Consider the following 72,089-nt stretch of genomic DNA (forward strand, 5'->3'; position numbering starts at 1 on the left):
AAGCAATTTTGTAAACATTCCTGTTATTAAGGATATTTGACTATTCTTAATAAATGTTAGTGTGATTCATGGATCCTCTATTTTAAAAACTTATTTTTAAGTCATTTGCATTATTTTCTTATACTCAAGACATGCTGGTTACCAGGCTTTTTCATTTATTTATTCATTTTATTACATTTGAAAATAATTTGACCATGTAGAATTATGCTTTAGAAACTACTAAATGACCATTATAGGAAATTAGGAGATTGATACATTTTCACTACTTTTATAAAGAGGTTTCATGGTTTTGCATCATTTTTTTCTAAGTATTAGGCCATTTATTGAATAATAAAAGTAAAATTATGTAGCTGTTGTATGAGATTATAAAAATATTTTAGCAAGATAATATCATTTATGGTTGGAGAGTATTAGCTTGTTTTATAAGAAAACTGCTTGATGTTATAAAATCTATTTTCAAAATGTAAATATAGAAAAGAGTTCTTTGAAAATATAAATATCGGGAGTTCCCATTATGGCTCAGGAGAAATGAATCTGACTAGCATACATGAGTAGGCATGTTCAATCCCTGGCCTCGCTCAAGGATCCAGCATTGCCATGAGCTGCGGTGTGCGTCACAGACATGGCTCTGATTTAGCATTGCTGTGGCTGTGCCATAGGCCAGCGGGTACAGCTCCAATTTGACCCCTAGCCTGGGAACCTCCTTATGCTGCGGGTGTGGTCCTAAAAAGAAAAAAGAGATATAACTATTATTTCTGACAATAGCCACAGGTTTGTTTTGAAGAATAAAAACTAAACAGAAAGAAAACAAATTGAATGCTTTAAAAATACGTTCAGATCTCTTCTCAAGCATGAAAGGAATAGTTCTATTGATTTTTATACAATTTTTTATTTATTGGTCAATATAATGCTGGTTCACACTATTGCGTCAGTTTTCTGCTATACAGCAAGATGACCCAGTCACACATACTATATATACATTCATTTTTCTAATATTATTATGCTCCATCATAAGTGACTGGATATAGTTCCCAGTGCTATAGAGCAGGACATCATTGCTTATCCATTCCAAAGGCAATAATTTGCATCGATTGATCCCAGACTCCCACTCCATCCCACCCCTTCCACCTCCACCTTGGCAACCACAAGTCTGCTCTCCATGTCCATGAGTTTCTTTTCTGTGGAAAGGTTCATTTGTGCCATATATTAGATTCCAGATTTAAGTGATATCATATGGTATTTGTCTTTCTCTTTCTGACTTACTTCATTCAGTATGAGAGTCTCTAGTTCCATCCAAGTTGCTGCAAATGGCATCATTTTGTTCTTTTTTATGGCCGAGTAGTATTCTCTTGTGTATATATACCATATCTTAATGCATTCATCTGTTAATGGACATTTAGATTTTTCCATGTCTTGGCTATTGTGAATAGTGCTACAATGAACATGCAGGTGCATATGTCTTTTCAAAGGAAAATTTTGTCTGGATATATGCCCAAGAGTAGGATTGCTGGGTCATATGGTAGTTCTATATATAGTTTTCTAAGGAACCTCCATACTGTTTTCTATAGTGATTGTACCAATTTACATTCCCACCAACAGTGGAGGAGGGTTCCCTTTTCTCCACATCCTCTCCAGAATTGTTATTTGTGGACTTATTAATGATGGCCATTCTGACTGGTGTGAGGTGGTACCTCATAGTAGTTTTGATTTGCATTGCTCTAATAACTAGTGATGTTGAACATTTTTTCATGTACTTGTTGGCCATCTATATATCTTATTTGGAGAAATGTCTCTTCAGGTCTTTTGCCCATTTTTCCACTGGGTTGTTGGTTTTTTTGCTATTGAGTTATGCAAGTTGCTTGTATATTTTAGAGATTAAGCCCTTGTCAGTTGCATGGTTTGAAACTATTTCCTCCCATTCTGAAAGCTGTCTTTGTTTTCTTTTTGGTTTCCTTTGCTGTGCAAAAGCTTGTCAGTTTGATTAGGTCCCATTGGTTTATTTTATTTCTGTTGCCTTGGGAGACTGACCTGAGAAAACATTTGTAAGGTTGATGTCAGAGAATGTTTTGCCTATCTTCTCTTCTAGGAGTTTGATGGTGTTTTCTCTTATATTTAAGTCTCTAAGCCATTTTGAGTTTATTTTTGTGCATGGTATGAGAATGTGTTTCAGTTTTGTTGATTTACATGCGGCTGTCCAGTGTACCCAGCACCACTGGCTGAAATCACTGTCTTTTTCCTATTTCATATTCTTGCCTCCTTTGTTGAAGATTAATTAACCATAAGTGTCTGGGTTTATTCTGGCTTCTCTATTCTGTTCCATTGGTCTATATCTCTGTTTTGATGCCAGTAACACACTGTCTTGATAACTGTGGCTTTGTAATAATGCCTGAAGTCTGGGAGAGTTATGCCTCTTGCTTGGTTTTTGTTCCTCAGGATTGCTTTGGCAATTTTGGGTCTTTTGTGGGTCCATATACATTTTTGGATTGTTTGTTCTAGTTCTGTAAAAAATGTCATGGGCAATTTGATAGGGATTGAATTGAATCTGTAGATTGCTTTGGGTAGTATGGCCACTTTTATAATATTAAGAGTATTGAATATATTTTCCTTTCTTTGAATCATCTTTATTTTCTTGATGAATATTTTATAGTTCTCAGCATATTTATCTCCTTGGTTAGGTTTATTCCCAGGTATTTGATTTTGTGGTGCAATTTTAAAAGGTATCGTAATTTTGTCTTCCTTTTCTAATATTTCATTGTCAGTATACAGAAACGCAACTGATTTCTGAATGTTAATCGTATACCCTGCTACTTTGCTCAATTTGTTGAGCAGTTCAAGTAGTTTTGGAGTTGAGTCCTTAGGGTTTTCTCTATATAGTATCATGCCATCTGTATACAGTGACAATTTTACCTGTCTTCCAGTTTAGATAACTTCTATTTCTTTTGTTTGTCTGATTGCTGTGGGTAGGCCTTCCAATACTATGTTGAATAAAAGTGGTGAGAATGGGCATCCTTGTCTTGTTTCAGATTTTAGTGGGAAGGCTTTCGGATTTTCTCCATTGAGTATTATATTTTCCGTGGATTTGTTTTAAATGGCTTTTATTATGTTAAGGTATATTCCCTCTATACCCATTTTGGTAAGAGTTTTGATCATGAATGGATGTTAGACTTTGTCAAATGCTTTTTCTGCATCTATTGAGATGATCATGTGATTTTTGACTTTTCTTTTGTTAATGAGGTGTATGATGCTGATTGATTTACGTACATTGAACCATCCTAATGAACTTGGGATGAATCCCACTTGGTCATGGTGTATGATCTTTTTTATATGTTGTTGGATTCAGTTGGCTAAAATTTTGTTGAGAATTTTTGCATCTATATTCATCAAAGATATTGGATGAGAGTTTTCTTTTTTGGTAGTATCTTTTTCTGGTTTTGGTATTAGGGTGATGGTGGGATCATGAATGCCTTTGGGAGTGTCCCTTCTTCCTCAACATTTTGCAGAATTTTAAGGAGAATGGGTATAATTTCCTCTTTGTATGTTTGGTAGAATTTGCCTGTGAAGCCATTTGGTCCTGGACTTTTATTTGTAGGGAACATTTTTATGACATATTCAATATCATTTCTAGTGATCAGTCTGTTCTGTTGATCTATTTCTTCTTGATTCAGATTTGGCAGGCATTAAGTCCCTAGAAAGTTATTCATTTCTTCTAGGTTGTCAAATTTGTTGGCATATAATTGTTAGTATTATCTTATGGTTTTTTTTTTATTTCTGCTGTATCCATTTTGATTTCTCCTTTTTCATCTCTTATTTTGTTTATTTGGGTTTTTTCTCTCCTCTTCCTTGTGAGTCTGGCCAGAAGTTTTTCAATTGTGTTTCCCTTTTCAAAGAACCAACTCTTGTTTTCTTGATTTTTTTCTATTTTTTTTTTTGAATCTCTATTTTATTGATTCCTCTCTGATATTTATGATTTCTTTCCTTCTTCTGACTTTAGATTTTGTTTGTTCTAGTTTTTCTAATTCATTTAGATGGTGGATTAAGTTGTCAATTTGAGATTTTTCTTCGTTTTTGAGGAAGGCTTGTATCACTATGAATTTCCCTCTAAGCACTGCTTTTGGGACATCCCATAGATTTTGAGTGGTTGTGTCTTCATTATCCTTTGTCTCAAGGTATTTTTTAATTTCCTTCTTAATTTCCTTTTTGAGTCATTAGTTTTTTAGTAGCATGTTGTTTAGTCTCCATGTAGTTGGTTTTTTCTCATTTCTTTTCCTGTGGTTGATTTCTACTTTCATGCCATTGTGGTCAGAGAAGATATTTCAAATAATTTCTATACACTTAAATTTGTTGAGGTTTGCTTTGTGCCCCAGTATGTGATTGATCCTTGAGAATGTTTCATGTGCACTTTAGAAGAATGTATATTCTGATTTTTTTGGATGTAATGTCCTGAAAGTATCAATGTTAGTCTAGTTGTTCTTTTGTGTTATTTAGGATCTTTGTTGCCTGATCAATTTTCTCTCTAGAAATCTGTTAATTGATGTGAGTGGGGTGATAACGTGTCCTACTATTATTGTAGTCCCATCAATTTCTCCTTTTATATCTATTAGTGTTTGTTGTAGATATCTGGATATAGATAAGGGTCATATATATTGACAGTTGTAATATCCTCTTCTTGAATGGATCCTTTACCATTAAATAGTGTCCTTCTTTGTCTTTCTTTATGGCCTTGATTTTAAAGTCTATATTGTCTGAGTATTGCAGCTTCTGCTTTCCTGTCTTGTCCATTGGCATGAACTATCTATTCCCATCCCCTTACTTTCAATTTATATCTGTCTTTTGCCTTAAGGAATGTCTCTTGTAGAGAGTAGGATGTAGGTTTTTGCTTTCATTCCCAATCTGCCACTCTGTGTCTTTTGATTAGAGCATTCGGTCCATTGACATTTAATGTAATTATTGATAAATAGGTAGTTATTGCTATTTTAAACCTTGTTTTCCAGTTGATTCTAAGTTTATCCTTTGTTCTTTTCTTTTTTTGGTTGGATTATTTCCATTGGTTTTATGCTTGTGTACTTCTCTTTTTTTTGTTTTTGTGAATGTAATATTTGGTTTTGTTTTTTGGTTACCTTGTTTTTAAGTATGCTAACCCCTTCCTGTGTCTGCTTGCTTTAATCTGATAGTATATAGGCTCAAATTCATTATTTTAAAAAAAATAGTCTATATTTTCTTACTTTCCTTTTCCACATTCTATGATTTTGAAGTCCTTTTTTAACATCTTCATGTTTCTCCTTTTGCTGTTTCTTGTGTTTATCATTGCTCTTACAGTAGTTTTTTTGTTGTTGTTGTTGTCGTTGTTGTTGTTGTTTTTCCACTCTTAGATCTGTATGCTGGTGTATTTAAGTGATTGCTTGCCAAATGTGGTTTCCTCCAACCTATTTCTTCTTACTTCTTTTTTTTATTTAGAGAAGTTTTTTTTTTTTTTGCCTTTTCTAGGGCTGCTCCTGTGGCATATGGAGGTTCCCAGGCTGGGGATCCAATGGGAGCTGTAGCCACCAGCCTACTCCAGAGCCATAGCAACGTGGAATCCAAGCTGGGTCTGTGACCTACACCACAGCTCACAGCAATGCCAGATCCTTAACCCACTGAGCAAGGCCAGGGATAGAACCCGCAACCTCATGGCTCCTAGTCAGATTCATTAACCACTGAGCCATGATGGCAACTCCAGAGAAGCCCTTTCAGTATTTCTTTTAGAATGGGTTTGGTATTACCGTACTCTTTTAGCTTTTATTTGTTGGAGAAATTCTTTATTTCCCCTTCTAAGGATTAAATGACATACTTGGTGGATAGAGTATTCTAGGCTAAAATGTTTTTCCTTTCAAAACCTTGAATATATCTTGCCACTCTCTTCTGGCCTATAGTGTTTCTGTAGAGAAATCAGCTGAGAGCCTTATGGGGGTTCCCTTATAATTAATGGTTTGCATTTCTCTTGCTGCCTTTAGAATCCTATCTTTAACTCTTTCCATTTTTATTATAATATGTCTTGGTGTGTGCCTATTTGGGTTCAACTTGTTTGGGGCCCTCTGTGTTTCCTGTATCTTGATATTAGTTTCCTTTAGATTTGGAAAGTTTTCAGACATAATTTCTTCAAATATATTTTCAAACCCCTTCTCTTCTCCTTCTGGAATTCTTATTATGCATAGATTGACCTGCTTTTTATTATACCATGATCTCTTATATTGCTTTTGTGTTTTTTCATTTGGTTTGCTGTCTGCTGTCCTGATTGGGTGATTTCCATTATTTTATCTTCCAAGTTACTAATGTAGTCCTCTGCATTATTCATTCTGCTTTTTAGGGACTTTAGCTCTGTTTGCATCTCTGCAAATGAATTTTCTAATTTTTCCTGGCTCCTCCTTATATTTTCTAGTTCCTTTCTAAAATAATCTGCCTTACTGTTCATATCCACTCTTAATTCCTTGATATTCAGCCTTAATTCCTTCAGTATTTTCATTATCTCCCTTTTGAACTCAGTGTCTGTCAGACTACAGAAGTTTCATTGTTTGCTGCTTCAGGTGAATTCTCCTATTCTTTTAACTGGGAATGTTCCTAAGCTTCTTCATCTTGCTTATGTTTTTCTTTTTCTGTGAGTTTACGGAAGACAAACTGCAGTCTTGGAGGGCTGCTTCTATGCAAGAGCACCCCTTTGTATTTGTGGGGGGTTACTATTTATTTATGGTGTGGGAGTTTGGATATTTGCTGTCTCTTTCTTTGGTGTGAGCAGGCTGTTATCCCTGGGGTGCTGAGTGTGTTTCCAGAGAGAAGGTGGCAATGGGTAGGGCTGGTAGTCAGCGCCTGTTTGCTGGGCTTTTAACAGCAGCAAGGACCTTCAGAAAAGTGGCACAGGCTACTCCTAGTTGCAGAGCCCTTAAAAGTGGTAATGAGCCAGAGCCCTTGAAGGTGGTAATGAGCAATGCCCACCTCTGGAATCACTGTTAACTGTGGTGGTGTTCCCCCACCACCTGTAGATCATGCAAGAAACACCTCCCCCTGCTTAGCCCACACAGCAGGTGCTGCACAGCCTGCTCCTACTTGCAGGATCCTGGGAAGTGACAGTGACCAAGCATGTGGGCACTGCCTGGAGCATTTTGTAGTGGGAGAAGCAGGCCAGGTATGCTCCCAGGAGACTGAGAGCAACAACAGGTGGTATTCAGTCACAATGCTCTCCTCTGTGGTGCCCTTGAGGTGATTGGGGCTGCAAGTGGTGTCTGATCCAGGACGCCTAGTGGTGGTGGTCCATGCCCACCTCTGGAGTCAAAGATAACTGTGGTAGCTTGCCCCCACCACCTGTAGACCATGCAAGAAGCACCTCACCCCACTTAGCCCACACAGGAGGTTCCTAATTTCAGGTTCTTGGGAAAGGATGGTGATCAAACATCTGGGCACCTCCCAGAGCATTTGGCAGTGGCAGCAGCAGGGCAAGTGTGTTTCCAGGGGAGTGAGAGCAACGACACATGGTGCTTGGTTGCAGTGCCCTCTTATTTATTTATTTATTTTTTTGCCAAACCCTGAGGTGACTGGGACTACAGGCGGAGCCCATTCACAGGCCCCCAGTGGTGGCAGGCCACACCTCCCTCTGGCCTCCAAGAAAACTGCCGTGATCCATCCCTGCTACCTGTAGTTCTCTCAAGAGGCACCATGTCACGTTTAGCTCCATGCTGTCCTTAGACCACACAAGAGGTACCTGGCCAACCATAGCCTGCACAAGAAGCACACAGTTTCCTGTAACCTGAGTAAGTGGCTCCTCACAACCATAGTCTGTGCCAGAGATGCCCCACCCTCTGAGAGCCTGTGCCTGCGCAGAAAGATTCGTATGTCAGTACCCTCCTCCTCTCGCCCTCTCTAACAATGGCACCTTTCTTCTCCTGTAGGCTTAGACCTCCTCCTGGGTTCCCTCTGCTGTGGCGTTCTCCTCCCCAGCCCATAGCACACTGCTCCCCTGGCCATGGCACACCACTCCCCAGATCCTTAAGCTGTCCCCGCACAGCCAACCCTAGTCCTCTCCCTGGAACTGACTTCCAGAGCCTGAGTCTCAGTATCCAGCCACTGCCCAAGTGTCTCAGGCAGTGGCGTCCAGAGTGGTGGTGCAGACGATCTGTGCTTCTCTCAATCTGCTTTGCCCTCCTCAGTCCAGCTGCTGTGTTTTTCTTGGCAACATTGTGGTCCCTCCATCTTGGCTGATCTCCACATCTGTTAGGTGCCTTCCCAGGGTGTGGGTTCATTTTCTCTTTCACAGCTCCATCCTGGGAATGCTAGTCCTTTTCTGATTCTTTTTATTTTTCTCTCTCTTTTTTTATTTTGTTCTACCCAGTTATGCCAAGAGTTTCTTGCCCTTTTTTGGAAGTGTAAGTTCTTCTGCCAGTGTTCAGTAGATGTTCTTTGCAAATAATTTTACATGTAGATGTGTTTTTTTTTTTGATGTGTTTGTGGGAGAAGGTGAGCACAGGTTCTTACTCCTCTGCCATCTTGATCCTTCCCCCTGTTTATATAATTTTTATCTTGAGAGAGAATTTGACACATCTTCGTGGATTCTTAATCTCACTCATAGGAGAATATGAAAGTTATAACATAGGCAGTTACAATGTAGACTGTCCTGTCTATCAAACTAAATCTTTAGCTCATAACATCAAGAGCTACAATAGAAATTAACTAAGGAATCCTGAACTATGATCACAGATGTGGATGAAGCAAACTCCTCTATTGATTGGTATACAGAAGTGGCCCTGAATGCAGTGTGTATCATCCTTGTTTGTTCTACGGCTTTTACTGAATCACTGTCTCGATCACCTGATAACAGGGTACCAGAAGCAGATTTGACAGGGTAGACTGCAGACTGCAAGATCACCCTTAGTCTGGCAGATTGAAATATTCAACAGCTACCTCTCAGTTGTGTTTACATCATGTCATCAGACATCCATTACTTGTTACTTCATAGTTGGGAAAAAATAGCTTATCACTTTATAAGAATGATGTGGCTTTAAAGACTCCTGGGTTTGAATTTGGGCTCTGCTTCTCCCTAACTCTGTGAATGTGAGCAGGTTAATCTCTATATGCTTTCAATTTTCCCTCTGCAAATTGTGTTTAGTGCCTGTATCATTTGTTTTTGACATAATATTGATTTTATTATTTCTATAAATAGATGTTTGGAGAAAGCCTGAAGTAAGACTTTGGGAAGGCTAGCTTTGTCTGAGGTGAGAAGAAAGATGTGGAGGAAAGCATTTCTTAATCTAAAAAAGCTAAAATCTCTTAGGCAATGGGAATTTTGGGAAAGATCTTGATTTATATAGTTAATATCATCAGATAGTGAAAAATCACAAACCAGTTCTCTGAAATCAATTATAAGCTGCCTTAGGCTAATGTCTCTGCTTTAGTTGATGAGGCTGTTTGCTGTACATATTTATGAGAAGCTATAAATTAAAGTACAAGCTCTCTAATGGGCAGTTATAAATGACTGTCTAATTGTCAGTTTAAACACAATGCATTCTAAATCAAAGTCGTCATTTTCTCTTTTTAAATTTCTTTCAGTTATAGGGAGAGAGGCCTAGAATTATAGAAAGAACATCAAGACTGATCAAATCTTATGTTGAATTTTCTGTTTCCATTCAGTCACCTGTTATTTATATGATCTAAGTAAAGTAATATTGAACACAGAATATTGATCAGAATTCTTGGTTAAACTTTGCCCCCCACCAAAGATATCTTCAAAATCTAACCTGCCACCTCATACCTATGGGTGTGACTTTATTTGAAAATTCTGTCTTCTGTAGACTTAAGCAAGTTGAGATAAGATCAAAATCATTAGGGAGGACCCTAATTCAATGTGATTATTTAATATGAGTGATATCCCTAGAGGAAGGGGAAATTTGAACACAAAGACAAACATTCATAGAAGATGTAGAAGCCCAGAGGGAGAACACCATGTGATGGTGCAGGAAAAATCAGAAAGATGCAGCTGCAAACCAAGGAATGCAGGTTCTCACTGCGTCACCAGAGATAAGGAAGAAGCAAGGGGGGATTCCTTACAGGTTGCAGAAGGAGTGTGGTCTTGCTGATATCCTTGCTTTTGGACTTTTAGCCTCCAAAACTGTGAAAACAATAAAAGTAACTTATTTTAAGACACTGAGTTGGTGGCACTTTTTTTATAGCAGCCTTAGGAAATTAATGCAATCACCTACTGTACTATATGCATTATAATATACCAATTTGTTTGCATGCTTATGTGGTAGTGGAGGGTAGGTTTATTTTACAACAGTATTTTTATGTAAAAATTATTATCATATTTAACTGATGAAAATACATACCAATGTATTTAAGAAACTTGCCTTTTATCATATAATTAGTAGTTAAGAGGGACTATGATCTCAGTCTCCTTGTCTCACAAATCCGTATCTCCACAGTATTTTAAACACTTTTTTATTCTTTTAAAAAGAATTTTCTTAAAACTTTACTTCCTATGTTTATTATGATAATTAAGTGATAAAAATATATGAAACACTTTGCAAAATATCTCACATACAGTAGGTCAGAAATTTTAATCACCTCCCCTTTTTTCAGTAATCAGTTCTCTAATGCAACAGATTTTATTATGATCAGCTTAACCTCAAAAGCATTTGCAAAGGTCTTCCCTTTAGTATTTGGTTTTCCTTTAGTTCAATTACCTTCAAACTAACTGTATATAAATGTTCACGTAAATAAAGAACAATAATCTCTCTTATTGTTCTCCTATTAAGGCTGTGAGACAGAAAACAAAACAAAATAAAACATAATCATGTATATAAACTGTCTAGGAAAATCTTTATCAAATCTGTGTTCTCCCTTCTTGCGGTACTCTTGTTTCTGTGGCTGGTACATCTAAATTTTGGTGGAAACAGAACAAAGAACAAACAGTAGGATTGTGTTGGGATTCTAAAGTCCCAAAGACCAGTTTTTTTTTTCTTTATTGATAGAATCCAGAGAATCAATATCGAGAATCACTATCCTTTATAGCACAAGGAGTGGCAGCAGGTATATCTGCAGGCTTTCTAGCCAGAACCATAGCCATGGAATCTACTGAGTCTGCAAAGCCACTACAGCCATAGCCACAGCCATGCCTCCACATGCGTGGTAGCCCTGGAATCCACACAGCAGTTGTCGGCCTAGGGGTGATATATATATATACATAGACATAGATATAGATATATAGATATAGATATATACACACACACACGTATATATAGATATACACACATATATATATTTTTTTATATGAAGAGGTATTTCCCAGGTGTGAATGTCACTATCTTCCCAGAGACGCTTATAAACCTCAGTAAAGAGTGTGACAACAAAAACAGACTTGCAAAAACCCTTTTCCCGTGGTCTCAATGACATGGAAGAAAATCTCATTTATCTTTTGTTTTGTACATTTAAGACTGTTGGTACGGATTCCAATGAAATGCTCTGTGTCTTTGTTAACAGTGAAGGTGGTACTATCAAAGACTACACTTGAGATGACTGCCGTCTATAAAAACCTCTCCTCAGGCATCATGACATTTCATTGTTATTCAAAATAATGGGTATACTCTTCACTGAACACAGTCAATGCCATGGGAAACTATAGCAGATTTTTTCTTTTTTTTTCCTTTTTTTATTTTTTGGCCAGGTCTACGGCATATGGAAGTTTCTGGGCCAAAGATCAAACATGCACCACAGTGGGACCCTAGCTGCTGTAGTAACAACACTGGATTTTTAGCCCACTGTGCCATGAATGAACTCAAGATTTTCCAGTTTTTATGATGGAAAAAAAGTGTTAGTGGTATTTATTCAAAATCCCCCAATATGGAACTTTTCTACTTCCCTTTACTCCATTAAGATTTTGAACAATTTATTTGCTTAAAAGTTTGGCTACAGTAAATTTTCTCCCCTTTTTACAAAATAAATTGTTGTTGTTTTCAGAATACACTTCATTTTATTCTCCCAAATAACTGACAGGGAATGTAGCATTGAATGTGCATTCAATTTACCTAATTGGTCAGGGTCATAAGAGAATTCAGCGCAATTTCTTTGCTGGCACTTGATCTTGAGTTTCCCAAATCATCAACATAGGAAACATGATGGGGAAAAAAAATTGTCCTAATACAAGACGCTTGTTTGGATTCTTTAGGAAAATGTAACGAATGGCAAATGAATTTACCTTTGTGAGATAATGTCTGGGACGTTTTGGATTTGTTTGTGTCAAAGAAAATAGAAATCAGTGAAAAATAATCAGTCACTAAGAGTAATTAGGTTTCCTCTGCTACTTGTTTACTGATCGGACTGCAGCTCCAAGATTCATTTTATAATAAAAGCATCAATAAGAAAGGACATGAATTATTTAGTGGATATTAATTATTAGCATGAGAAAGAGAACACAAAACAAGAGTTTCACTGCTGATGGGTAAACAAGAATCACTTTTACATTCAAACCACAAAATATGAATTTAATTATGCATCAATTATTTCACAAATGAATGTTCTTTGTTCCTTAAATGGTAGAAGGGTCAATATTATAAAGATTCATCTAAGATATATTTAAGTAAGCCCTAAAAACATTGACCTTTTGATCCTCTGATGTAAAATGTCCTAAAAAGACACCAATTATATCACTTCTTACAGGAACTCTCATTCACAGAATTAACTCAAAGTGAAACACGTAGGATAAAGAACAAATCTTTGACCTACTAGGAAATCTAGAGAGTAGAATTTTCATCGTTAAAGGTAGAAAAGTTTCATTTGAAAAATATACCTAGTACAAAAAATTTTAAAACGTCTATGTATTTTCTGAATAAACCATACCAGAAAGTCTTTTGCAAAACAATTTATTTACAAAAATGAGTAATTTGAAAACACTTTCACATTCATATCTTCCTCTGATCTTATCAACTCTCATTTTTGCTGATAAATATTATTTTCTTCCTTTCATAAATGTGCTTTGCTTCTGGAAGTGGAATTTTGCAGCTTCATAATCATTTATGAAAGGCTAAGGAGTTTCCTTAAAGTTATGTAAGCAAGTAAAGAAGTTTTCATGTGATTCATAATACTTCACTCCTAATCCAAATTATCTGGAGGAAATGTACCAAAAATCAACTTTTAAGAACCAACATATTTTAGCTGAAAATGCAGTTTGGTTTCTAAAGAGGAATTGGAAATTGTTGATGTCTTGCCCATTTTTCAGACAGAACTTTAGTTCTGTCATTGGAGGTTCTATTCAGCAACTTATTTAGATCACAAAATTCTATTACATCAAATTTTTTCTTTTAAAAAATATGCATTAAGCATCTCTCTGTGTTGGGAAGTCTATTAATACAAACGGTTTGGGGTTCATACAGACCCTGGCCTCAAAGTTTGTACTATAATAGACATACTAATTGTCCATACCACCAATCTGCAATTACCATGAAGGGCACTAATAAAATTGTTATGTATTTCTCCAGTCCAACAAATAAACATGAAATGGCTCTTTTTAGATCCAAATTAATTGTCTTAATAAAAAAGGGACAATTATATTCCACAACAATGTAATACACTTAACTGTCAATGTAAAAAGCTGGAGTTCCCTTGCGGCACAACAGATTAAGGATCCAGCATTGTCACTCCAGTGGCTCCAGTTAACTCTATGGTACAGGTTCAGTCCCCGCCCTGGGCACTTCCACATACTGCGGACATGGCCAAACAAACAAAACAAAAACATAAAAAGAAGCATAAATTTTTCAGTATCAAAAGGTTAGAGAAAGTGCTTTATTTTATTAAGGGTAATTTCCTTTTCTTTGTACTTGAAAGAAAACAACCAGGAGTAACATGAAATCTGGCTGAAGAAGGAGAAGTTATTTTCCCAGTTTTATTTTCAATTTTATTTTACTAAAAACATTTAAGGCTAAATGATTGGCAAGTTCACCTGGGGCCTATGTAAAATTAAATATCAGACAGATGCCTCTAAAATCTCATGAAATGACTGTATTGTAGGAAAAGGCAGTTAAACAAGAAACCATTATATAAACTGAACAGTATTATTCCTATCTTTATTAAGTACTTATTTGAAATTTACTCACCATGAACTATCCATTCTTCTTTTAAAACTCTCTTCCCTTATTTTTTTACGACAAATGTTCAATTAGCCTTTTCTCTCAATTCCTCATTAGTCTTCTTCCCAATTCCTTATCCTTTTATTAATGCTAAAATTGCACTTTTAACCCATATTCTGTGTGTACACTTTAGCATGAACTTTCAATAAATATTGTATTTAAAAACAGTGCTTATACTCATGACTTTCAAAAGTCTTCTCTAAATATCAGCTGTAGAAATTTGACTATATATTGGATATCTCCATTTAAATTGCACCAAAATTTCGTGGTTAGTGATAAACTCATTTTCTTCTCACAAAACTGCCCCTTTTCTGTATGTCAGTCATTCAAGCCACCTACCACGGTATGATCTTGAAATCCTCTGTCATATTCCATGACTATCTCCCAACTCAGTGCATCTTGCACTATATGAACTCAATCATGTAAAACATATGTTATTAATATTCATGTCTATCCACTGCCATCACTTAACTGAGTCCTCCACCACTTTCTCCTGGATTAATGTAAGAGCCTCCCCACTGGTGACACTTCCCCAAAGGAGAGCCCTCATCTGACCTGTTCTCCATCCTGAGTCCAAATGAACATTCTGAAACACAAATCTGATTATTTTACTTTTCAGCCATTATATCTAAGTCATCAAGGTAAAGGTTAACCTCCTAAGTTGACAAATTTTTTCATCACCAAATATATTTTTGCTATTCTAGTCATTTACAATGTATTATATATTTCCTTTTATTCCATACATAAATAACAAAGGTATTACTGTACATGTTTTTGAGACTTTTTCAAGCTTCCTTTTCATTCTACAATCCTATAGCATACTTCTTTACTCATCTTATTCCAACTCATCTCCAAAACATAGGTCAAGTGTCACCATCGCCAAGGACATCCCAAGCTACTTTGACCTCCAGCTGATTTAGAACATCCTTCAGAATGCTCCTAAATTGATTGGAAAAAACTCCATCTGTAGTTCATCAGAATTTAGTATACCTGTTAGTCTGTTTATTGTCTTCCGTTACATTATTTGTTCCTTGAGGGCAAGAACTTTTATTAAAATCACATTTTATAACTTTCCTGAACAGAATGGAGTAGGCAATATATTGTTAGTTAAATAAATTATTTAATGGACAAATCCATCAAAAACAAACTTAGTGTTATCTCTGCCTTTTAGATCTTAACAGGTTTTCCATTCTTCTGCTGTCAATGTAACAAGTTTTATTTACTCCTATGTGTTTATATTCTTCTGTTCTATTAAGTGATTCAAATTTAAATTAAAGAATAATTATGGAAATTTTGATTCTGTTAATAATTTGCATCTTAGACTTCCTGCACTGGTGAGGCAGCAATTCTGTAGATTCGATTCTCCCAATAAATCCCCTAAAAAATATACAGACCAACAAAAAAAAAATATAAAAGCATATACATTTTATGCTTTCAACATAAGTGCAAGATGTAAGGTACAACAATCTTTAAATTAGAAAATTACGTACACATAAGAAGCATAAATTTCCAGTAGAGTTATTTTTTGAGTTTTATCCCTAACCCTTTATAAAGAACGAAGCAACATCAACAGAGAAATAGAGGGTCAAGGACTAAACAACAAAAATTGCCAAAAGAAAGAGAAAATCTTACCATTTACAAAATTGGTAGATCAGAGCAAACTCTAAGGAAGCACTTAAAAGAATGCTGAAATAGAGTACCAGTGAGTACCAGTCAGTTTGGGAAAGGGAATGATTCTGGGGGAAAAAAAAAAAAAAAAAAAAACTATAAGAAGGGACTGATATCCTTTGAAAACTTTAAAGAGAAGAAAACAAAGTGTGAAGGAGAATATAAGGTCCTAGAAAACAGAAAAAAAAAAAAAAAAGAGATAAACTATCAATTCCTCCCCAACAAAGCCATGCAATTAATTAGCAATGCTTGATACACTGAAGCAAGTGGAGATGTCTAAACTAGGAATATCATGAGGCACCTCAAACAAGCAGCCCCATGCACAAATTCAGAGGTGAAATGAGTCTTCATCTATGTACAGCAAATAATAAAAATAACGAAAAATGATTATCAAAGCATTCAACAAATAGCTTGCTCTCTCAGAAGCAGAAGAAAAATTTAACTAAGTACTTCACATTCCACAAAATATTTTTTATTATGAAAGATAGACATAAAATGAGTTGAAAAACTTAGGAAAGAAAATTTTTTAAAGAGTAAAATCATATCAGAATGAAGACCAAGTTCCAAAATGAATAAAGAAGTTTGCATTCAAATGAAAACAAAAGACAACTTTGAGGAAAACTAGGAAAACAATGACTATGTGGCTAAAAAATAAATAAAATGAGTTGGAAAGAAAGTGAATAAAATGGGAGATAGGCAGAAAATCACTTACATGTCAGTGAGTTTACAGCAAAAGAAAAAATGAAACTGATATTCAAAATTATAACCTAAGAAGAAATTCTAAAACTAAAAGAAACTCTCAATGTGCCTTTTAAAATAGCTATTTATTACTTGGGAAAATTGACTCACAAGAACAATTTTAAAGTATATTCTAGTTAAAATTTCTGGACATAGATTGTACTTAATGTACATAACGTACAATTTAAAAAATGATTAAAATGGTAAATTTATGTTATATATCTTTCAACACAATAACAAATAGACTTGAGAGATAAAGAAAAATGCCTTCCAGGTATTCGGGAAAAGATCAAACATTTTACAATGACAAAAGAACTAGACCCTTGTCAGATTTCTCCAGCAGAATATACAAAACTAAGCAATAATTTTGCAATATTTTAAAAAACCTCAAGGAGATAAAATGTGAACCAAGATTTTGTATCTAATTGTTTTGTCCTTCAAATATCCTAGTTATTGGAAAAATATTTTTAATTATGCAAAAACCTAGAGAATACTGGAGTCATAAACACGTCTTGATCAATCAGCTGATACTCCAACGAAGATAGCTGGAGAAACTTAAGCAAAGGACTGACTTGAGAATTGAATATATTTATTTTTTTATCTAAGACTAAACCACAGATGAAGATGTTAAGTAGGAGAATATGTAAATGTTATATAGCATAAGAAAGTAAAACTAATTCAATTAAAAGTGAAAGGAGAGGGAAGAGGAAAAGGTAGAAAAAGTTGATAGGATATTTGATTAAATAAAACATAGTTGTCGACATTAACTGTTCAAAACTGAAAAAAATAGTAAAAGTTTAAAAAAAGAAAATGAGGGGCTAAGGACATTTTTGCAAAAAATATAATTGAAACATTTCTAAATATTGAAAGAAATTTATAAAATATTAAGTTAAATATGTAGAGAAAGAAGCAAGGCAAATATAACAATACAATAGTAATTATAACATGAAATAGTTTTTCAGAGCTGGCACTAAACCTATTGCAACTTAATAAATGCAAACAAGCTTAACTTACCTTTTAAAATATTAATTGGGTTCACGAGACCAAGTATATTCCCCCAGGGAATAATATTTGGCAATATCTGGAGAGACAATTTTGATTGTTGTGACAGGGGAATTCTAAGATCTGCTTTAGTATCCATTTCCTCCTATTTAAAATAACTTGAATTATATAGCATTTTTTTCATCGTTTTAGGGCCGCATCTGTGGCATCTGTAAGTAGCCAGTCTAGGGGTAGAATGGGAGCTGCTGCTACTGGCCTATGCTACAGCCATAGCAATGCAGCATCAGAGCCATGTCTGTGATCTACGCCACAGCTCACAGCAACACTGGATCCTTAACCCACCGTGCAGGGCCAAGGATAGAACCCACATCCTCATGGATACTAGTCGGAGTCATTACTGCTGAGTCACAACAGAACTCCTTGAATTTTAAGTATATGTCTTTCTCACAGATCTTTTTGAAGGCCTAAAGAAATAATGAATAGGGTATTCTTTGAACTTTGATTATAGCACTATTCAGAGATAATGCCTTTTTGTTATTCACTTTTGTTTCTAAGTAACCTATTTATCTTAGGTTCTGATGGTTTCCTCAAATATTTGGCCTGTGAAACTTGAGAATGTTACCAAAACAATAAGCACATAGTAACTCAAACTTTATATCGAGAACTGAAGGAAACAGTCAAGTCAGCTGTAATAAAGGACTTTTTTTTTTTAAAGAAAATCAATCATTAGAACTAGAATCAGATATAATAAATATATTGGAATTAACATGCTGATAAGTTTTCATGAATATCTTTGGTCAGTTTTTATAAATTTAATTTATCATGATGTATATTAGAGTCCAAGTAGATTGTTTTCACATTTATTTCAGATTTTTCTCTTTTATAAAATACTTTATATATACCCAAAGAAGAAGAAAAATTTCAACAAACATCATATATTCATCTCCTAGCTTTAGCAATTGTTAATCTTTTGATACAATTCTTTATCCTTATTTTCTCGAGTTCTAAAGTAATGCATATGCATGCTAAAGCTTTTTATTACTTTGTTTTTAAGTTAATGAGAAAATTTCCAAGGAATAATGAATTTTTAAAAATAAACTAAAATTTTATTATTTTCACAGAGTCTCTTCAACCTTTAGATATAAAGAAAGCGAAGAAAGAGGCAGATATTAATAAAGATGAGGAGGAAGAAGATGATAAATAAATAGAAGTGAGGAAAAGGTGGAGGTGGAAGAGGTAAGGGAAAGAAATGAAGAAGGAGGAGGAAAGGATAATTATGAAATACAATATATTGGTAAATAAAAAGAAGAAACTATTGCCATAGTTTATGACTGTACTAATGAATCACAACAAGTTTAATGTCATTTTAAAAATTGGAGCTTAGGTGTTCTACCAGTAGGTTAAAGGATCTCGCATTGCTGCAGATATTCGGGTTCAATCCCTGACCCAGGAATTGCCACATGCTTCAGGTGTGGACATAATTAAAAAAAACCAAAAAACAAAGACAAACAAAAAAACAAAACTGAAGCTTAAAACGCATTCACTATGTCAGAAAAAGTTTATTATTAGACATCAGATACTGAAAGGCAAAGACTTGCTATATTATAATGATGATTCTTCATCCTATATCAAAGGAGCATTCCTGAGACTATCGCTAATCAAACAGCAACATCTAGTACATCAAGTTTTCTTCATATTAGCGTCAGAAACCAGATGGCTCAAAAAACAGTTTCATTATCAAGACAGGATAAATGAAGCATACAGGTTATGGAATAAAGTTTTCTAGATGAATCAGGATGTCTTAGAAGACTAAGTCCACAAATTATAAATTTTCAAAGATTGATTCAGTAGAAGCCAGAAGACGAGTATCCTCCATAGTAACAAGGACGGTAGCAGCCATATCCGTAGCCTCCATAACCAGAACCGTACTGGTAGCCACCATAGCCACAGCCGTAGCCCAGTCTTCGGAAACTGCCGCATCCACAGCCATAGCCGTAGCCCAGGCCTCTGCAGTAGCTGCTGTAGTAGCTCATGGTTTCAGGGGTGGTGAATGTGCCTCGGTGTTGTAGGTCAGCTTTGTGACTGTGACTGCCCAAGAGCATTTATATATATGCTGATGGGTTGGAAAGCCACACCTCTAAATATCACCCATAGAACACCTTACATGGAAACTATGTCAACTGTCTTGTTTGCTAACTTCAAACCATGCCTCCCACTTGTGTATGCAACTCCCCATTTAAAAATCATGTGATGCATTTTATTTTCTCCTTTATTTGAATTCCTAGATAATTATTCCACTCTAATAAGACACTATTCTGTTTATAAACCCCATACTTTGAGTTTCTGAGTTTCAAACTCCATAAACAAGTCTCTCTGGCTTCTGTTCTTTAAATTGTATCACATGAGATTGCATTTCCTTTGCCATTCCGGGGCTGTTAATTTTTTTCTAAGTCATGAGCGTTATCTTTCTTCTCCCAAGAATTCACATAAATCGAAGTATAATTTTCCCTGAAATACTAGCCCTATGAAAAATGACAATTAACTATGATGTATATCTTAATACAAATTGCTTTTAAAGTCAGCTGAGAAGCACATTTAGTGGTGCAATAATGCTACTGAATTTTTAAAAGGGCTGCAAAGTAAAGTCAAAGGAATTTCTCAAGCATCACCTGTCATGCAGAGTAAGCCTACTTAGTAGATATTATTGAAGATTGCATAAAAAGTCCCTCCTACCCACAAATATGTTCTTATTACAGATACTAAATTCCATTCTATCGTAGGATCATAGAATTTCAGAATTCAAAGAAACTCAAAGCTCCATTTATTTCGCTGTCCTTTATTATTTTTTAAACTGTTGAGAAAACAACTCTGATAAACAGAATCACGCAACAATGATCTTCAGTGACAGGTGAGGACTAAAACCTAAGTGCTCCAAGCCAGCCTTAGTTTATCAGGTAAATTTGAATTTTCTCCACTGCAGGTTGGAGAGTTTATTCTCCCATAGTACACAGCTGCCTTATATTTTTGTTTATTCCATTGTTTATTCCCACTATCATTAGCTATGAGTGCAAGCGACTTGATACCAGTTAGCCTGCATATATTCAGCTAGTTCTACTTTTTAAAAAAGGTCAAAATGATTGAATATCTGTCAGAGTATGTGATTTTTGAACATCATTTACATGTGCTGGTTTCCCCTACCAGTTAATTATGAGTATGGTGTTTTAGGTGCTTATATTATATCCATAATGATAGAACTTTGCCCGACTACAAATTAAAGATAACTATTAATGGTAAAGAACTACTCTATTTGACCTACTTCAGTTAGAAGAATTTAGTTTCAATCAGATTAAAGGTAATTTTTTTTTTTTAAAGACTGCTATCTCCGGTCTTTGGTAAAAGCCAAGGATTTGGTCTGATAAACCCAGTCATTTTGCCTTTTCCTCAATAACAGAGGATCTCATAAGATTCAACCTAGGAATTACTTCCTATTTTCTTGCACTTTGTTTGATGCCTAAAAGAAAAGCCAACCTTTTTGACTGTACATGAAATACAAAGGTATCTGCCTCATCTTCTCTTCTCTGCCCATACTGCTTCCCGCCCAGCACAGAAAGGACCAGACTTTCCACCATTCACCCCAGGACTCACCCTGGTTTCTGTAGAAAGACACTCTTTTCAATCTTTTATTTTTCTCAGATACAACTGCCCTTCCATCTCAAGATTTTGGTAAATATCATTGTTAAAAACTCCTTTTATTTCTTATATCAATTCTTTATTTTCTCTTTAATCCACATACTTTAAAAAATATATATTCACATAAAGGTCAGCCTTATTTTGTGGTTTTTAAACAACTGTTGAAAGTCGAACAAACTGTAAAAGGGGAAAATCCAATTCCCTCAAAATGTCTTTCAACTCAATAGACTCTGGACATCAGCCAATTTATAAAGGTAATATTACATACGCTTTCTCTGTCCCATTATAGTACTTCCAAAAACTGCAAAATGAGTACAAGAACTTGTAAACAATTTAAAAGCTGCCATAGATATTCTTCTTGGGAGATTCAGAAAAAGGAATTTTTTGGATGATTTCAATGGAGGGTACACGTGTAAATGACACGTTGATTGGAAAATAACCAGATAGGATACTTCTAGACCTCATATGTAATCTATACTTTTATTTTTAAAATTAGCAATGATAACAGATAATATATAATAAGCAATTAATATGGGCCAGGCACTATCCAAAGTTCTTTAATGTATTAAACTCAAACTTATAACAATCCTTCATAATATCACTATCCTGCTTAGTTATCTGCACAAGGTCATACAGCTAATTGGTGGTTGAGATGAGTTTCAAAACCAGTTTGCTGGCTAAAGAGCCTGTGTTTTTTGAGCTCACTACCTGACTCGTAAGTGATGCTGTTTCTATTATCAGGTGAGGGTAAAGCTGTTTGTCCTTCAGAAGGAGCACAACTTCAGAGAAAACTCTTTAACTTCTGAATAAGAAATACTTAAACTATTTAAGAAAAATATGTAATTGCTTATCAAAAGAAATTAAAAATAAATATATTAAATATTTCTTTTTAAATCTACTTCAGTTGGTTTAATAAAACTAACATGCTTCTCATAATTTAACCCTTCTTAATTGATAGAAACCCCAACATGTGTATTGGTTAATGTAATATTGTCATTTAGAAATATTTAGGGGGTGCAGCCCTAAAAGACAAATGACAAAGAAATAAAAAATAAATAAAAGACTTTTGTTGAAAGCCTTTGGGGAGTTCAGGCCATTTGAACACTTGCTGCTTGGACACTTTGCCTGATGCCCTGCAATCACTGCTACACTTTCCTTCACTATAACTCAAGGCCAGCATATTGGCTTTACTGTGCATGAGAATGTGGACCTGATATCGTTCCATACCGAGTCCACATTATTGTTAGGAACTTGTTTATTTCTGACTATATTTAGTATTAAAGGGAGTTATATGCCTTAGCGCTGGCTAAAACAACTGTTTCTCACACACCTACGTACCTTATGTTTAAAGAAATGTTTATATTAATAAACATAACAAACATAACTAGTGATATATATTAGCAAGTTAATTATTTTGGATCTACTCTGTATAGCTGAAAAGAAATAATCACCTCATAAAACTCTGAAGATTGAACACATCACAGATGTGTTGCCTCTGATCCCAACTGTATGCTCAACCCTGCCCCATAAATCTGTCTTTACACCCCCACTGGTTACTTACTGCAAATCCACAGTCATGCAGAAAATCTCTTTCTTTTTGAACACCTATCTCTCCCCCATTCTCACTGGGTCCGACCCCATTTGATTTCAAAAAGCAAACAGGCGCCAGCCAGCAGCAATTCTGAAAACTCCCGTCCGTCTCTCTCTCATCCACACATGTACTTGCTGAACTTATTTCAAATTCAATGAATGTGTGAAAAATGCTTTTAAAAAGACAAAAAAGGCCAATCATCTTCCTTTCATCCACCACATGCTCAATTTTTTGTTTGTTCCTTTATTTTTTTCCTCTTTCTTACTATTTTCCTCTTGTCAAAGAGCTTCAAAAATGGCCAGCTGTCCAAGACAGGAATCTAGAGTCATACCTGAGTTAAGCTTCTTTTTTTCTCCCTCCAAATTCAAATTAACTTTCATTCTTTCACTCAACAAATAATAGAAAACAATTACCTGCTTATTTTGGAAACAAAGTAGTAAAAAGCCAAACAAATCTCCCATCTTCAGGGGGGTAACATTTTAGTGGGGGAGACAGGCTGTAAATAAATACAGACATAATTTATACATTCAACAAATATTTACTGAGTAGCTACTTTATTCTCAATCTTTTTTTTTTTTTTCCAGACACTGGGGTGGATATTTCATGATAGCAAACAAAACTGGCAAAAGTCTCGTATTCTTGACCAGCCAATCAATCATTCAAAAACGTGTTTGATAGATAGTGGTGATTGCCAAGGACAAAATGTAGAGCAGAGATGGGAGATATGCAATGACCAGTGGGGGTATTAAAATTGCAGATAGATACAGAATAAAAACAAACTCACAGACATGGAGAACAGACCTGTGGTTGCCAAGGGGAAGGGGGAGGGAGTGGGGCAGACTGCAAGTTTGGGGTTGGTAGATGCAAATTCTTAAATTTATAATGGATAAGCAATGAAGCCCTATGGCATAGCACAGGGAACTATGTCCAGTCTCTTGTGATGGAACATGATGGAGGATAATATAAAAAAAGAATGTGTGTGGTCACTTTCCTGTACAGCAGAAATTGATACAACAGTGTAAATCAACCAGACTTTAATTTAAAAAAAAAATTTAAAAAGGAAGAAAAAAGAAACTGTGAATAGATTGGTAAGAAAGCACATTTAAAACAGGTGTATTTTATATGAAGACTAGAAAAATGAGGGAATGACCCATGTGGCTCCCTGGGTGGGGAAGGAACATGGCAGGCAGATGGAACTGAAATCACCCTCAGCAACACTATTTAAAAATAATTTCACACAAATGTCTAAGGAGGTCATTGCAGGGGCTTTGTGTTTACTCTGAATCAGGCAGGAAGTGGTTGGCCAGGGAAGTAAGAGAACATGTCTCTTGGTTAGGCAGCATGTTGAAATGCCCACCCCATCCTTCTCCTGAGGTACACATCTGGCTTTGCTCCAGCACTATGAATATGATGGGGTTTATGCTGTGATTAGTCTATTTCATGTGACACAATTAAGTAAGGGGGATTGGAGTTCCCATTCTGGTGCAGCAGAAACAAATCCAACTAGGAACCATGAGGTTGAAGGTTCGATCCCTGGCTTTGCTCAGTGGGTTAAGGATCCAGCATTGCCGTGAGCTGTGATATAGGTCATAGATGTGACTCGGATCTGATGTGGCTGTGGCTGTGGCTGTGGTATAGGCCATCAGGTGTAGCTCTGATTGGACCCTTAGCCTGGGAACTTCCATACACCATGGATATAGCCCAAAAAAAAAAAAAAAAAGAAAGAAAGAAAGAAAGAGGGATTATCTGGCTGGGCCCAACCTAATCATAAGAGCCCTAGGAAAGTAGAATTTGCTCTCTCTGATAGAAGAATAAGAGGCATAGGCTCAGGGAATGAGGAGGGTTTGGCTCGTCTTTAGTGGCTTGATGCTAGAGGGGGCCATGTGGCAAGGCATGTAAGTGTCCTCTAGTTATTAAGAGTAGCCTCAGCTGATAGTAAGTAGAGAAATAGGAACTCAAACCTACCATCATAGGAACTGGATTCTTTCAACACCAGTGTGAGCTTGGGAGCAGATTCTTCCCCAGAGCCTGCAGACAAGAATTCAACCCAGCTGGTACCTTAACGTAGCATTAGGCCACCCTGATCAGGGAACCCAGTAACATCTTGCTCGACTTCTGACCCACAGATGTGGGAGCTAAGAAATAGGTGCTATTTTAATTGATAAATTGATGGTGATTTGTTAACAGGCCATAGAAAACTAATACTTTTAACTTTTCTATCCTGAAAGCTTTTTTAAAAAAATTATTTTCTTTTACTAAGAAAAAATCTTAGAGTTCCTATATGGCACAGTGGAAATGAATCTGACTAGGAACCATGAGGTTGCAGGTTCAATTCCTGGCCTCGCTCAGCTGGTTATGGATCTGGCGTTGCTGTGAACTGTGATGAAGGTGGTAGATGCGCTCAGATCTGGCATTGCTGTGGCTGTGGCATAGGGCGGCAGCTGTGGCTCTGATTAGACCCCCAGCCTGGGAACCTCCATATGAGGCGGGTCGGCCCAAAAAAAAAAGTGTGGAAATTTCTCGGGTTTTTTTTATGCTATTTTTATTAGAGTATAGCTGATTTACAGTGTTGTGTTAATTTCTGCTGTACGTCATAATGACCCATCATATATATATATATATATATATATATATATATATATAGTGACCCATCATATATATATATATAAATATATATATATTTTTTTTCTCATACTACCTTCCATCATGGTCTATCCCAAGAAACTGGATATAGTTCCCTGTGCCTATCTATTCTAAAAGTAATAGCTTTCCCCTACCAACCCCAAACTCCTTGTCCATCCCACTCCCTCCCCGTTCCTCCTTGGCAACCACAAGTCTGTTCTCTATGTCCATGAGTTGGTTTCTATTTTGCACATAGGGTCATTTGTGCCATATTTGATATTCCACATGTAAGAGGTATCATGTGGTATTTGTCTATCTCTTTCTCACTTAATTATCCTGAATGCTTTCAACACTCAAATTCCTAAAATTAAATCATTAGCAATTGCCCTAAATTTGGTCATAAGTTTTTTGCACATTTACAATTCAGAAGGGGTTCAAGAAGAATTGAGAAAATAATACCATGATTAATTTGGAGTATCATGTATATTATTATAAATCACAGAAGTAAATATGGTAGCAGTTGAACTTCTAAGAAAGTGCTTTTATGAGTTTTACCATGGATATAAAATTAGAGCTACTTTAATGTCAATTCCATTTGTCAAATTTCAAAAGAGCATACAGTTCCTTACTCAAAGAAAGTTTTCTTTTCTGTACAGACCTGTAAAGGTAAACAATTTAGCTGCTAGTTCTAGTTATGTCACTTAATGTGACATTGGACATTGTGTTGAAATTTATTTGGAAAACTGGGATCAAAATGACTGCGTGATTCAAAAAGTTGTGAATATTAAAGAAGAAAACATATAGGACATTGCTTTGAAATAATATAATATTATCTACAAGATAAAATACTCTTAAATTTTGTTTCACAAAAGGAGAATACAATGAAAGACTGAAGCAATATATACATATTTATATGTGGCATATGGAGGTTCCCAGATAGGGGTCGAATTGGAGCTGTATCTGCTGGGCTGCACCACAGCCCCAACAACACTGGATCCAAGCCAAGTCTATGATCCACACCTCAGTTCATGGCAATGCCAGGTCCTTAACTAACTGAGCAAGGCCAGGGATCAAACCTCATGGATGCTAGTCAGATTCATTTCCACTGAGTCATGATGGGAACTCCCTAAAGCAATATATTTCTGATTAAAATATATGACCATCGAAATAATGTCTTCCTGATACAATTGGGTCTCGCACTTTAATCTTCTTTAGACTTATAATGGCTACAAAACAAGGCACTGATTCTCCTAAGTTATCTCTCTTCAATTTCATATTCCCTCTGGCAGCAACTCCTAGGTAACTGGCACCATTATTTTTGATGATGGTTATCATCTAGGAAGTTGGAAGAACATCCCAGGCAATCTAACTCCACCTTCCAATTTCTAGTTTCTAAATGAATCTTTACTGAATATGTTGAGTAACTACTCATTTACAAGAGAAACTTTCATCTAGTTATTGGTTATGGGGGAATGAGCTGCCGAGAGCACTCAGGCTAACACAAACACTACATCCTAACACACTCTAAATTCTCCCTTTTTATTATTCCTTTAAGCTCAGGCAACATCTTTGGGGGGAACTTTGGCCACAGAGCCTTGATTAGATAGCCCATCTATGGGGTCCAGTTGCTCTCAAGACATAGATCTTTCTTAAAATTGAACACAGAATTATAAGTATAAACCTATTGTCTGAATTTCCTTTTGACCTATAAGCTCATCAAGATCTCAGGACATGGGAGTTCCCATTGTGGCACAGAAGAAAGTCAAAGTATCTGATTAGTATGTATGAGGATGGGGTTCAATCCCTGGCCTCGATCAATGGGTCAATTTTCCAGAATTTCTCTGGGCTGTGGTGTAGGTCCCAGAGACAGCTTGGATCCTCCTTTGTTGTGGCTGTGGTGTAGGCAAGCGGCTGTAGCTCTGATTCAACCCTTAGCCTGGGGATTTCCATATGGCATGGGTGCACCCCCCTCAAAAAAAAAAAGTTTTTTTTTTATGCCTTTTTACCTCTGGTACTTAGTACAGGTTGGGCACATTGTGATGATAATTACTCTTGAGTGGATAGTTGAATAAATGTATGGTTACATCTGTCATGGATGGTTCCAGCATGGCATCACCAAGCACAGAAAAACTGAATAAGCTGAAGTTCTTGTTGACACAATTAGCAGCTTTTTTTTTTTTTTTTTTTTGCTTAGGTGCCAAAAACTAGTTCATATAATAATATGTTGACATGTGAACCCCTGTGTAATTATTTTGAAAAGTTCATAAAAACTTTGGTATTGGCACCTTGAACTTATTCTGCTGTGACATGCTATAGCTCATGTCTAATATTTGTCACCAAGGCTTTCCTATTTTATGAGTTAACATGCTGGAAACATGCGTTATCAATATGTTTTTGTAATCAAAGGTATTGCTTTATTTGTCATGATCATACTATGTTCTTGAAAGAAATTAAATGTAGCATATTCCAGGGTGTCTCCTTTTTTTGGATGTCATGTACTTTGATCAGTTTGGTTTATAGAATCCAAAGCTAAGAACACCATTGTCATAAATTAATATACAAGTAGGTCAGTGGTCGATTTATTTAGTGGTTATACCTTGAATGTAGTTGTCTTTCAAAAGGGCTCCTTAATTCAAAGACATTTTAAAGGAACTTTCTTCCTGAAAACTAATTTTTAAAAAAGTTCTTCAGAGAGACTATAAAGTTCCATACAATCTCCATTTGGCAGGTTTGTACTATTAGTGAAGCAACTTGAATAAAAGGTGAAGACACCATCTGGAGATACAAACAATAGGGAAGTAGAACAGCCGAGGAAAATGCAGGTAATTCCATAAGCCTAGAGACAGACATGATGCTTACATACACACACTCTGGTACCTCTGGCCCTTTAAAAAGAATCACACACTAAATTACATAAGCTTAATTATTCTGATTATCAAGGGAGCAAACCTAGTCAAGCTAGGGCATTTTGAGAAGCAAACATCTACTGTATGACAAATGTCTCTTTGGGCACCCCAAATGAGGACTTACTGAGCCTAGTATCCAAATATAACCTAGAGCTCTGGGTACCTGGAAACAAGGATGGCAACTTAGCTAATGGCTAACCAAATGCTATGTGATTGTGAAGGTTGTTTGAACTCCTTCAATGGTTGTTTAAGTGAGACCAAGAAAGCAGCCACAGTAAAAGAAATCCATTACAAACACAGCTTCCAGCAGCACAACAGAGTTGTGTCCTGCTTGGAAACAGCAAAAGACAGCAGGACGTTGAGTACAACACTGGCAAATTATGCAATAATGTTGCATAATGATCCCACTGAGAAGATATGAGGCTGGTTAAGAACAGCTGCAGCTGTGTGGATATACTTTTAACAAAATGTGAAAAGAATTGCTGGACAGTCTCTCTACCCTCATGGTTACAAGAATTTCAGGTACAACATAATTGTTGGATGTTTCACAGAGAAAACACACATAGATTTTCCAACAGACACATGCATAAACTCACTTTCGATTGCCTACATGTATGGAAATTGTATTTATAAGGAACAGACAATGACAACATATTTCAAATGCTAAAGTAAGTTTAATGTAAATTTTCACAGATTTCACATGAACAATTTGGAATGAGAGTTCTGCCAAAATATATGCCCAAAAGGAGAATTGTTACCCAAACTGTAAATCCACTCCATCCCACACTCCCCAGATTAGAATTGCAAGTTCATACGATTTTTATCAAATTGGTCCTGGTATGCTGAAATCTGGTCTATCGCAGTAACCTTGGATTGGTACATCATTCTTTCATCTGAAAGAGGCATCAATGGAATCAGGTGTCCAGATGGTAGAATCAGCAAGAGAAAAATTGGCTGAAAGCTCTCAGTCGCGAGCAAGGTTGAATGGAATGTATCTCAGTAGAAGCCAGAGGACCAGTATCTTCCATAGTAACACGGGCGGTAGCAGCCATATCTGTAGCCGCCATAGCCAGCACCGAAGCCACAGCCCAGATCTCGGAAGCAACCATAGCCACAGCCCAGACTGCCAAGGCCATAGCCCAGACTGCCAAGGCCATAGCCCAGACCGCCACAGTAGTTGCTGTAGTAATAGCTCATCTTGTTAAGAGTTGGAGATGTAGGTGAGAGCAAGGCTTTTGCTTGTAGAATATGAACTTTTCTGCTTCCTTGTGGCCTTTTATACACCCTCGGTAGGAGGTGTGACAAACCACAAGCAATCATGCCTTGCATTTTATAAGCTAATTTGCATGAAAACCAGGTCATTAATATTGTGTTCTTTTAGAGGAGAGGCCCTCACTCCCATTAGTGTTGGAATTCCTTTACTGTTGCCTCTAAATTCTTGAAGGTGTATCATTTACCTTTAGCAATAAAAGTTTTACTGTCGTACTTCATCTTTGTAACCAAGCTTCATGAGTTTGCATAACTTGAGAGCCACACATATTTTTTAGGCTTATCTTGAAGTAATAACTTCATCCTCCTGTAGACTTAAAGCACAGATTTGCAGACTCAAGGTCACAATAAGATCTTATCTTGTTATCACCAACAATTTCTTGGCTTTGTTGTTGTTGTTTCTTTGTCTGTTTGGCTTGTGTAGTGTAATCCCATTTTACTTTATTTTTTAAAAATGTTATTGGAGTATGGTTGACCTACAATGTCATAAGTTTCAGGTGTACAGCAAGGTGAATCAGTCTTACGTATATGTGTGTCCATTCTTTCTTAGATTCTTTTCCCATGGAGATTATTACAGAATGTTGAGTAGATTTCCCTATGATACACAGTAGATCCTTGTTAGTTATCCATCCCACAAACAGTAGTACGTATATGTCAATCCCAAGCCCCCAATTCATATCCCCCATTTCCTCTCTGGTAATCATGAGTTTGATTTCAAAATCTGTGAGTCTATTTCTGTTTTGTAAATAGTTTGTTTACATCATGTTTATTAGATTCCACATAGAAGTAATATCACAATATTTATCTGTATGTCTGACTTAGTAGACTTAGTATGATAATCTCTAGGTATATCCATGTTGCTTCAAATGGCATTATTTCATTATTTTTCATATATACATTCCATTGTATATATGTGCTACATCTTTATCCATTCATTTTTTGGTGGATGTTTAGGTTGCTTCCGTGTCTTGGCTATTGTAACTCATGCTGCAATAAACATTGAAGTATATGTATTTTTTTCAAATTATGCTTTTCTCTAGATATATGCCCAAGAGTGGGATTTTTTTGAGGAAGCTCCATACTTGTTCCCCATAGTGGTTGTACCAGCTTACATTACCACTGACAGTGTAACAGTGTTCCCTTCTCTCCATCATTCATTGTTTGTAGACTTTTTGATGATGGCCATTCTGACTGGTGTGAGGTGATACAGAGAAATCAAATGATTAGATATATACTGCTTTTGATTTTGTTATTTTTTTGACCAGGCTGACTTTGACATTTGCAAATAATGCTTTTAAACTATTTAGAACACCATCACTCTTATTGGTTTTTATGTTTTTATGTGGTTATGTGATGTTTATTATGCTCATCAACATTTTTTAAGCATGAGATGTCTAAAATATGTTTTCCAATAGAAAATATGTATATAATTTTTGTGTGAGCACAACACCTGTAAATGTTATGGTTAATGTAACATGTGCATATTTGAGGTATATAAAATAAAATGTGTATATTGTGGAGTATATTTAGTATACTAATATCTAAAATACACTTATCCTTTGTTAATTAAACACTTCCCATAGTCTCTTTAAGTGATTTCCTGAATAGCTCCTAGTAAAATCCTAAGTTTAGGAAAAGATACATTAAGAAGTATTTATCCAGGAGTTCCCACTGTGGCTCAGTGGGTTATGAACCTGACTAGTGTCCACAAGGATGCAGGTTTGATCCCTGGCCTCACTCAGTGGATTAATGATCAGCATTGTCATGAGCTGTGGTATAGGTCACAAACGTGACCCAGATCTAGTGTTGATGTGGCTGTGAATAAGCTGGCAGCTGCAGCCCCTATTTGGCCCCTAGCCTAGGAATTTCCATATGCCCCAGGTGTGGCCCTACAAAGCAAACATAAATAAGTAATAGAAGTATTTATCTAATGCTGTGAAGATCATGTAAAACATCAATAATACAATATGAAGGGTCAATGATATTTTAAGTTCTAGACCAGGGATTTTAAATATGTAAAAATAATAAATAATGATACATTCTCATTGGGTCCTGCCTGGCAAAATAGTCTAAGAGGTATTGTATAATGTACATTTTTTAAGCATGAGATGTCTAAAATATGTTTCTTTATTGCCATAGACATTATCCAACTGTACTTCTATTTTTGTCAATAAAATATGTTTCCATTTCTATCTAGGTTGTTGCTGATGATATAAAGAATGATGATGGTACAAAGACCAATGATATAAATATCACAGGAAAACTCTATTTGCCACAGAAAGGATCAGAATTTTTGTGAGATGGAATTATTAGAGGCAAAACACGTTAATTTTCTATGAATGGATATTTTATTTATTTATTTATTTATTTATTTATTTATTTATTTATTTATTTTGTCTTTCTGTCTTTTCTAGGGCCGCACCTGTGGCATATGGAGGTTCCCAGGCTAGGGATCTAGTCAGAGCTGTAGCCACTGGCCTACGCCAGAGCCACAGCAATGCTGGATCCGAGCCTCATCTCCGACCTACACTACAGCTCATGGCAGCACCAGATCCTTAACCCACTGAGCGAAGCCAGGGATAAAACCCACAACCTCAAGGTTCCTAGTCAGATTCGTTAACCACTGAGCCACAACAGGAACTCCTGGATAGATATTTTAAAAACCATATAATATTAAATCTCTAGATCTTGAGATAATTCCAATTGTGATAATAATTAGAAAAGATAAAGATATATCTATTAAATAACTGTATGAACATATTGCTATAGGAAAGCTAATTTTTCTTTATCATTTATTGTCCAAGAAAATTGCTTCAATTTAATATACTATTAAATTATATTTTCAATGTTAAAACCATGTTTGTACATTATGAATGAACACTGAAATTATGCAAGGATTTCCACAATTACCACTCTTATCTTCCTGTAGAGGATATCAATGCACCTGGAAAAGAAAATAGACTGAGAAATGATATAGTGGAATGTAAATATCCTTATAAAATTTATGATAAGGTCACGTTTGGAAAACACAAGAAAATCAAATCAACTACTTCTAAGAGTATATTACATAATTAAAGGCTTTTAAGTATACTAGAAAAGGCTTTTAGAAAGTTTAAGTGAATACTAGCTTTTTCCAATTTCAATAACAGTATCAAATAGAGCAATGGATTTAACATGAAATTTGCGTAACATTGGTGAAAAACTTTATAGAAGGATACACAATACTTGAATGAAGGAAACCTATGCCATCTATTTCATTGTTTGAGAAGATAAAATATATAAATGATCACAATTTTCCTTTTTAATTCATAAATATAATAGGATCCTAATAAATATCACAGTGTAATTTTTGGTAAACTTTCCAAAATTATCTTAATATTTATGAGATACTTATAAGATGATTTTCCACACTAGAACATTTTCAGCAGATATTAAAATATAGAAAAGAAAACAGCATGACATTATTGTTAGATTTAAAAGCTTATGGGAATACAATAAAAAATCAAGTTTTATCAGGTTTATTTCCTATTGTTTTATTTAGGAATTTTAGAAATACAAAGAATTATTAATCTGATTGAATTTTGTTTATTTTTGTGATATATTTTTAAGTACAAAAATGTTAAGAAATACTTTACAAAATGTATTTCCATGTTGGTTTTTCTGATCTTTGAACATCTAGGGGTAAATACTTTGGAAAGTTTTATTAGGAATATTTTTATTGCTTTCATAGTATATTGATCAAATTAAATTGTCCACTCCTTTTTGAAATACTTATGGACTAAAACATGATTTTTATTCAGACATTTTCAATTTCCTAGCATGCAACCTGAATGCTGTTGTACTAATTTGAAGGAAAAAACACTGCTGCTGCCATCGTTCTATCTTCTTGCTCATATTTAATTTCTTTATACATATATACATACATTCCCAAAACTTACATCACAAAGTTTTTTTCCTATTTGATTTCTCCAATCTGTGGATTGATTTATCAACTCTATTCATTTTCTACATTTTAATTTTTTAATTTTTTTCTTAATTTTTATTATTTCTTCTTATTCATTTTTAATAGCCTTTTTACCCTTTTCTTGACTTTTGAACCATTTATCTCCTAATTTCACTCCTCTATTGTTACTCTGAATTAATGAACATATACTATACATGTTGAAGTACAAATGTATATTTTTATATGCAGATCTCATTTTCTAAGTGTTTTATTGTTTCATTCTTGAGTTTTTTCTTCCATCCATTAAACTACACATTTCGGTAAAGTTTTTATTAAATTAATCTCTAATTTTCTAGTGTCATTGGTTGATAATAAAAGCAGAATTTTGTGTTTCTGTTAATTTGCTTATTTCTAATATTTCCCTTCCTGTTATATCAAGGTCTATTATTTGACTTACAATTGGCAATCACTGCTGTACCTTTATTACCAACCACACGCCTCAATGTGTAGTAATAGATCTCGACTATGTATTGCTTTTAATTTATACTTTATTTCATAAGACCTTTGCTATACTTATTTTAATTCTGTTTCACCATTTATATTTTTGGCTATCTTTTCATTTTATCAGAATATAGTTTATTTTAGTCTTGTGTCAATTTCTGCTGTACAGCATAGTAAACCAGTTGCTATAAAGTAGTAATACTTACACAGGGTCACAAAGTTCTCAAAAGTATGTATTATTCAACATACCAAACTTTTGGAAATTGTGAATATTATTGTCACAAAAAAAAGTGTATGAACACAGCATTTTAAACATAGTTGCTAGAGATGTATGGCCAGACAGTAAATAATTCAAGGTACCTGAAGTTAATAGAAGCTAAGTTAAATGATTTCATAGGCCACACATCTTATGGTCCAGGGTGGGATACCGAAATTTCTAAACTTTTGAGATACTGAAGGATTTCTTTAAATAGCAAAAGACATTAATCTTACTATTTCCAATTTCCCTTCACCCACAGACAAAAGCAAGATAGCATTTATCCTACATATTATCACAGTCACCTCTTTGAGTTATGTAATTACTTACAGAAGGGGCTAAATAGATGAACTACTTGAAAACCAAAGTCAGCATTGAAAGAAAGGAAATTCATCTCATTTTTCCACAGGCTTAACACTGGGGTATTATTAGAGTAATAACTCTAGTCAGTAAGAACATCTTGACTAGTTTCCTAGGCATACAGAGCAAACAGTTCATCTAGAAAAGTCAAAAAGTATTGACTTTGGTATGATGTGATAGGGGGTATTGAAGCTTTAGTGAGGTTCTATGGTATGTTGCAGTTACACTGAGGAACACATGTCTTCTTCAAGGCAAAAATGACCTTAATATAGGACTTAAACTACTTCTAGTCACATTAGGATGATCAAATACATTGTGTAATGAATTTATTAAGTTATACTAGTCTTATGTCATTAACCATTCAGTTTATGTAACTCCCTATGTTCTGATTCTGACCCAGAACATAACTTTCTGATTATATTCAGTCTTAATAATTCTTACAGAAAAAGAGTAAGCTAATTATATTGGGTTTAAGTCCTTTGGCCATTCTGACAGTGATTTCTCAGGGTAAATGAACAAATTGTCTTCTCAATATGATTCCATTCCCCAGATAAAATGGGCTTTGGGTATTTCCATTTCCCTGTAACAGTAATTTGTCTCTGTAAATTAATAAAATTATCAGATTATAATTCACATTTCCATGTAGGTTAACTAAGAGGAGAATTCATGAATCAAGTACACTCTAGTATTACATTTTCTGCAACGATTATTTCTTTTCATATATTAATGGGTTGGATTTATTTTTTATAGATGATTCACTTGAACTACTTAATGTTTGTCAGCCCCTGAGAAATAGATTTATTCTCAATATACTAAAGGAAACAAAATATCTCATTGAGCCTACAATTTTGAAGAGGGATAAATTTATCAGGGCAATTACTATTTTCTAGGAGATTTCTATTTAACTTTTTCTTCTGGGGAGGTTCTAGATACATTTCTCCGACCTCTGTGAACTAAGAAGAATCAATTGCACAGTGACATTATTTTTGTGAGTACATATCTGGGGCTAAACCCAGCACCTACTGGACTCCAGGAAACATATTAACAAGTCCATTTTAATGCATTTATTAGGCGATATTTTTGGACTACCCTAGACAGATGCGCGTGAAGACATATAGGATCCATTACTGCAACGGCCCCTGTACATGCCTTGTGATGTTCCACTAACTCAGCTTCCGTAGCAATGATAAATTGCTTCTGCTCCCATTAGTACAGGTTTCTCCTTAGGTGTATTAGTAGGTTAAATATCGTATTTTCCTTTGCAACTGGATGTCTTTGCTTAATTCATTAAATTTATTTTGTCTCTCTCTCTGTCATCTGTTTTTTCTCCACCCCCACCCCCCAAAACATATGCAGTTCTTCTGGGCCAGATACAGATCCCAGCCATAGTTACGACCTGAGCTGCGGCTGCAGCAATGCCGGATCTTTAATCCACTGTCCCAGGTTGGGGATTGAACCGTCATCCCAGGGCTCCCAAGACGTCACTGATCCTGTTGCACCACAGAAGAAACAGTCATATATATATATATATATATATATATATATATATTTTTTTTTTTTTTTGGCTGCATCAGCAGAGAGCAGAAATTCCCAGGCCAAGGATCGAACTCAAGCTACAGCAGTGACAAGAGCCACAGCATTGACAAGACCCACAACAGTTTCAACCCCAGGCACTTAATCCACTCAGCCACAGAGACTCTTCCCTTTATACCATTTTAACCCCGTAAATCTCCATCAGGGCTATCTCGCCTTTTATTTATAGTGTTTGAAATTTCTCCCTTATACTCTACTACTTAGATGACTTTTATGATGTTACTAAGACAATCTCTCCCATGTTGGTATCCTGGAAGCCTGAGATGGTTCTCATATAAACATTAACGTAAAAGTACAGCATAAACTACATCAGGAACCTGAGTGCAGTGGATAATTCTGAGTTTACGCTAAATCTTTCCTTTCAGACCAAAAATAGGGTGATCCAAAATCTATAGTATTTCAGTATTATGAATGCTATCCTCATATTCTAAAATAAAGGGGAGGGGGAAGTCCCGTTCTGACTCAGAGGTTAATGAATCCGACTAGGAACCATGAGGTTGCAGGTTTGATTCCAGGCATCACTCAGTGGGTTGGGGATCCTGCGTTGCCGTGAGCTGTGGTGTAGGTCACAGAAGCGGCTTAGATCCTGCATTGCTCTGGCTGTGGCGTGGGTCTGTGTCTACAGCTCCAATTCTACCCTTAGCCTAGGAACCTGCATATGCTGTGGGTGTGGCCCTAAAAAGCAAAAAATAAATAAATAAATAAATAAATAAATTAAAATAAAGGGGAGAAACCCCTTTAACAGACAACAGTGACTTTCACAAAATTCTCCTATAAACATAGCTGATTTTTGAACCATGTGGCTTCCCACTCAACCATATCAGAATTCCTGAATTTCTGGCCCTTTTCTGGAAATGTAATCTGGAATCAGTGAGATAAAAGAGTTGTCTGAACTTAATGAGAGGAATAAAATTTATACAGGACCCTTCAAAGTTAAGCTCTCTGAGCTCTATGGTAGGATCTTGTTTATTCCCTCCATGTATAACAGCTTATGAAAATTTTCTGTATCAGCTATTAAAATAAAACTACCTCAATAAATGAAGTTTACATAAGATTAAAGTGATAAATTCTAAATATAATGGAGGTTATCCATTGAGTTTGTCCAATCTAGTGGATGAAGTTGACATTCTAAAGTTTTTCATGTTGTCAATGAGAATATATCTGCCATTGTTTGGATGAAACATAAACCAGTAGGTATAAATCCAAAGATAAATGAGTCCAAAGGGGTAAAATACACTGTAAGACGTTAAGTTGAATTCATAGGAACAATGTGTTCCAAGGTAGCATGACTCAGAGCAGCTGTATCCATACACCCTGTAGCACACAGTTTTAAGAATGTAAGTTTCCTCTGAGAACTACCTACACAAGATCTTTTATATACGTGCAGGAGAGGGGATATAAAGCAAGCACCCTTTCACAGTCTATGGACTAATTGTATGGGGAAAATATCATAATATAATTTTTTAGACAAGAGGAGGTCTGCATGCTTATTAAAATTAAGATTACTTTGCTCTTATATCATGTACATTTACTGAAAAGTAATTATGTTGGTTACAAAGTTTTTGCTTCCTTACTACAGGGCAAGATAATAACAAGACATCTCTCAACTCTCAGTCCCAAGCATTTGAACCTCTTCTATGTGCCAGACAAGATATGGTTGATTATCTCTAGCTGATAAATGATTGCAATCAGAAAAGATGAAAAGCATATTTGTAAAATCACATAATATTTATTTCCAAAAGAAGAATTTTCTCACTCAAATAATTTTAATTGGAGATGTGTGGAATTACTAAAATAGTATGATTCCAAAAGAAAAAAAATCTTGGAGATACTTCTCACTCAATTCAGATCCTGCAGATAATGTTCTAAAATAATTCAAGTGTAGGTCTGGATTAGTTTATTTTTTGATAATTGATAGGATGATGAACATCAGAAAAACAGCTACCACTTCACAAAGGTTAGTCCAAGGGGATTCCTTAGTGGAATCCAAAGTACTAACATCTGCTACCACAAGAAGGATGACAACAATTGCAATTATGCCACTCAGAGTCATAGCTGAAGCTGAGCCAACCTCACCACAGCCATACCTATAGCCCAAGCCACCATAACTGTTGCTATAATAGAACATGATCAGGAGTGAAGGGTTAACCTAAAGAATAGAGTTAGTTTCCTAGGCTTAAATGTCATCACCTGCACATGACCTTTTATATGCTCGGTAGTGGGTATAGCAAACCAGAGACTCCCCTCGTCTCCTTATGATAGAGCTTGAATAACTCGTCATTTCTAAATTCTTCTCTCTTCTTCCTTCAAACAATTCAGCATGTCCACACTGCTGCATCCTGACACCTCAAGATGACAACATTCTAAAATGATTATTTGCTTAGATTCTTGTCTCACATAAGAAACTATGAGATAATTTAGAACGCAGACCCTATATGACACAGACCTGTACCCCATTGTCTCACAGATTATCTGACATGTAGTAGATTCTTAATATTTGCTGAATGAAGTAACGAGTGAATGCCGAATGAATAAATAAATGTTCACAGAAGTTTATTAATTTCTCAGAAGGATTTTTAGACAAGGAAAATTTATAATGGATAATTCACATTAATTAATTTCTACAGAAAATTCTGCCTGTTCAATCACATGGCTACAATGAAATTATTTTCCTTGGTTAAAGGTCATAGTCATTTAGATTCCAAATTTTAACCCATCATTAATTTTAACAGCATCACATGTCACCTACTAACCCCATTTTGAGTCCTTGTTAATAATATCTGAGATCACAGAATCAGTTTACAGCTTAGAGAACATATTTTATTGGAGGTACAAGGGGAGATATTCAAAGCAGAGTCTGACAAATGGTTTTGTTATCTTAGGAACAAAATTGTTCCACAACCAAAAGATTTATCTCCTCTCTTATATATTTTAACAGGTATTGATTAGCTGGCATGAATTCTACCTATGTGACCTAATCTTTTCAGACGTTTAGGGATTGATCAAAGACCTAAATGGCCAATATCCTTTATGAGGTAGTGATATACATATAATTTATAATTAGGGATCCAGTAATGCTGACAATACCCTGTCAATCAAAGGCATCACTGTTATTGTTGTGTGTGTTATGGTAATTTTTCATCTGGATAATAACATGTTTAGATAAAAGCATTACCTCATGCCCCTGGATTTATTACCAAGAGGAAAGCAAGAAGCAGGTATTTAGGTAGCAGTGTTTAAGTAGCTTAGACATTTCAGTAAGCTTTAAGTGTATTTATATAAAAATACCCAGAGATGGACAACAAGTTCCTCCTCTACAGCATAAGGAACTATATCCAGCTTCCTGGGATAAACCACAGTGGCAAGGAATAATTTAAGAAAGAATGTATATATGTATACAACTGTTACTTCTTTGTGCAGCAGGAATTAACACAACATTGTAAATCAACTATACTTTAATTAAAAAAAAGAAAATCACATAACTAGAGAAATACTGCTTTTTATGTTTTTTATAAAAATAAGAATTTACTTTAAAAATAAAAAACACAATTATTAGTATTTTAAAGTGATGAATAACCGACAAGAAAAGAAATTCCCTGGGTCAATATAAACATAATTATCATATATATCTGTTCAACCATTTTATTCTGGTCTATTTTCTCTTAACTGCTTAATGAAATATTTCTTATTAGTCTAACATTCTGGTCAGAGAAGATTTCTCTTCAACTTATTTACTATATTTACATCACTAAAAATTTCCTAAGTATAGTTCTGTCTTGCAAACAACTTTCCCTCCAGAGGCATCCACAGTATAAGGCTTGGCTAGAATTTATTCATTTAGCCCTTTCACCCTGTCATTGCCTTTAGCAACCTCAATGACAAGGCAGCTCATTCTGGCAGAAAAAGAAAAATGATGTTTTGATTTAAGAAGTAGGACATATGAGAGATCAGACATACACAGGCACTATATTGTTTACAAATATAAAATCTGTAACAGTTTTTTTGTGCATCCCACAAAATTGTTGCTCTATGATTTTTTTTCCCACTGGTGATGTGTTCTATACAAACTCATCTATCAGCTGTCAGGGAAGTGATGGTGGTAGAGGTGACACTTCAGGGACAATGAATCTCACTATTCTACTAGTTTTGAACTTATTAGCACCCTTTATCACTGTCCAGATTTATTGGGGAACCAACATTTGCTGGGCATTATTTTGTATCTCATCTCATTAAACTATCACCAAACCTTAAAAGACAGACAGACCCCCCCCCCAATGCAGCATATTAAACAATTGAGGGATAAAATGACTGATTAATTGATCAAAAATCACTTAAGTAGTAAACAGACACATGATGGTTCAAAGCCAAATCTACCCAGCATTATGATTCTGAATTTTCATTCTTTCATTTTGTATTTTTGCTACCATTGGTATCACTTCCTCCTCCCTGGAAAAATTAGGAATTGAAATATTTTGGCTCTCCCAACCCCAACACACTTGTTTAGACCAGACATGATCATAGAATGTCTGAAGACTTGCTCCACTCACCACTGATTGAAGACTGAAATTGGAGCAACTGCCAGATATAGTTCTGAAGCCATCCTGTAAATGTATATTAAAATCACCCTTAGATAAGAGAGTACCACTCTAGGTATGAGTAAACAAGCAGGATGACCAGCTACAAAACCATGAGGCACATTGTATGTTTTTTTTTTAAATCCCCTAATTAGTTGAAAAACAATAGACAAACTAAGATAAAATAGAAAATATAAAGTATTTCATGGAGAAGCTCAATATTAAATGATATAACAAAGTGACGGTCTGACAGAAAAAGATACAAAAGGCAAGAGTCAGGGTGTGTGAGGGACAATGGAGCTACTTATTTGGACCACTGCCTTGGTCTTGCTATGACTAAATGAGTTTTAAAGTTTATCACGATTAGGGATAATTAATGTCAATTACTTCAGTACCACGCAGAGCCTGGTTCTTAACAATGCGTGTTTTGTGGGAAACAACTTTTGTTCATGCATTAGTGATTTTAGCTGTGTCATCATCATCACTAGTCATCATTTCCATCATTACATAACTGTATAAATATAATATGTGTGCAGTTGTTGTATTGTTTTGCTAGTCATTTGTTTCTAAGCCAGACTTCTGTTATAGAAACTCTGCTAACTGCTGATAATATAGAAATAAACAAGGCAAGACAGATATTAAAGAATTCATAATCACTATATATATTTATTGAAAAACCATGTTGTTTTTGTATACCTAGGCTCTTTTATGTGCTATTTTCTCAGCAAGAATGACCTCCCATCTTGTTTTTATCTGGCTACTGCATCATTGTCTTAGAAAACTCAATGTAGGTATCCCTACATCTAGATGATTTGCCCTAACCATCATCAGCCTGGCATCTGTCTTTTAAATTCCCATGATGCTCTTGTGGCCATCTCTTTCAGAAGACTAACCTGTAATGTAGATCCCCCTATCTCTCTGGTTAACCAGGCTCCAAGCTCCTTCTGGTCAGGGATGATGTCTTATTTCATTTTTTTTTTTATGGCTGCACCTGAAACATACAGAAGTTCCTGGGATAGGGGTCAAAGCAGAGCTGCAGTTAAAAGCTTATACCACAAGCAGAGCAATATCAGATCTTAGCCCCATCTATAACCTACTCCACAGCTTGTGGCAATGCCAGATCCTTAACCCATCGAGCCAAGCCAGGGATTGAAGCTGCATCCTCATGGACACTATGTCATGTTCTTAACCTACTGAACCACAGCTGGAATTTTACTTTTTATGATAGGTTTCCAATTTATAGAATATGTATAAATTAATGAATTAATAAAGTCAATTGAAGTAGGCCTAAAATAAACAGAAAATAAATACTAACTCCTATAATAAAAAAAAGTTCTGTAATCTGTGGGGGATGAGTAGCGAGATCACCTACATCTGCTTGACATGATTATATAGGTTGTATAGGAGGCAAACAAGGAGACTCAGATGATGTGCCACTCAAGTTGAGAAGTAACAGTTGATTTAGATACAGGCTAGCAGAGAGATGAAAGAGGCATTATCACAGATGGCATCAGTTATCCATAAACAAGAAGATCTAAGAATGCACACCACAATCAGAAAATTATAAGCAGAAAACACAGGATAAAATGGCTATTGGTATATGAAGGGGTAGCTGGAAACGGCATTAGAGCCTAACCCAGAGGCTGTATCATGAAAGGATTTTATGTTCTGCTTATGGAATTAGATTTTGCATATTTAGTGATGGAGCCAAAGACCAGGGACAAACCTCCAGCTGCCTTACAGGTAGACTTATAAGAAGTAGTTATAAAAGCAAGATAATCAAATCAAGAAAAGCATATCATGAAAACCAAGGAAAGAGGGGTCATCAGTGCCAAATGCCAGGAAATATAGTGGAGGAACATGAGGCATGCCAAGGATACCGGGTATCTTATAGGTTGTTGGTAACCTGAGTGAGAATAGGAGAAAGGTGATAGTGAAAGCAGGAGACAGGTTAGATTGAATTGAAGACTAAGTGAGAGACATTAGAGAAAAACATTTAAAATATTAGACATAAAAGTTCAGGAAAAACTACCCAGGTGTAATCTGGTGTTGAGACAGGCTTTTTAACATCAAAAGGCTTGAGCATGTTTATAGACTAAAAGGAAGGTGTCAGTGGAAAAAAAGGAAGCTGAAAATATAGTAGGCAGAGGGGATAATTTATCAAGCAAGGTGTTGAAGGAGCTGGCATTTAAAGCAAAGTGGAAGAATGATTTTTTAGACAGGAGGGAGGACTTGGTTTCCTCTCAGACTAAGATAAAAGGCTAAAAGACAGGTGCAAATGCAGATAAGTGTGTGGGAAGGGAGTTGATAGTTTTCCCCCAATAGATTTTCTTTTCTCCATGAAATAAGGAGGAAGAGTTACAGATGGAGGAGGGCAGAGGCAGAAGAAAGAACGGAACAAGAGGCTTCCATGATACCAGGGAAGGGTTGGCATAGCTGATGCAAAAGTAAGAAAGAAAGAGGCCTGAAAACAAGGGACAGGATTATTAAGTAGCACTGAGGACTCAGCCAAAATGAGAATGCTGAAAATGTGTGGTGGCACCAGCCCATACAGTTCTGGGATTTTCTCCAGCAGCTGTTAGGAGTCTGAGTTTGGAGTTGAGAAGAGTTGAATTAATGCATAGATGAGAGTTTACAGGGTAGAGTTATAGAAGGAGGAAAAAGCTTGCTGAAAGAAGTGTGATGGATGAAACAAACAATAGAGATAGAAGGCCATATCATTTATTGTCCAAACTAGTATACTCAAATGTTAAAGGAGGCATTATTAATAATAATGTCAGTACAGTGAATATAAACTATAGAACACAAGTGATATTAAGTGAGCAATAAATAATAGATTTTTAAAGAGGAGGGTGTTAAAGGAAAACCTGATTTTGACTGTATAGATGAAATAGCATGGCTGTAACATACGTGTGAAGAACTGGGGGAATAAGAGATGTAGGGATTTGGGGTTTAATTTTTAGAAAGGGAGCATCTTCTGATATTGAGTATGGATCTGGGAGTTATTTGCTAAAATAGAACAGCGGTGAAGAGGAGACAGAGATTTTGAGTCAGAAATGCTTCAATCAGTTGTCTACATGATATTTCAGTGTACTAAATGTGAGAATAGAATTTAGTACCAGGTATCATAGTCTTCGAAGCTTTTGACTTAGTGATTGTGATGGTGGTAAATAATAGATTTCAGAATGTATGGAGAGATACCGGATCAAGGGCGTAAGGAATCAGGTACCCAGAAGAGAAGTCTAATGATATCCAGTGAAAGAAGATATGATTTTATTTTCTTACAGGAGATCCATCCAGAGATGCCAGTTTTGACCATCTGCTAAGCACAAAAAACACAAAGGAAACCAGCCAGATAAGATTGTTCTACCCCTTACCCGTCTTTCCACACACTTTGATTCAGTGTAAGAGAAAAAAAATTCTCATCTAACAAGCAACTAAAAAGCCCTGCTTTAAACACAGAAAACAAAATGTTCACGTCCTAGCTCCCCTTTCTACCGCAAGCGACACATCTTTTTATTTAGAACATTGTTTTTACACTTGAACTTTTTTCTTATCTTTAAAATGAAAAGGATACTTTCATTTACTTTATAGGGTTATATAAATGTTAAATAATTTTATATATGTTAATCACAGAGATTTGTGCAGCACCTGTGTAGGTAACAGCATCCGTCATTATCATCATCATATCGTTAGAAGTTGAGTCTGGAGTCTAAAATCCTTCTCACTAACCTCAGTTTTTTGCACATGCTACTCACATTGGGAAGTGCATTGAGTACCAAAGGTCAGTGTAGAAATATCAAGAAGAGAAGGCAGCAGCAGGAAAATAGATTATAGGGGAGAAAGCAGAGAACAGACTGAGGGGCACTGGAGGCTCAAGTGACAGGAAGGTTTTCTCTGTAAGTGGACATTAATGAAGCTTCTATGTGGATGAAGAGCTCACCACATGGCAAATATGCTTGGATGAAGCATTCACTAGATCAGCATCAATGGCAGCCTAGAGAGTTATCATTTGGTAAACTGTATTATCTGGCCCATGCAATCTCCCTCTCCTTCTCTGCAAAATGATTATACATTCCCAATTCCATTGATGTTGGATTTTCCATGTGACATATTTGGTCAAGGAATATGAGCAGCTGTGATTTACATCACACCTGAACACCTAATTTCAAAGACATCAGAAGCTTCACCAGTGATTCTGGTTTTCTTTCCTCTTTGAAACAAAAATGCCATCAAGAGGTGTGCCATTCATCCTTCTGCTTAGATCCAAGAAAAAGAGCACATGAAGAACCAGACTCAAAGCAGTTGACCCAAACATTTAAGGTGAATGAGAAATTATGATTTGTTTCTGTAATGTCCTATGAGGTTGAAACCATACCTTAGCAAATCTGTCTATTAATCGAAATTGTTATAGGAAATAGTATGTTAGTGTGTATTAAAAAAAAAGGAAACTCTGCTATTGGATTCAGCTCTTGATCATGGGCAAAGGTGAAAGCTGTCAGCGAAGAAATGAAAAATGGAGATCTATGTCATGTAGTGAAAGATATTTGGTAAAATTATTGCTGTCGATAGAACGTAAACTTGCAGCTTCAGAAGAAGAGGTTATAGAAAAGAACGCATTACTGTGTCTTTTTTCATATTAATCAACTTTTCTATAATGTTTCAGAGGTACAAGGTAAGTATACTATAACTGACTTTCTAGAAGTCATGTGTTATTAAATTAAATTTTAAAAAATTATATAATTAAATTTATTTCACTTCATTAATTAAAATGCCATATTTTCTGTAGTATTTCTCATGAAACATCAAGAGAAAGACAATATATGGAACATACATATTTTAGTATCTAAATATTTTTTAACTTAAAATTCCTGAGGAATGTAATTATAAGAAAAACAAATGAGTAAGAGATGACATCCATTTTGCTAAACTCAGATTATATAGACTGAGAAACTGGTGAAGAATCCATAGGAAGGAGGTCAGTGAGGTGAGTAAGACCATGGTTATTCTTCCTGGCATGATATATTTTAATTTTAATTCAATAAATATTTAAGTCAATTTACCTGTAATTTATTTCAAATGATATGTATTTTTTCTTTTTATGTCACACCTGAAGCATGTGAAAGTTCTTAGTCTAGAGGTGAAATCAGAGCTGCAGCTCAGGCCCACGCCATAGCACAGCGATGCCAGATCTGAGCTGCATCTGCAACCTATGCTGAAGCTTAAATAACACCAGGTCCTTATTAACCCATTGAGCAAGGCTAGGGATTGAACCCTCATCCTCACAGAGTCTTTGTAACGTCTTTTTTTTTTTTTAAATGGTGAAGATGGTAAATTTTATCATTTTTTGTTTCTCACCACAAATTTTAAGAAAAGGCATGGAAAGAACTGGTGCTGGGGGAGGCAGAGCGGCCGAATTTTGCAACAGACCGAGCGGGGCTACCCAGGAGACCGCAGGGGAAGAGCCCAGCGGGCTGAAGGTGTAGCCAGGGCCAAGGCCCTGGGCAGGAGAAGCTCTTCAGTCAAGGGACAGGCAGAGGACCCAGATGGAGGAGGGGGCACGACCGGAGCTGAGTCAGAGGACCTCCGAGGGCTCGCCCCTGGGGAGCATGTCTGCCCTGCTCAGAGCAGCGCACCTGCCCAGGGCCGGCTTTGCTGGAGTTCTTGTGGGCTCTCTGGTTTGGGGAGTGGGAGCCCATGTGGCATGCGTGTGACAGTCCTCCGGACGGGGCAAGGCCACAGTTTGCAAACGTCTTGGCAAGTCTCCTGATGGTGTTCTCACAGCAGAGGCCACGAACATGAGAATAGAACAGGCCGGTGTCCGGCTTCAGAGCAGCACTGCCAGATCCTCAGTCCTTGGCCAGCAGGGCCAGAAGGACAGCAGGGAGAAGAGAGGAGGCTGGCTGTCGGAAAGGCCAGGCTGTGAGAGATGGGCGGCCCAGTGCCCAGGCACTGGGAGCCCTGGTGACGGGTTGGTGTGCAGGAAGGCTGGTGCTGCTGCGTGGACTGGTCCCCCTGGGGTTCCTGCATCCTGCCCTGAAACTGGAACCTTGTTCTGACAGCTCCGTGTCCCCCAAGGCAGGCTGCTTTGTGGGCTCTGCCAGTGGACATGCTGCCCCAGCCTCAGAACCCTGCCCTGACTTAGAATGACCAGCCCCACGGGAGGGTGTTTGTTGAGCTGATCTCAGAATTTAAGTGCTTTTTTTTTTTTTTTTTTTTTAAATTTAAAGTCAAGTTAGGATTGCTGTATTGTATAATAACAACAAATACATGTTAGCTGTTTTTAATTTAGTTTGGGGGTGAAATCAAAGATTGCAGGTTTTTAGAACACATATTTACCTAATTAAAGGCTTATAACTTTAAAGAGAGAGGCGGGATGGCTGCGTGTGACATTGAAATGCTACCAAAGGCATATCGTCAAGGAGCCCTGGAGGGGACCAGCTGATGGAAGGGCAGCCCCAGGGGGAAGCTGAGGGGCTGTGGGCCATCAGGTCCACCTGCATGGGGCACCCCATGTCCTGGCCGGCAGCTGGCGGAGGCTCCAAAGCAGGACACAGATATTGCTTGTTACAAATGGACAGTATTCACAACAGGCCCCTAAAGACTTCCTCTTAGGGACACTTGTTTTGCCACCGACTCGTTTCTTAAGCACTTGTTTTTGAGACTATGTCAGGTCCTTCACCCAGTGAGCATAATGGGAATTCCAAATAGTAATTTATAATTAGGAAGATATTAGACATTTATTTTAGAAAAATAGAAAATAAACAAAAAACAGATAAAACCTTTACACATTGACATCACCATGCAATATTCGATGCTGGCAGTGTGATGTGTATACTTCTTATATTTTAAAATAATTATTTTAACATATTTTGAAATTGCTTAACATCTTTAAAAATTTATACACAGTTTTTTTTTTCAGGTTGGATTGTCCATTTAGTATTATTTATGTAATATTTTCTAATGGAATCAATCTTTTCTAAATTATCATTTTAATGACCGTATAAGATTTCCAAGGTATTTCATGATTTTTAAATCAGTCCTATATTGTGGAACATCATCATGTCTCAGGCCATAAGGAATATCCCTCTGAGAATAAAGACCTACTGTCATTATATTGAACCATGTTTTTCTGCTTCATTTAAAGACATGAACATCTGTGACAATTTTCTGCTGTTGATTAGCATGCTGCTCTAAGATGTGTCTGTCCTTCTCCCAGAAGAGAGAAGTCTTTGAGAGAGAAGACAATGTAACACCTGCAGATTAACTTCTTTTTTTTTCCTATTAGAGAATTTTTATAATGCCTCTTAGAATACCCAATGAAGCAAGAGTGTTGAAATTGGATGTCAACAAGGGCACACAACATCTGTTCTAAGAGAAAATAATGAGGAGGGTCTAACAAATGCCTGTTTTTAAGAGATTCACTCACTTAACTTGCAGAGACTCAGTTGCACATAGGGCAAGAAGTTCTGTTGGCTACCCTAACCACTGGAGGATACATCCTGCTACTGCCCTACACACATTTGGAAAAGTCATTTTTCATGCTGAGTTCTGGATATAAAGACCAAACAGGCTGAATATTGATGAGAAATCAAGTATTAAAGAAAAAAAAACGTTTTGACTTCTACCCTCTTATTCTAGGAATCGCCTTCATTACCGCTGAAGAAAGCAATTGTAACATATTAGCATCTCAATCAATGCCAAATATCATATAATTTTTCTTTATAAAAATGAGATCATTGTATACATTATTATTCAACTTATTTTTTTCACTTAAAATGTAATGTGATATTTTGTTAAAAAATATTAAACATCCATATCATTATTTTAAAATGTGCATAGAAGAGGAAATTTTTCTTCCAGCCATGTCAGACTAACTAGGAATGGATTTGCCTTCCAATCATATTAAAGTTGACAAACTGTGAAATAATTCCTTTGGGAAAGTATACATTGTGCAGTAGGTAGTTCAGGACTACTTCCCTTAAGAAAGGCAGGGAAAATGCTCAGCTATTGATTACAATTGTGTATATCTGACTTCTGTTCTAATGGGTTAGTACCCATGACACATGGAATGTTACATTGAATTCTGAATTTTGCCCCAAAATAATGGCTTCTTACTGGCTGAACTCTGTGGTCTTAATTCATTTAATTTAAGGGTTTGTTTGGAAACATTTGTGTGTCATGACCCTGGGTCTATATATTTCTTTTTTTTCAATTTGCTTTTTTAAAAACATATTTATTTGTTTTTCATGTAATGACTTTTATTTTTTCCCTTATAGCTGGTTTATAGTGTTCTGTCATTTTTCTACTATACAGCATGGTTACCCAGTTACACACACATGCACAGATTCTTTTTTCTCACATTATCATGCTCTGTCATAAGTACTAGACATAGTTCCTTCTTTCCATATTATCAGCACTCATGTACTCATCAACACAAGCACACAAATACACACAGAGAAACAGACAATAGACAAATGCCTCAGAGAAAAAATTCTTGGGAAGATGTCGATGGTGAAAAAAAAGTATGTTGGAAGATGAGAAACAGAATGATCAATATTTAGGTATATAAATGATCTAAAGACAGGCTAAATGGTCCTGTATATGAACGGTGGCATAGATCATTTAAAAGAGTAGATGGGCATCATAGACTTTTTGAAGGTAAACCTGTATGATATTAGATATCAATAGAAAAGGAGAATAGAGAAAAACCTAGAGAAGATAATTTCTTCAAAAGTATTTATTTCTTTTTATCACTTAGAATTGTGGGGAATTCTGGGTGGCATACCCAATTATATATCTGAAGGAATGGCACTGAAAAATTAGTAGGACTAGGATTGAAGATGTGTTCTGTCTTTCTAGAAACACTAAATAGAGTGGGATGAAAAGATGAGGGTTACACAAAAAATTCACAACACAAGAGCCCTTTCAAATACATGACTCCACTTGAAACAAGAATGACTTCCCTATTTAGTGCTCTATCTCATGCTGTGTCTAAATCCCAGCAAGATCGCCTACTACTAGAACTGTTTTTTTTTGGGGGGGGATTATAAATTTGGGGAAAGGGTGAAATTAGCTGATCTTACATGTCCAATTCTGACCCACCATGTTCTAGGATACTACAAGTTAGAAGTGATTTTGAGCTTTGAAGCCTGAATACAAGTGGTGATCCTGGAATTCCCATTGTAGCTCAGTGGGTTAAGAACATGACAGTATCCTTGAGGATGCAGCTTTTATCCCTAACCTTGCTCAGTGGGTTAAGTATCTGGCATTGCCTCAAGCTTCAGCTTAGGTTTCAGATGTGGCTGTGATCCCATGTTGCTGTGGCTGTGGCGAAGGCTGCTGGAAGCTGAAGCTCCAATTTGACCCCTAGCCTATAGCTGTGAAAAGACAAAAAAAAAAAAAAAAAAAAAAAAAAAAAAAAAAAAAGAAAGAAAGAAAAAAAGAAGAAAAATAAAGGTGATGCTTGATGATATCAGTAAAATATAAAACTGAAACATTTTCTATTGCCATATCTGGAAGGTGAGGCCAGTTTCAATATGTTTCAATATAGAAATCCAACTTTCATGTGGACTATAAAAAGACTACAAGAACTGGAGTCAAGATTCAACCACATTTGGTTAAATAAATTTCCTGTTCCTAGGATACGTTGAATGTTGAAAGAAACGTCAGTCCTGAGAAGAAGAAGGGCAAAGGAGGATGGATAGATAGATTGCTATTCTTGGAGGAATAGGATTATCTCTTGTGAATTAGATAATGAGTAATCTCTTTCTTCAAACACTTAATTCAATAGAGGATATTTCATTATATGTTCTGAAAAGGGATCTAAATAATTCATCCCTGCTTTCTAAAAGTGTGAGAAAGACAAAAACTCACAAACTACAAAATCACAATATTGCCAGAATATAATTACATACAGAGGTGTTTGGGAAGTACAGAGGGAGAAATCAGAAGAGAGGCCAGAACTAAGAGGAAGGGGAAGGGCCAGGAAACTTTCTAAAAAGAGGCAAATTTATAGCTGAAATAGGAAGGATGAATATGAGTTTGTCAATCATACAAAAGGGGAAATTGCTTTTTGGCCAGGGAGAAGGAGGAAATACATTTCAGAAAATATCCATATGCTGGAACCTTATTTCAAAAGCTATCATCTCTCCTGGAGGAAACGTGATCACTAGTTAGGCTTAAGGAATAAATCCACAGTCCTGAGCAGGCAGAATTCTAAGACCCCCAAAGACATACACCTTTATCTGATCCCCTTCCCTTCAGTATGAGCAGGACCTGTAACTTGCCTCTGACATTGGCAAAGGTGATGATATGTAACGCCTATGATTATACATATATTTGGAGTTGGCAAATAAAACTGAAGATGGATAAATTTGAATTTCAGACAAAAAAACGGATGACTTTTTTTCTTTGAGAAATTCAATAATAGAGAAACATTAATCTAAATTGATAATTTAAAAAATAAAAAATTTACATTACCAATACCTGGAATAAAAGAGATGATATCACCACAGGTCTTACACACATGATTAATATGGGGTTAGGTAAATAAACTGGTAAATAAATAATAAATTCAACAACTTAAATGAAATGGAAAAATTTCTTGAAAGTTACACATGAACAAAACAAGTATAAAATAAATATGGAATTTAAATAGCCCTGGCTTAAAAACATACTCATTTTTTAAAACTTTCACACACACACATACCAAACAAGCAGGCAAAGAAGGCTTAAATAATAAATTATATCAAATGTTAAATTTAAAAATAACTATATTAATAATTACATTAGAGGAGGGAAAACATTTTCCCATGACAGTATGTAAGGCCAATATTACCAAAGTTTTTTGTAAGAAATATTCACATAAGAAATCTTTAGCAAATAAATTCAATTAGAAATGCAAAATTTATTACATTATAATATATTTTTCCATATTAATATAATAAGTAATATAAGATACCTATGGTCATCCCAGCAGATGCAGAAAAAACATTTCACAAAATTCACTCATATTCACATACTTAGAGGTAATCATTATTCTTACTTCCATCACTGATAATGAGTTTTGCCTGTTTTTGAACTTTCTGTAACTTCATAGACATAAAAATATATGGTCTATACACTTGGTATGGGTTTACATAATTTGAATCATATTTGATATAAAATATTTTATTCACTGATTTGGGCTCTATGTTCCTGCCAGAATAAGCACATTGACACTCATTTGCCCAACAGTTTAATCATAATTCTAGAATACTAACTTGTATCAAGAATCAGATATATGTGCAACAATAAACACAAACAGTGTTTCACCAAAAGTTTTTTCAAATTTACTTTCCTGAGATTTTGTCTAATTTTGTATCACTAAAATAGAAATTAAAATGTTTAGCCTATACGTTTCTTGATCCGTGAAATAGAATAATTTATGTAAATAATAGGTAGAGGGACCAATATACATTACAGTAAGAAGGAATCATTTCCCTCTTCTTTTCATATTTTTACAGAGAAATGATCACCAACTTTCCCAGTTATTGTTTTGGAAACTCAAGTTAAGATTTCATGATCAAATGAATTTTTTACTTCATGGAGGGAAGAGTAGACATGACACAAAACAAGGTTGTCACCCTGCTTTCAGAAGGCCTGCAGTTGAGGACTGGGAAAGAGGCTGGCCAGTCTCTCTTGTTGCTGTACAAAGTAGGATTCTTAAGTGGATCCTTTATCACTGATAGAACTACAACATTCAAGAGTAGTGAATGAAAAAATAGTAGCTATTGTTTCCTTACACTTTATTGGATTTAAAAATATATATTATTAATAAATAATAATTCATTAAGCATGTTAATAAATGAATGGAATAAAGATGAGGTCATCACTTAAGAACTTCACTGGAACGCAACTGAAATACCATGACTGGGACCATACTGTTCAGCATTCATTTGGGCCAGACAGGCATGCACTTTTTATGATGTTAGTCCACCCTAGTCACCATCTTCTGGTAACAGGGATTCTGCCAAGACACCATCAGAGTTAAACACAACTTAAAAGATTTGGAGTTCCCGTCATGGTGCAGTGGTTAATGAATCTGAAGTAGGAACCATGAGGTTGGGGGTTCGATTCCTGGCCTTGCTCAGTGGGTTAAGGATCTGGCGTTGCCTTGAGCTGTGGTGTAGGTTGCAGACGTGGCTTGGATCTAGCATAGGCCGGTGGCTAGAACCCTGATGAGACCCCTAGCCTTGGAACCTCTATATGCCGTGGGAAGAGGCCCTAGAAAAGGCAAAGAGACCAAAAAAAAAAAAAAGATTCACTGAGACAAACTTCAAAACGAGCACATTTTTGCTATGGGAATGCAGGATTATCAGGCATATCAACCGGCTGCATGTAGAGATTCTAATGGGTGAGTGAAAAGAATGATCATATCACATGATGTAGAGGTGGAATTATATCTGTCCAGCAGCATACATTTGAATGTAGACTATCCAAAGGGAGAAACTTGCTGTAGAAAATGGAATATTTGATAGCCATAGTCCTATTGTATCTGCCAATGACCCGAGTCACACATTGAATTTTTTTTTAAATGAGACTTATATTAGATCAATGCAGAGTATAGTAACTATTGGAGCTTCACATGAAAATACTTTTACACACATGATCATTAGGAAAAACCATTAGCTATACCTTATGCATTAATTATCAGTAATTAAATAGCCACAAGGTCAGTAGTTTCTCTTTCTCTCTGTGTCTCTGAGTCTCTTTGTTTCTCCCTTTCTCTCACACACAGACACACACAAAAGAAGATGTAAACGATGGAGAGAAATGAATACATATGATAAGCACTGCATAGTGTGAACATTATTAGGTTTATTGGAAAGCACAATTAGAAATTTTCCCACATGCAATTGTTAATATATAATGTAAACAAGCATATGAACATAACAAAATATCAAAGATTTTTTCCCTAATTGTTGAGAATGTATAGCAATCAAGGCAGTTATGACTCCTAGTAGTAGATTAGATTTGGTCAAATTTGGAGAGAGAATGAAAATATTTATATAGCATTTCAAGAGTGAAACTTCAATTTGTTTCTGGAAAAATTTACATTAATGTGATCAAAATCTATTTACTAATAATGCCTCTTTCAAGAGAGACATGTTGAATGTCACAGAATGTCACGTGAATGTTGAATGTCACATTTGAATGTCACATGAATGACATGTGAATGACGTATTGCCACAATATGGTGCTAAAATATTTTGTTAATAAAAATGTACCTACATGACACATACAGGGAAAGGAAACATTTTGAATGAATAAAACAGTTTAATTTAGTTTGATTATATTAAAATTATGTATCCTTATTTGAATCTCTTATCAAAGCAGTTGAAGTCAGAAGAATATTTTGTGTCCTCTGACAACTAGAAGAGAGCTTTTTAAAACACTAAGGATCTGGGATTTCCCTTGTGGTGCAGCAGGTTAAGAATCCAGCATTGTCACTGCAACTGCTTGGGTTGCTGTTGTGGTGTGGGGTAAACCCTGCCTGGAGAACTTCCACATGGGCCTGCCCATAAAAATAATTAACTGATTAATTAATGAAACATAGAGGATCTCCCAAATTACCATTATGCTATACTCTAATCTTCACTTTATACTTTATTTGCATCACCATTATATCAGCAAGACACCACTCACTATTTGATTCTGGGCTGGAATAAAAGTTAGAACCATTTTCTGGAGGGGAATATAACTTGAGGAGGTTCAGAATAAAAAAAAAGTGCTGTTTGTGATCAAGTGCAAGTCAAGTGTTAAAAATGTTCTCTGTTTATGTGATATCTGGTTATAGAACGTTAAAATGAAGATTTGCTATGAAAGATAGCTTTGTAAGATAGTTTATAAGATGGTGACTGTACCGTCTTATAAAAAGGCTTCAGTGAGTTACAGTAAGCCTCCTTAATGCCTTAAGGTGTTATGCTCTAGTCTTGAAACAACACACTAATTATATTAGTCATAAAATTAGCCAATTATATGAGCACATGTGGTGGGGCCCAGCCACACCTAGGACATATAAAAGACTCTCAACCAGAAGAAACATCCATACTGAAGTAATCTACCCTCCTTGCATATCTGAAGTAAAACAACCAAAAACATGCTTGGTTACTATGGAAACTACTGTGGGGGCCATGGCTATGGATGCTGTGGCTATGGAGGCCTGGGCTGTGGCTATGGGTCCTGCTATGGCTGTGGCTTCTGCAGACTGGGTTGTGGCTATGGCTGTGGTAATGGCTATGGTTCCTGCTCTCTCTGTGGCTCTGGCTATGGATGTGGCTCTGGCTATGGCTCTGGCTTTGGCTACTACTATTGAGGATGCCGTGGAAGATTAATCCTCTACACCTGGACATCAGGATTCTCCTATTCTGAAGTCATCTTGTTCTGCATCTTCCCTTGGGTGATGGTTATTCTGCATTATGGAAGTCTAGTATGGTCTGTTGTTGACCTACCATTAAACCTATACATTCCCTGAATTTACTTCAACAGGTGGGAACAGGTGAAATTCACTTGCAAATGCACATTTCTGCTTTCAACGGGCTGATGCTGTTATAACAGCTATCCTAATAACTTTCAAACTGGAGTTTGTTTTTCTGTTGACCTATAAACTTTTTCAATACAAACAGCAACCTTGGTTTTTTGTTTTGTTTTGTTTTGTTTTGACCATGCCTGTGGCATGTGAAAGTTGCCTGACCATGGATCAAACCTGTGCCACAGCAGCGAGCTGAGCCACTGCAGTGAAAATACCAGATTCTTAACTCACTGTGCCACAAGGGAACCCCAAGCAACCTTGGTTTTGATGTCATGCATTTGATGTCCTAATTATCTACTGACATTTTTTGGAGATTTAGTTTGCATGAAAGGTAACAATTGTTTCCCTAGGGAAATAATTTTTTCTTACCATTTCTAGGTTAGCTTCTTGACCCATTCCATTGTCTGCTGTCTTAAGAAACTAACATATAGTTTGTAAACTTCAGTTTCCTCCTCTGCTGCTAAGGGAATAATATTTGTCATGCTGGTCAACTCTCAATCCTAAGTACATTATTATTTATAAGGTAAGTTAAAATCGTATGGTGCATGGTAAATACAAATAAAAATAATACTTCTGCAGTTTTCATATATATATATATCTTATAATAAATGAATGCTGCAATATCCTTATCTACTTCTAATTCTTTCTAAAATGTTTTGATTAAAGAAACAATCTAAGAAATATTTTAAAAATCTATTACACCCTAACATAGTAGTAGCTATTTGGTATGCACAGCAGGCAGAAGTAATTTTATTAAAACAGCATTTCATTTATATACTGAAAGATTCAAGTTCTCACAAGGTTTTAGCGAAAGTGTTGGTCAAATCTGTGGTCTCATATGAGTCTCAAATGATGAAAGATCGGCTTTCAAGTTCACCTAGTTGGCAGAATTTCATTCCTTGAGATTGTGTAACTGGAGCATGGGGTGGGGTGGGTGGGTGCTCGACATTGACTGATAATGTGAAGCCTTTGCTGGAAGCCAACATCAACTCCAAGAAGCTGCCATTAGTTCTGTAACATGTAGGTTTCCAAATATGTTTGCTTGTTTTCTCAAAGCCAGAAATGGAAGGAGAAATACTCCAGCAAAATGGCCACTACAATCCCATACAATTTTACGTAATAGAATCACATATACCATCGCATATACACAATCACATATATTTGATTACTTATACTATTTTCTTTTTTTTTTTTGTCTTTTTGTCTTTTGTTGTTGTTGTTGTTGTTGCTGCTATTTCTTGGGCCGCTCCCGCGGCATATGGAGGTTCCCAGGCTAGAGGTCGAATCGGAGCTGTAGCCACTGGCCTACGCCAGAGCCACAGCAACGCGGGATCCGAGCCGCGTCTGCAACCTACACCACAGCTCACGGCAACGCTGGATCGTTAACCCACTGAGCAAGGGCAGGGACCGAACCCGCAACCTCATGGTTCCTAGTCGGATTCGTTAACCACTGAGCCACGACGGGAACTCCCCTGATTACTTATACTATTTTCATATTATTAGATATAAATCACAAGCCTTGCCCACACTCAAGAGGAAGGCACACACAGATTACTGACATCGAGAGGCAGAAATCATGGTGGCACTTGAATAGTCTGCCCACCACTGATATTGATGCTATAAATCAATGGGAATTAGGAAGTTTTCCTAGTCTGCAGTGCTCTGGAACACTTTGAAGAACATTTGGTTTGCCTTGTTTGTAATATTTGGTAGAATCTCCCTGAGTAATTAGTTGGATATGGAATATTTGTGGGGTATTTCTGTAATGAGTTTCTCTATTTCTTCTAAGAAAATCAGTGTCTTTATAATTTCTAAATGTAAGGGTTTTACATTTCATTAATGCATGTAATGAAATACATTAAAATTCCATAATTTGTATTTCCCCTAGGAAATTATATCCATAATATATAAATTTATATCCATAAAGATTCATAAAGTAAATACATACAATTTTTAATTTTCTTGCTTTCATGTTTTTTAATTTGGTATGTTTCTTTTCCATTTTCCCTTGACAAAATTAGAAGTGATTTATAATTGTTAAGCCTTTCAAATATAGTATTTTGATCATTTTTAAAGCCTATTAGGTTTCCCTCCATTATCTACTTCATTATATTCTGTTTATCACTTTCTTCTACTTTCTTTGGTTCACTTAATTATTCTTTGTAACTTTTTTAAACAGGGATATTAACTAATTTCCTCTTTGATTTCTTCATTGACCCATTTTCTTTTAAATAGAATGTTGTTTAATCTCCATATGTTTGTGTTTTTTTCCCATTTTTCTTCCTATTGTTGATTTTTAGTTTCATACCACTTTGTCAGGGGGAAAAAAAAAAAAAACTTGCTTGATATAATTTCTATCCTTTTAAATGTTTTGAGACTTGTTTTGTGGCCAAGCATGTAATCTATTCTGGAAGCCATTCCATGCACATTTGAAAAGAATATGCATTCTGCTATTTTAGGATGGATTTCCTGTTGATATCTTTTATTCTGACAGGTCTAATATGTCATTTAAGACCACTGAGTCCTTATTGATTTTCTGTCTGGATGATCTTTTATTGTATTATTGTCAATTTTCCCCTTATGTCTTTTAATATTTGCTTTATATATTTTGTAGCTTCTATATTAGGTACATATATGTTAGCCAATGGTATATCCTCTTCTTATACTGATCACATTGTCAAAATAATGGCCTTTTTTGGTCTTTTGTTATAGATTTTTTTTAAAAAGTCTATTTTATTTGATACAAGTATTACCATTCCAGCCTTCTTTTGTTTCCATTTGCATGTAAAATCTTTTTCCACCCCTCACTCTCAGTGTGTGTGTGTGTGTGTGTGTGTGTGTGTGTGTGTGTGTGTGTGTGTGTGTGTGTGTATCCTTAGGTCTGAAGTGATTCTTTTGTAAGCAGCATATAGGTGGGTCTTCAGGGTATTTTTCTTGTTTGTTTGTTTCTTTGTTTTTATCCATTCAGCCACCCTATGTCCTTTTTATTTATTTTACTTTTGCTTTTTAGATCTGCACCCACAGCATATGGAAGTTCCCAGGCCAGGAGTTGAATCAGGCCTGCAGCTGCTGGCCTATACCACAGCCACAGCAATGTGGGATCTGAGCCAAGTCTGTGACATACACCACAGCTCACAGCAACACTGGATCCTTAACCCACTGAGTGAGGCCAGGGATTGAACCATGCAACCTTATGGCTCTTAGGTTCATCAACCACTGAGCCAAGAAGGGAACCCCCCACCCTTAATTGAAGTATTTCAGCCATTGATATTTAAAGTCATTACTTTACATTTTTTTTAATCAGACCGATGGCATTCAGAAGTTCCCCAGACCAGGGATCAGAACTGCACCACAACAGTGACCTGAACCACAGCAATGACAATGACAGATTATTAACCACTAGGCCACCAAGGAACTCCATAAAGTGATTAGTGATAAACATGTTCTTATTGCCATTTTGTTACTTGTTTTCTGTCAATTATTTTATTCCTTTTCTGTTCTTTTATTTCTATATATTTTTTCCCTTGTGATGTCATGATTTTCATTAATAGGATGCTTGTGTTATTTTATCTCTGGTTTTTATGCGTCTATTGTAGGTTTTTTATTTGTGGCAACCATAGGATTCATATATATTGATCTATAACTATAGGTACTTGTTTTAAACTGGTAGTCATTTAATTTAAAAACATTTTAAAGATTTATATTTTGTTTATCTCCTCCCTATGTATTGTGTATTGTGTTTTTGATATCATATTTTACATCTTCATGTTTATCTGTTAATTAGTTATTGTAGTTAAATAGTTGATTTTACAAATTTTGGTCTTTTAATCCTTGTTGTAGCTTATTTAAGTGTTTGATCCATTGCCTCACTGTATATTTGCCTTTACCAGTGAGAACTTTCCTTTCCTATAAATTCTTACTTCTTGCTGTAACTTTTATATTTTCCATTTAAAGCTGACCTTTTAATATTTGTTGTAGGATCACTTTAGTATTGATGATCTTTTGCTGGTCTGAGAAGTTCTTTATCTCTCAATTCTGAATAATTATATTGCAGGTTATAGTATCCTGGGTAGTAGATTTTTCCATTTAATCACTTTAATTATTTCATGACACTCAATTCTGGCCTCCAAAACTTCTGCAGAAATATCGGGGTTCTCTTGTATGCCACTCTGTTTTTCTCCTGCCATCTTTAGAACTATCTCTTTATTTTTTACTTTTGCCATTTTAATTATTATATATCTTCATGTGAATCTTTGGATTCATCTTGTTTGGCTCTCTCTATGCTCTCTGTATCTAGGTATCAGTTTTCTTCTTCATGTTTGAGTATTAGAAATACTAAACAATTACAATAATTACATCAAATTCATTTTCTATCCCTTTTTTCTCTTTCTCCTAGTTCTGGGATTCCTATAATGTATATATTAGTATGCTTGATGTATTGTTTTCATTTTTTAGATTTGCTTTCCTTTTTGCCATTGAGATTGGGTGATTATCCTTATTCTATATTCCAGATTATTTATGTTTCTTATTTACCATTTAGTCTGCTATATCCTTCTGGTGTGTTTTTCATTTTGGTTACTATATTCTTTAGCTCTCACTGGTTCATTTTTATATTTTCTAGTTTCTCATTAAAATTCTCACTGTGTTCATGTGCTATTTTCCCCCAGTTTAGTTGGCATTTTTTATTATCAATATCTTGAACTTTATCTGATAAATTATTTATCTCTGTTTCATTAACATTGTTTCTGGGTTTTTTACTGATTCTTTTATTTAAAACAAACTCATTTGGAGTTCCCATAGTGGCTCAGCAGTAACAAACATGACTAGCAAGCACTGGCCTCTCTCAGTGGGTCAAGTATTCAGTGTTACTGTGAGCTCTGGTGTAGGTTACAGACATGTCTTGTATCCAGCACTGCTGTGACTATAGCATAGGCTATCAGCTACAACTCCAATTCAACCCCTAGCCTGAGAACTTCCATATGCTGCACTTGTGGCCCTAAAAAATAAAGAGAAAAAGGAAAAAAAAAAGTCTCATTTGTTTCCTCATTTTGCTTAACTTTCTGTCTCTATAATGTTAAGTAAAATAGTAACCTACAAAAGTCCTGAAGATGTGTCTGTGTGTAAATGTGTCCTTATACAATTTGTGTGTGACCAGTGGCTTCGGTGGGAAAGCTGGTTATGAAGTAAGTTTGAGTCACATCTTTCCTCACTGTGTGCTATCAGCTATCAACTTGGGGGGAGGTGAGGCTACAGGTGAAAGGGCTGGAGACAAGGCCAGCTGTGAGCCAGGACTTGTACACTCGAAGTCCTACACCACCCTATTGGGAGCTGGGTCAGGTTACAAGATACTGGAGCAGAAGCCCTGAGGGTTGGGTTTGGGCTGAATCTATTTACATCTATGTTCTCCCCACATCCTTGTATTGGCACCTTTCCCCATAAGTGAGAAATTACAGAGTGAAAAGGGGAAGAGTGGCTGCCCAGGGTAGGCAGGGGAACACTCTGGGGCAGTTCCAGCATACCAGTTAGAGTTCCAGACTGTTCCAGACTCTACTGCCTTCAAGAGCACCAGCAATGTCTACCTCATCCCATCAAATGTAGTACTGGGCCCAAGCTGGGTCCCTTCCCCAAACTGCATGTTTTCCTCAGCTTTTGCCCTAGTGGGGAATTGCACAGCAAGCAAAGGGGACTGGAGTGGGTGGCCACTTGGTGCTGGTTAAGGTGAATGCTACAGTGATTGTGGGAAACTAACCAGAGTCCCAGGCAGTCTCAATCTGCTTCTTCCACTTCATTTCAGAAGTGAGCATGTGCATACTCTTCACAGAGTCCACTTTTCTCATGGTCCTATGGCCAGTCCCACCCATATTCAAATTATTCAAGTGGATTCATCTTCCTAGTGTCAAACCTCAATGCTAGGGTGCCCAGAATGCCATTTGAACTGCTCAGTCACTAGTGAGGATCTCTGATAATCCCCTCCACTTCTATGTCCCCTCCTAAGGACACAGGTCCTGAACTAATTGCTTTGCTTCTCTTTCTGCCCTACTCACTGTATATCGCTCTTTACAGCCTTGATTGTATAAGAAATTTTATGCCAGTCTCCAGTGGTTTACAGGGAGAATTTCTCTGCATGTAGATGTATTTTAATGTACACCTGGGTTTGGTGAGCTCAGGATCCTCCTGTTCTACCATCTTGCTCTCCTTCGGGTTTTCATGATTTTAGTCTACCCAAGTCGCTGCCTGATTATGAAACATAATATATCTCTTTCCAAAATGCAATCAGAGATTGATCCCTTCAAAATTTCGTGGAGACAGACCTCCAATTATATATATTCCTATGTTAATGTGAGAATGATGGAATGCCAGAGAGAATATGTCCAGCTACAACACATAAGAAGAGATCAAGTACCTGTTGTCAATGAGGAAAAGAATCAGCAATAATATAAAATTTAGATGAAAAAAATGCATCTGTCCAGGGGCATATTCAAATACCAAACATTGAGAAAGAATAAGATACTAAAATAATAGCATAAAGTGGTGAGAGGAGGGGTGTAACTTTCCAAATATTTAGTCAAACTTTGGATATATCGAATATAAGGATTTGCTTAAATCAAGGTAGATAATAGTAGCTCTTGGTTTGCTTACAAATATGTATATTAGAAAAGTAGCAGTTGAATAAAACTATTCATCCACACACATAAATTGCCAACTGTAAGTAGCTTAAGACTCAACAGTCACATACAGAATCATACAAACACACATGCAGAGACACATAAAAACTCATATACCCAAGAAATCTAAATATTTATACACAAAAAAGGAGCGGTATGAAAAGCTGACTACCTTTAATGAGTAATAAATTTTTACATTTTCCCAAATGAAAATGGTTAAATTTTTTTTTCATTCAACTATGTAATAGTAATAAAGCTCAAATAAATATTTTAAAATTGTTGCCAATTGAGACAATTCAATTAAAAAATGTCTCATGGTAGTCTAAGATTCAGTAGATATTTTTTTTTTTTGGTCTTTTCTAGGGTTGCACTCATTGCATATGGAGGTTCCCAGGCTGGGGTCTAATTGGAGCTGTAGCCACCAGCCTACACCAGAGTTACAGCAACGCCAGATCTGAGCCGTGTCTGTGACCTACACCACAGCTCACAGCAACACCAGATCCTTAACCCACTGAGCGAGACCAGGGACCAAACCTTCATCCTCATGGTTCCTAGTCAGATTCGTTAACCACTGCACCACGACGGGAACTCCAACAGTAGACATTTTTTGTACAGTCAAGAATCTTCTTATTATAGTTAGTTCAAGAGCTATACATGGTGCCTCATAAGAGAATGTCCTGAACATATGAGCCATCTAGAATTCCTCAAAATAAGCCAGAGGACCAGTATCTTCCATAACAGCATGGATGATAGGTATATCCATAACCACCATAGCCACATCCCAGGCCACCATAGCCATAACCGAGGCCACCACAGTAGTTATTATAGAAGTTCATGATGTAAGGAGAAGGCTCAGTTGAAGAGCAGAGTTAGTTTCAAGAGTTTAAAAATATTAATCTGCACAGGACCTTATATACCACCTGGGTGATATATGGAAAACCACAGAATCTATTGCATTCATATTCCGAACAAAGTGGCATTAAAACTATGTCAACAATTACTCATAAAAATATTTCTAATGGAGTTCCCATCATGGCTCAGTGGTTAACGATCTGACTAGGAACCATGAGGTTGCAGGTTCGATCCCTGGCCTCACTCAGTGGTTTAAGGATCTAGTGTTGCCGTGACCTGTGGTGTAAGTCACAGACACGGCTCAGATCTGGCATTGCTGTAACTCTGGTGTAGGCTGGTGGCTACAGTTCTGATTAGACCCCTAGCCTGGGAACCTCCATATGCCACAGGAGCGGCCCTAGAAAAGACAAAAATAATATATATATATATATATATATATATATATATATATATATATATTTCTAAGACAAGACTTTTGTGCTATGTGTCATGACGCCTGTCATGAGAGCATATGGCTTTGATGAGATATTATTCATCTGATTTGGTGACTTGTATATTCCACATTCCAGGTTTAAACCATGTTACTAGCTGTGATCACACAAACCATGTGGATTCTGCCTGTTGAAAATCTTAGTTTTATTTTAACAATTTCTCCTATCTGCCTATATCTCTCCAATCCTGGGAATAAAAGGCGGACTTCAAGGGGAAGAGAAAATGGAGAGTTTGTGAGAAAAGATATGGTGGCAGAATTCACTTTTTTAATATTGGATAACTAAGTGTTTTATCATTTTTTGAAGAGCAGTATTATGCACTATATTTTGGTATATACTTCAAGTAAACATGTGTCTATAACTTTATATTTGAAAGAAAGGCAGGGTAGAGACTCTTAAAGTTGAACTTCATTAAGCTGGGTGTATAGAAAGGGAAGAACTTATGATATTAGAAATCTGAGTTTAAAAATGATTCTCAAAACTCTCAGTGATTTATTGGTATGGTGTTCCCCCGATATGTTGCACTGAAAAAGGCACATCTCTTCTTGCATTCTTGTTGAAAAGTATAACCTAGGTATGAGAAAACTTCAGACAAATCCAAACTGCAGAATATTCCACAAAATATCTGACTCTTCATGAAATTCAGATAAAACCAGAGGAACTGTCACTAATTGGAAGAGACTAAAAGTATATGCAAACACAAACACTGTAAATTGTATCCTGTAACCAACAAAGACTTTAGTAGACAAAAATGGTGAAATATATATCCATAGTTAAAATCATTTTACAAAGTTAATTTCTTTGTTTTGATGTATGTATTATGGTTATGACAGATGTTAACATTGGGGGGACACTGCCTAATGAGTATAATAGAATTTTTGTTATTCTGGTAACATTCAATAAATAAAATTATTTCAATGCATGAAGTACAAAATAAATATAAAAGCACCCTTCCATGCCATTGATTTGCTCGTTTGTGACTTCTTCATCACCAAATATTATTAGGAAAGGGTTATATACTGGGCACTATTACAGCACTGGGAATGAAGCAGTGCGCATGACAGCTAAGGTCACTATTATGGAGTTTATATTCTGAATTAAGGCAGGTCAGGAAATTCAAGAGAGACAAAGATTTAAAAAGTGAATCATATTTTCTGATAATGAAGGGGTTATGTAAATATTTACTCAAGGTGAATTAGGGGAAATAAAAAGAGAGTTATTGGTGTGGGGTTACTTAAAAATGGGTGGTCAGAGAAACCCTCACTGAGAGAACCAGGAGAGAAGGTAAGCAATCCTTGCTGTAACTTAAAGAGCTCAGGGGCAGAGATTTATTGGTGGAAGCAAACTAGGTCTTTTTGAATAGCTGAAGACCCAATAAGATCTATGAATTTTAGTGGAGAGGAAGGGTATTACCAGATGAGCTTATGGATGTGGTCATGGCTATGTCATGTTAGACCATGGTGCCTGAGTTTTCTAAGTTTTGGGTTGCCAGGTATAGCTAGTGAAAATGCAAGACAACCAGTTAAATTTGAACGTCAAATTATTTTAGCAGAAGTATTCCTCTTGCAATCTTGGAAAACACAATATCCTGAATTTCAAATTTGAATTTCAATATTCTGAAGCTGAAATGTAACTGCACGTCTAGTATTTACTCTAGTATCCCAAGTGAGGCGATATTGGAAGATTATGGTAAAGGAAAGTCATTATCTAATTAGTGCCGTGTGTGCTTTGAGATGTAGTTAAAAAATGATGCAGGCTGGGTAGTATAGAGAATTATGAAGGTAATTTGTCTTGCTAAATTTCTCGTGAATACTAATCTATGGAGAAAGGGTTATTTTAAAGAATACATAATAAGATTATAAATATATATAAGAAATATGCATGAAGTAATGCAATTGAAGATAAAATTGAGATTGACTAGAGAAGAGAGATATCCAAAATTGATCCATCTCCACAGAGTTTAGCTAGAGACAAGAGTCTATAAGTCAGGCAAACACTTAGCTGGGCACACTAACATTTGGGGGCAAAATCTGAGGTGATAAAAGAGGATACTCAGAATAACCAGCTTCTGAGGTTGGAAATGAACCAAGAGTGGGTGAATAGGGAGAAGCTGAGGTTTGGAGCCTTAGGAATGGAAAGAGAGGTTGGTAGACCTAAATGTACTCAGAGGCTGAGTGAAATTAATGCTTGACTCTGAATGTGGTAAGACTGAGTTCTTGATGATCTCTGCAAGTTCATCTCAGTAGAGTTGTAGAGACCAAAGATAAAAAACTATGAATGGAGAGGTAAAGGGATATTAAAACGCCTCCAAAAATTTATATGGAAACACAAAAGACCCAGATTTGCAAAAGCAATTCTGAGGAACAAAAACTAAGCAGGAGGCATAACTCTCCCAGACTTTAGGCAATATTACAAAGCTACTGTCATTAAGATAGTGTGGTACTGGTACCAAAACAGACAGACAGACCAATGGAACAGAATAGAGAACCCAGAAATAAACCGAGACACCTGTGCTCAATTAATCTTTGACAATCAGGGCAAGAGCATAAAATGGGAAAAAAGACAGTCTTTTCAGCAAGCATTTATGGGAAACCTGGACAGCTGCATGCCAACCAATGAAACTAGAACACACCCTCACACCATTAATCATAAACTCAAAATGGCTGAAAGACTTAAATATAAGACAAGATACCATCAAACTCCTGGAAGAGAACATAGGCAAAACATTCTCTGACATCAACCTTACAAATTTTTTCTTAGGTCATTCTCCCAAAACAGCAGGAATAAAAGCAAAAGTAACCAATGGGACCTAATCAAACTGAAAAGCTTTTGCACAGCAAAGGAAACCCAAAAGAAAACAAAAAGACAACTTACAGAATGGGAGAAAACAGTTTCAAATGATGCAACTGACAAGGGCCTAACCTCTAGAATATACAAGCAACTTATACAACTCAACAGCAAAAAAGCCAACAACCCAATTGAAAGATGGGCAAAGGACCAGAATAGACATTTTTTCCAAGGAAGATACAGGCATGGTCAACAAGCACTTGAAACAATGCTAAACATTCCCAATTATTAGAGAAATACAAATCAAAACTACCATGAGATACCACCTCACAGCAGTCTGAATGGCCATCATCAATAAGTCCACAAAGAACAAATGCTGGAGGGGGTGTGGAGAAAAGGGAACCCTCCTGAACTGTTGGTGGGAATCTAAGCTGAAACAACCACTATGGAGAACAGTATGGAGGTACCTTAGAAAACTATACATAGAACTGCCATATGACCCAGTATTCCCACTCTTGGATATATATCCAGACAAAACTTTCCTTAAAAAAGACGCATGCACCAGTATGTTCACACTATTCACAATAGCCAAGACATGGAAACAACCCAAATGGCCATCAACAGATGATTGGATTAGGAAGATGTAGTATATATACACAAAGGAATACTACTCAGCCTTAAAAAAGAACAAAATAGTGTCATTTACAGCAACGTGGGTGGAACTAGAGACTCTCATCCTGAGTGAAGTACTTCAGAAAAAGACAAATACTGTATGAGATAACTTATATGTGGAATGTAATATAAGGCCCAAATGAACCTTTCCACAGAAAAGAAAATCATGGATTTGAAGAATAGACTTGTGGTTGCCAAGGGGAAGAGCAAGGGAGTGGGATGGACTGGGAACTTGGGGTTAATGGATGCCAATTATCACCTTTGGAATGGATTAGCAATGAGATCCTGCTGTGTATCACTGAGAGTCTTGTCTAGTCAGTTATGAGGCAACATGATAATGTGAGAAAAAAAGAACATATGCATATATGTGTAAGTGGATCACCATGCTATACAGTAGAAAAAATAAAATAAAGGTAAAAAAAATTGACTCTATGGAAAAACTCTTGTGACCTTTTGCTATGAAGAATATAGCAACTGGGATTACCTTGAAGGATATTAAGAATGAAATAAGACTTATGTTAGTTTTGATTTTGAATCTATTTGAGAAATGAGTGTATTCAAAACAGACCAGAAAAGACTGGGGAAAAAAATGATGCCATGCAAAACTCTCAATGCTATGATCAGAGAGAACCACTTAGTTCTTCAGGAGAAAGAAATTAATTCCTGGAGGTAAATTCCATGGAGGAGAAGTCTAGTAAATGTTATAATTAGAAACTTATTTTTCCCAGAAAAAAATGTGTTTTACATTTTTACATCAAATGTGAAAAAATTGGTTAATTACATGTATTATTTTAATTGTTTGATTAACAGATACAATTCACACTTAGAACATTTAGGAAATGTTCTAAGAAGTTAATAATCTTTAAGAAGAATAATAATCATATTATTTCAACTAGTTTTTACTAAAAATTTGTTATATGATTCTGCACTGTGAGAATTGAATCTATTGCTGTTTTCTACGTGAAAATGTTACATGCTGTAGTTGAAAAGTCCTCTTCTTAAAATATCTCAATGGAGTATATAGTAAAATAACTGTCACAATAACATATTTACTTGAAAAATATGTACCCAACCTTAAACACAAATAGAAAGTAAATTAAAAAAACACATGATGGCAGGGAGTTCCTGTCATGGCTCAGTGGTAAAGAAACGGATTAGTAACCATGGCTTCAACCCCTAGCCTCGCTCAGTGGGTTAGGGATCTGGTATTGCTGTGAGTTGTGGTGTAAGTCACAGATGTGGTTTTGTTCCCATGTTGCTGTGGCCACAGTGTAGACCAGCAGCTATAGCTCCTATTTGACCCCTAGCCTGGGAACCTCCATATACTGTGGATGTGGTCTTAAAAGGACAAAAAAAATACATTGCTATTGACCATCTATTCCATATACAGAAGTGGGCATCTGCCAATCCCAGTCAACAGGGAAGGACATTGGTATAGCACAGAAGTCTACCCAATATTCTGTGATAACCTAAATAGGAAAAGAATCTGAAAAAGAATGGGTATATGTAAAACTGAATCACTTTGTTGTACAACAGATATTATCACAATATTGTAAATTACCTATACATCAATAAAACTTCAAAAATGAAAACAAATTACCATATAAAAGTGATATCATAAAAAAACACACATGATGGCTGAACATATCAATGCCTTGTTGTGATCATTAGCATGCACATTTTCCGTTTAATTAAGATATTATCTTTTGACTCATTTGACATAGGTATGATTTTAGATGTATCAAGTAATTTTAAAAATCTGCATCCTTCTTCTGATGCTCTCCAAAGGAAGCTGATTAAAATGCAGAGGATTCTAACTTCTTAAACTAACTTCACTGCAGTATTAAGCAGCCCTAAATTCCACTCTCTAAACTATCTAAAATTACCTCAAGGAAATGAATTTTAATGAAATTTCATTTTAACTAAGAACGGTCATTGAATATCAGAAACCCATGAGAATATACAAATAATGTTGCTCTCCCACATGCATTTTCTTGAAGACACAAAAATACATTTTTTAACTCTAACACCAGTCCCCTTTTCTTTGAGCACCCAAAATGATGAGTTATCACACAGATTTGAAGGAAGATATCTTTAATTAAAGTGTTATGCATGAGAGCTCAGCATGCCAGGATACAAAGCTTACAGACTGGACATTTTGAGAAAGTAGCAACTCTCTAATTGTTGTTAACACGAGAATATAATGCTAAGTCTATCAGATAGTTACTTAGAATATTAACAGATCACTGTTTATACAATTAGAAAATAAAGAAATAAGGAAAATGGATTCTAGGGGATGACTTCTATTTTCATGCCTTTCAGGAAGAGTTGAACATAAATGAAAATTAGATTCATTGGTAGAAGTGAAAAAGTAGAAGATATTTTCTTCAGATCTGGTTCCCTTGAAATTTTCTTTTATTTATTTTTTTTCAATTATTTAATGAATTTTATTACATTTATAGGTGTGCAACAATCATCACAACAAAATTTTCTTACAGAATTTCCATCCCAAACCCTCAGTGCATCCCCCCACTCCCCAAGCTGTCTCATTTGGAAACCATAAATTTTTCAAAGTCTGTGAGTCAGTATCTGTTCTGCAAAGAAGTACATTGTGTCCTTTTTTTAGATTTTACATAGAAGTGATAGTATTTGATGTTGGCATCTAGTTGTCTGACTGATTTCACTTAGTGTAATAATTTCTAGGTCCATCCATGTTGCTGCAAATGCCATTATTTCTTTCCTTTTAATGGCTGAGTAATATTCCATTGTGTATATGTACCACATCTTCTTTATCCACTCCTCTGTCAATGGATATTTAGGTTGTTTCCATGTCTTGGCTATTGTATATAATGCTGCAATGAACATTGGATACATAAAATTATTATTAATATTATAGGCATGAAGGATATATCATGATTTCAGTATAGAAATACACTAGTTCCCTAAAGAAAGATAATATTTGGGTCAGGAGAGAAGAAGAATGTATGACAAAAGAAATATTATTTTTGTGAAGGTTATAAAATAATAAAGTTATGTGGAGCCAAGAGCCTAACAAATGTCACCTTTCTTGATATAAAGTTATAGGAGTTTAAAATAAAACAGGGAGGACTCTGTAGGTGTGAGTGTGTGTCTCCTCTCATTCAAACCCTCCATTGGAAAAGAGTCCAAACAGAGAGTTAAACATAGCAAGCCTCTTAAATTACTCTGAGGCTTCTTCTTATGTTTGTAAACAATAAACTAGTTATAAAGTTAGCCAATGGCAAGAAGGTGTGGTGGGTCATACCCACACTGAGAACATATAAAAGGCCCTCTGCAAGGAGCGATGTCCACACTGAACAGACACTTCTACTCTCCTTCTCCACCCAAGAACAACCTCAACAACCAACACCATGTGTGGTTACTACAGAAATTACTATGGGGGCCGCAGCTATGGATGCTGTAGCTATGGAGGCCTGGGCTGTGGCTATGGGTCCTGCTATGGCTATGGCTTCCGCAGACCGGGTTGTGGTTATGGCTGTGGCTATGGCTATGGCTCCCACTCTCTCTGTGGCTCTGGCTATGGATGTGGCTCTGGCTTTGGCTACTACTATTGAGGGCACCATGGAAGTTTCCATCCTCTACACCTGGACATTGGGATTCACCAATTTTGAACCCTACATGTCCTGAGCCTTCCCTTTGGTGATGATTATCCTGTATCACAGAACTCTACTGCAGTTTGTTGTTGACCTACCATCTAACATATACATTCCCTGAATTTACCTCATTAAGTGAGATAAAGTGACATTTACCTATGACTTCAGCATCTGATTTCATTAGGATGATGGTATCACAGTGACTGCCTTGATGACTTCTGTCCTGGAGTTTGTTTCTCTTTTGACTAAATAAACCTGTTCAATCCAAATAGAAATTCTGGTTTGTATGTCAGTTATTTGATGTCCAGTATTACTTACAGAAATTTCTTTGGCAGAAGTTCAATCCCTGTGGTTATATAACTGAGGGGCTCAAATTGACTGTTGGTGGGAGGCATTTGCAAGCTGTCTGCTGGAAGACACCCTCTGCTTCAGGAGGCTGCCTGCAGTTCCTTGACCCATTTTCTTACTTTCTCAAAGCTGGGAAGGAAAAGCAGATACTCCAGCAGGATGGGTGCTATAATCTCATACAATTTTATGTAACAGAATCACGTACACTTCATCATATATATTTTGTTACTTTTGCCCTATTCAGCTTGTTAGAAGTAATTCACAATCTTGTTCACATTGAAGAGGAGGGCATCACATAGGCCATTGACATCTAAAAGTCAAAGTCATGGAGGCACCTTAATTGTCTGTCCATCACTGATATCAATGATATGCACCCTTCCTAATGAAAATTAGAAAGTTTACCTCATTGGCAGTGCTCTTGAGCAATTCATAGAACATAAAATTATTTTATTTCTGAATATTTGGTAGAATGTCCTTGAGTAAATGTCTGGATCTGGATCCAAGTCTTGGCTGTGACTTATACCACAACATATGGCAATGCCAGATCCCCAAACCACTAAGTGAGGCCAGGGATCAAACTTGCATCCTCATAGATATTAGTTTTGTTGCTGCTGGGCTGCAACTGGGAACTCTCCCATATTCTTAAGTATCTGTAAAAGTCTTGTTTTTATATTTAATAGAATTTACCACTGAAGACATCTGAATCAACTTAGAGTTTATTTTGTGGAAAGTTTTTTTTTTTAAATTATGAATTAATTTGCTTTATTAGATATATTTATTGATACTGATTTATTCTAGTCAGTTTTGATAATTTGTGTATTTAAAGGGAATTTTCCATTTCATCCATTATTCACTTCATCATATTATCCACTTATTATTTTTAGAGTCTGTTTGATTTAAAAGACATTAATTCTCTTATTCTTCAGATTCGCATTTTGTATTATACCCTACATTCTTGAGCAATTTGTCTAGAATTTATCAGTTTTATCTGTTCAAAGTACCAAGTTTATTACTGATATTCTTTAATAGTTTATTTTTCCATTTAATTGACCCTACCCATGTCTCTATTTTTCCTGCATTATTCTTAATTTATATTTAATATTTTTTTTCCTTTCTAGCTCTTTGTATTAGCTTAGAACATCAATTTTAAATATTCCTTTTTTGTAACATAATCATTTAAAGCTATACATTTCCCTCCAAACATTTCTTCATT

General features: G+C 35.9%; 2 protein-coding genes across 3 annotated transcripts; both read right to left on the reverse strand.

Moving 5' to 3' along the window:
* Positions 1-19,152: 19,152 nt before the first annotated feature.
* LOC146397862 (keratin-associated protein 19-3-like) lies at positions 19,153-19,582 on the reverse strand. The gene has a single exon (XM_084987285.1). The coding sequence runs from the start codon at positions 19,580-19,582 to the stop codon at positions 19,394-19,396; it is 189 nt and encodes a 62-aa protein (XP_084843411.1). The 3' UTR covers positions 19,153-19,393.
* Positions 19,583-29,194: 9,612 nt separating this feature from the next.
* LOC146397863 (keratin-associated protein 20-1-like) lies at positions 29,195-38,408 on the reverse strand. 2 transcript variants are annotated; one of them, XM_084987284.1, is made up of 2 exons: positions 38,360-38,408; positions 29,195-29,452 (listed from the first exon to the last, which is right to left on the reverse strand). In XM_084987284.1, the coding sequence occupies exons 1-2, from the start codon at positions 38,406-38,408 to the stop codon at positions 29,355-29,357; spliced, it is 147 nt and encodes a 48-aa protein (XP_084843410.1). In that variant the 3' UTR covers positions 29,195-29,354. The 2 variants fall into 2 exon arrangements, with proteins under 2 accessions (XP_084843410.1, XP_084843409.1); XM_084987283.1 differs by lacking the exon at positions 38,360-38,408 and having other exon boundaries at positions 29,195-29,574.
* Positions 38,409-72,089: the final 33,681 nt, after the last annotated feature.

This window comes from Sus scrofa, chromosome 13, assembly GCF_054392235.1.
Source record: "Sus scrofa isolate SSC_HxYL_T2T_F1_AM1 chromosome 13, Sscrofa_HxYL_maternal_Yorkshire_Landrace_v2.0, whole genome shotgun sequence".
NCBI lineage: Eukaryota > Metazoa > Chordata > Mammalia > Artiodactyla > Suidae > Sus > Sus scrofa.

Coding starts and splice junctions, on each gene's coding strand:
- LOC146397862 (XM_084987285.1), bottom strand. CDS start 19,582: ATGAGCTACTACAGCAGCTACTGCAGAGGCCTGGGCTACGGCTATGGC.
- LOC146397863 (XM_084987283.1), bottom strand. CDS start 29,555: ATGAGCTATTACTACAGCAACTACTGTGGCGGTCTGGGCTATGGCCTT.